Genomic DNA, 72,089 nt, shown 5'->3' on the forward strand with positions numbered 1-72,089 from the left:
AATCTTCGTATAGATTACTTAAGTGCTCATGACTAGATTGTTGGTGGAAATCTGGACTCTAAAGGCCATTCTGATGAGGTCTCAGATGGAAATGAGAAACAAGGTATTGGAAACTGGAGTAAAGGCTACCCTTGTTATAAAATAGCAAAGACTGTGGCTGAATTGGTCCAAGCCCAAGGGCTTTGTGGAATGTAGAACTTAAAAGCAATGAACTAGGATATCTGGTAGAAGAGATATTTAAGCAGCAAAATATTTAGGCTGCTGCATGACTACTGTTAACAGCATACAGTGACATGGGAGACGAACGAATGACTTAAAGTTGCAATTTAGAATTAAGAGGGAAACAAAGCAGAAAGATTTGGAAAATTTGCAGCCTGGCCATGTAAAGAGTGAGAAAGTGTGTTCAGGAGAATACTAAGGGTGTGGCCAAGCCACTGTTTGCTAAGGATATTAATTATGGGTAGAAAAGAGCCAGGAGCTATTCATCAAAACAATGAAAGAGTGACCCCAATGACATTTTAGAGATCTTCAAGGCTGCCTGCATATCACAGGCCCAGAACTCTACGAGGACAGAATGTCTTAGAGGGGTGGGACTGAGGTTCCCTCCAGAGGCTCACTGCCCAGAGCCACCTCAGGTCTCTTCTCCCTGAATTTCAGCACAGTGCCTCTCAGCCCTTCCAGCTGTGGCTCAAGCAGCCTGGGTGCTCCAGAAAGAATAGGTGGTAAGCCTTGATGGCAAACATTTGGTGTTAAGTCTGCAAGGATGCAAAATGCAAGGGCTATAGAAGCATGACGTCCTCTGCTTAGATTTCAAAGGATGTCATGGATCACCTGGAAGCTCAAGTAGAAATCTGCTTCAGGGGCACAGTCACCCCAGAGAGTCCCCACTAGGGCAATGCCAAGTAAAAATGTGGGGTTGGAGCCACTTCGGTTTGAATGTACCCTCCAAAACTCATACTGAAGTTTAATTGCCATTGAAACAATGTTGAGAGGCAGGACCTTTAAGAGGTAATTAGCTCATGAGGGCTCCACTCTCATGAATAGATTAATGCCATTATCACAGGAATGAGTTGGTTGTTGCAGGAGTGGGTTCCTGATAAAAAGGTCGAGTTTGGTCTGCTTCCCTCTCTGTCTCATGTGCTCACTTCTGCCTTCCACCCTTCCACCATGGGATGACCCTGGCCAGATACTGGTGCCATGCTCTTGGACTGGCCAGCCTCCAGAGTTGTGAGAAATAAATTTCATTTCTTTATAAATTACTCAGTCTGTGGTATTCAGTTACAGCAGCACATAGGTTGTGTTCGTGTTTGTAGGGTGTGGAGGCATGAACCACCAGCAAGGCAGGCCAACCAGCTTCCATTACCATGGAAGCAGGACTTGGAGTAATAGAAAATAGGCTCATGAGGGTGGACTGAGGCAAATCTATTTCTACAGGGCCTTGTGCAGGATTCCAGCTTGCTTTTACTTTGATCCTGGTCTTTCCCTCTGTCTAATAGGTGACAGCTAGACACAGACTAAAAGCTAGATAACACTGTGACTGAGGAGACACAGTTCACTGCCCTTGCCTCCTCCAGCCCCACCTGGGACTCTATCCCCAATCTCTACCATCTTCACAAGAATACATCCCTTCCCTTGATTCCTGCTCTTAAAATATCGGATTGATTCTTACTTTTTATATGTTGACTGAATATTTATTTTGTCACTTGTATTCCATTGTCAGAATAATAATTGGCTTGGATTTTACATTCCTAGAAGGCAGGCACTGTGTTCCATCCATCCATACATTTATTCATTCAGCCAATGAATATTTATCGAATTTCTACTCTGTGGTAGGCTCTTTGCTACTGTGCAAGGGGCTGAGAATACAAAGGTGAGCAAAACAGTGGCAATCCCTGACATTATAGAACAGATGGTCCAGTCACAGAGACAAATGTTAACTAAATAACCACATAGATAATTGTAAATTTTCAGTCTGTGTTAATGGGTATAAAGGAAGAGCATGAGGTGCTATGAAACTATTTGAAATTGGGGTTCTGATCTAGCCTGGGAATCAAGCAAAATTTCCCCAAGCTGTTATTTGAAGAAAAGGTAGGAATGAATGAGCTAGAAGGTTAAGAGCATTTCAGTTAGGGCTGAGCAGAATGAGCAAGGCTTGGGCTGGAGGGAGCACGCAGAGATTTGGGGAAGGGACAGATGCCAGTGCAGAGGAAAAGAGGGTGATATGAAGTGAGCTGGGGGACAGAGGGTGCAAGGTCTCCAGTGCCCCCACTAAGGATTGAGTCTTCATCATATAATCACCCCGAGTAACTCATAAACCCCAATCACACTGTGCACCAGTAGTCAATGGATAACATTTTATGTGAATAATGCTGACTTCACTTAGAGAAGATGTGCTAATGGAGGTTGGGGTGGAGAAGATTGACGTGGTGCTAATGTGACTCACAATCTAATTTCACTGCTCCCAGATATGAAGCTGGCCCAGATATGAAGAGCCGATCTCTAGGAATGGGTACCTACGTGTATGGCTGCAAGTTGCAAGATGATTGGCAAAGTTTAGTATCAGTATCTTCACATGCCACAAGACAGAGAAAGAAGATAAGATGCTTTTGGCTGGATGCAGTGACTCACACTTGTAATCCCAGCACTTTGGGAGGCCGAGGCAGGCGGATCACTTGAGTCCAGGAGTTCAAGACAAGACTGAGCAACATGGTGAAACCCTGTCTCCATTAAAAACACACACACACACACACACACATACACACACACACACACACACACAATTAGCCAGGCATGGTGGCATTCACTGGTAGTCCCAGCTACTCAGGAGGTTGAGGTGGGAGGATTGCTTGAGCCCAGGAGGTTGAGGCTGCAGTGATGCATGCACTCTAGCTTGGGTGACAGAACAAGACCATGTCTCAAAAAAAAAAAAAAAAAAAGTTGCTCTTAGCTTTCCACACATGGATGCTGCTATAGCTTGGATGTTTACCCCACCAAACCTCATGCTGAAATTTGATCCCAAAGTCAGAGGTGGGATGCTAGTGGGAGGAGTTTTGGTCATGGGGTAGACCCCTCATGAATAGATTAATGTTCTCCCTGGGGTTGAGTGAGTTCTCACTCTATTAGTTCCCACAAGAGTTGATTGTTAAAAAGAGCCCAGCCCCTCCCACCTTGCTCTTTCTTGCTTCCTATCTCACTGTGTGGTCTCTGCACACACGTGCTCCCCTTCACCTCCACCACAAGTGGAAGCACCCTGAGGCCCTCACCAGAGGCCTGATTTTTTCCAGACAGCAGAACCATAGAGCCAAATAAATCTTTTTTATGTATAAATTGCCCAATCTCAGGTATTTTTTTATAGCAACACAAATGGATTGAGAGAGATGCTTTATTGAGAAAATGAAAAGATGAAATTTCTTGAATGCTTGTAGGCCTCCGAACTTCAGTATCTATACTCTATATTTGCCAAGCTTTATTAATTTAAATATATATATTTTTTAAGCAAAAGAAGAGTACAGCCAATCTTGGGTTTGGATAACACAGAGGTCTTATTTATCTCTGTGATATAACACCTTGTTACAGTCTTTTTTTTTTTTTTTAATAATATTGGGCAATTTAGTCCTCAGAGGCAGGCCTTAGAAAACAAAATTTATCTCTGACTTTTCTCTGCCCTTCTTTCCCTAGTGCAAAGCAGGACTCTAATCTTCCTCCCCTTTTCTGATTGTGGTCATAAGACCCTCATTTCAGAAGCAGTCCTGCTGCATACCCTGAAGGAAGGAATGCTACACAGAGAGGCCAAAAAGAATCTGCACAGACAGGTCTTGCTGAGTTTCTCCACTTAGCCTGTTAGTATTAGATCGTGTGACTAATACTAGATCATGTAATTGGACCCTTTTTGTCCAGTCGCATTTGTACATGATTGTCAATCATGGCTCTCCAATGAAGTCTCCATAAAAGGCTCAAGAGGACATAGTTTGGGGAGTTTCTGAATAGCTGAACACATGAAGATTCCTGGAGGATGACACACCCAAGGAGGGCATGGAAGCTCTGCACCCCTCCCCCGCACCTCACCCTATGCATCTCATTTGTATCCTTTGCAATATCCTTTATAATAAACCAGTAAATGTAAGTGTTTCCCTGAGTTCTTTGAGCCACTCTAGCACATTTGCCCAATCCAAAGAGAGGGTCATGGGAACCTAACTTGAAGCCAGTGGCCAGAAGTTCTGGGTGCCTGGACTTGCGACTGGCATCTGAAGTTGGTTGGAGTCTTGTGGGATTGAGTTCTCAACCTGTGGTTGCTGATGCTATCTCCAGGCAGACAGTGTCAGAACTGAATTGGAGGATACCCAGCTGGTGTCTGCTGCAGAACTGATTGCTTGCTTGGTGTATGGGGAAAACTCCCCACATTTGGTCACAGAAGTCATCTGTGTTGACTGCAGAGTGGTGTGAGAGCAGAGGAAAAACACAGTTTGAATTTTTGCCTCCAAACTCTTTTACTCCTGTATTCCTTATCTTCTACGCACATTAAAAAGCAACAATGCAAAGTACTATATGGAATCAACCCAAGCATCCACCAACAGATGAACAGATAAAATGTGGTACATATACACAATGCGATATTATTTAGCCATAAAAAAAGAATCAAATCCTGTCATTTGCAGCAACATAGATGAGCCTGGAGGACATTATGTTAAGTGAAATAAGCCAGACACAGAAAGATAAACACCACATGTTCTCACTCATATGCAGATGCTAAAGAAGTTGATCTCATAGAAGTAGAGTGTGGAATGGTGGTTACTAGAGGCTGGAAAGGCAGGGCAGAGAGGAGGGCAAAATAATGAGAGGTTGATTAAAGAATACCAAAATTACAGCTAAATGAGAGGAATAAGTCCTAATGTCTTAGCACTGATGGGTGACTACAGTTAACAATAACTTATTGTATATTTTCAAATAGCTAGAAGAGTGGATTTTGAATGTTCCCAACACAAAGCAAAGCTGGGTGTGGTGGCAGACGCCTGTAGTCCCAACTCAGGAGACTGAGGCAGGAGAATTACTTGAACCCGGGAGGTGGAGGTTGCAGTGAGCCAAGAGCTGAGATTGCGTCACTGCACTCCAGCCTGGGTGACAAGAGCAAGACTCCATCTCAGAAAAAAAAAAAAAAAAAAATGAAGAGTCGTGGTCTCCACCTGAAAAGATGAGAGGGAGATTCTAGGCAGAAGAAATGATGCATGAGCAAAGGCTTAGAGAGAGGAAAGTGCCAGATAGGGTGAAGGACATGGCCTTTTCAGCCTGGTCAATACACAGGGTTTGTTTCTGAGAGAGGGATGGACAAGCGTGTCAGGGTAGGTTGGTGGGCTGCTGGGCTGGTGCCCTAGAAGCACTAGGGCCAGCTGCAGGGATGCTCCACCTCTGTATTGCTGAAGTTTTGGGCTGGATTATTCTTTGTGGGGGCTGCCCTGTGCATTGCAGCATGCTTAGCAACAGCATTTTTGGCCTCTTCCCACTAGATGTTACTAGTGCCTCTCTCCCAAGCTGTAACAACTAAAAATATCTCCAGACATTGTCAAATATCTTGGGGAATGGAGAGGATCACCCCCAGTTAGGAACCACTGAGCTAGGGGAATTGTTTAAATTCCTTATTTGGTTGTTCCATTGGCTCCTGCATTAGACAGAATTGAGTTAAGCTGCACTTAGAAAACCCAACACATGGTGATGTAACCAAATAAACTCTTTTCCACTTTCACTTAGAAGCAGTCTAGAGGTGGGCCAGCCGGAGCTTCTATCATCTTCACACTTCTGCACTATTACCAGGGACCCAGAATCTCTTCCTCCTTTGTACACATGGTTGCTTCACCTCTAACATCACATCTGCCTTCCAGACAGAAAGGAGAAAGGCATGTGCCAACTGAGACAGCCCCACCTTTTGAAGAGCTTTCCCATAAAAGTCTTACCTAGCAAATTCTTGCATATCTCTTTGGCCAGAACTATGCCATATGGCCATCACAAACATCAAAGGAATCTGGGATATGTAACCTTTTCTCTAGGCACATTGCCATCTTAGACAAAACAAGAGTTCCATAGTAAGGAAAAAGGGAAGAATAGCTTTGGGAGGGCAATTATGAGTCTCAGCTACCCCTCCTAGTCTTGGTTTCTAGGTGCAATGACAAACTCAGCAATCGGTCTACAGGAATCTTCCAGAGGAAGCCAAAGAAACCCCCTGGGTAGCAAAGGTATTTATGCAAATTTTCCTATTGAAGTCCTCTAAAAGGGGGCTCTTCATCTCCACCTACCAGTAGATTGTTCAAACCAGGATCAGGTTTTTATTTTATCTTCTTGGAGGTGATTAAATTAAATCACATATCAGGTGGTTAAAAAACAAGATTTTTCAAGACCAGCCTAACCAATATGGTGAAATCCCATCTCCACAAAAAAAAAAAAAAAAAAAAAATTATCCAGGCGTGGTGGCACATGCCTGTAATCCCAGCAACTCAGGAGGCTGAGACAGGAGAATTGCTTGAATCTGGGAGGCAGAGGTTGCAGTGAGCCAAGATCGCACCACTGCACTCCAGCTTGGGCAACAGAGTGGGACTCAGTCAAAAAAAAAAAAAACAAACAAAAAAACCCCACAAACCCACAAGAGTTTTAGAAGGGCTACATCTCTCTTTCCCTCCCATCCCCATCTCCCACTCCTCTGGTACCTACATGAGGCCAATGCAGTCACATGTCATTCCCATGGCAAGAATTCCATTAAATATCTCCTCTGCACACTTGCTACAAAGCCCAAAATGCTACCATAAAAACTCTTTCCTTTGGGTCAAGTGTTAATTTCCCTAGGCATCTCTCTTTTTTGTTTTAGAGACAGGGTTTTGCGTCTTGTTTTGTTGCCGAGGTTGGAGTGAAATGAGGCAATCATAGCTCACTACAGCCTTGAGCTCCTAGGTGTCTCTTAAAATGACAGTCCCCTCTGGCAGAAACAAAAGAGTATTAAAGCTTTACTACATTGGTGTTGATCTTAGTTCACTAGCCCATTTTCCCCCTTGGAATTCCCAAGCAGCTTTGGAGCACTGAACCCGTGGGGAAGAAGGAAGAGAAATAGAGATAGCCTATCTGTCCTCAATAGAAGTGGGGCATCCAGTGGTCTCACCTCCTTCCCCGTAAAGCCACAACTGTAACATCAGCTGGAGGTATTAATAAACTGCTGGTAAGTTTTGGTCCAGCAGACGGCAACTTCGTGACCTTTGAGTTGACTTTGCCTCCCTTTCTCTCCCCACCCACACTTCTCATCCTGAGGACTGAAGATCTGGCTTTCTCGTAATTCGCTCTGACACTCACTCAGGGAATGACACTGCTAGTAAGAGATAAATGCAGAGGATGGCAGGTGGGGAAACTAATTCTCCAGGAACCCTCATTTCAATGTAACAGATGTTGCCAACTCTGTCTTGTGTCCATTTCTTGCTACACAGGGCCTTCCTGTAGCCTGGGCTTTTCCAGAAGACATTGCTGACCTAGATCAGAGTTGCAAATGGGCAGGTCTCTGCAGTGCCACCCTCAGACCTGGACAAAAGACATCTCTGCTCTGAACTCCCCACAACACAGGGACCAGCACTGCCATTCCTCCCGCTACGCTCCTTTTGTTGGGACAAAAACTCCTTAGAACTAAGGAGACACCTACCTAGAACCCTGTGTCCCCCTTTAGATTGTGCCCAACATTCCAAGGACACCAGAATCCCCTTAGTAACTGGCCCTGGGCTGGCTTCCAGGAGCTGAAGCCTCTTCCCTGGATACTTCTTCCCGAGTGTGGACCAGACCACTGGTATGTGCATCTCTGGACCCAAGGGATGGGTCCCGTGGGGGTGAATGTGGACAGAATCTGGTCTTCCAGGCTGGCATGTCTGCCGGCATGAACTGGAGGCTGCTGTGGTACAGAAAGAACCAGGGGAGGGCAAGAAAGTGGCAAGCTGCAGTCTGGGTACTGCTTCTTTCTCACTACCTTGTGCTAATATAAAATTTTGAAGTGTCTAAGCATTCTGAGTTCAAACTTGGCATTTTAGGTTGTGATGAAAGTATTCTTGTCAAGGAAGAAGAAAAGAATGTGTTTTGTTAACAACTTGTAAGCGTGATTTATAATGTTTCAGTATTTTATTTAGACACATGGGCTGGATGTGGTGGCTCATGCCTGTAATCCCAACATTTTGGGAGGCTGAAATGGGAGGATGGCTTGAGGCCAAGAGTTCAAGATCAATCTGGGCAATATAATGAGACCCCCTTGCTACAAAAAAATGAAAAAACAAAAATAAAAAAATAGCCGGGTGTGGTGGCATGCACCTGTAGTCCCAGCTACTTGGGAGGCTGAGGTGGAAGGATTGCTTGAGCCCAGGAGGTCGAGGCTGCAGTGAGCTATGACAGCAGCACTGTACTCCAACCTGGGCCACAGAGCGAGACCTTGTCAGAAAAGACAGAAAGAAAGGAAGAAAGGAAGAGAGAAAGAGAAAAAGAAAGAAAGAAAGAAAAAAGAAAGAGAGAGAACAAAAGAAAGGAATAAGAAAGGAAAAAAGGAAGGAAGGAAGAAAGAAAGAAAGAAAGAGAGAAAGAAGAAGAAAGAAAGAAAGAAGGAAAAGAAAGAAAAGAAAGAAAGAAAGAAAGAAAGAAAGAAAGAAAGAAAGAAGGGAGGAAGGGAAGGAAGGAGGGAGGGAGGAAGAAAGGGAAAGGAAGAAAAAAAGAATTGAGAGATTTCATGTAGAAATTCTGATTTTGGCTTTTCTTGACAAACTGCAAGACATGACAACCCCAGGCCTAAATTCCCACATGGCACCATGGGAGAGAACTGAACGACAGACAGCTGCACACTCTCCTTAGTTTGCCACATTCTCCACCAACTCCCAATTGCCCTACATCCAGTGGGTTCCGTGCTTTCACAGTGCCTGCCTGGGTAGAAGGCATTTGAGTGTGGGTCAAGCGGCCCACCAGCCTGAGGGAGCCATCCCTGTCATGGGTAGAAGGCTGGGACAGAGCCTGGTTGGTGAAACATCCAAGGTTAAAGCTACAGATGTTCAAATTTCTATTCATGGCTGCCTCTCCAATTTCCCTGCACGGACATGGAGTCAGCCTTGGCACCAGCCCCAGGCTCAGCTATCTGCTACCTCTACCGGGCTGACTAGAAAGGAGAAGTGGAACTGCCTGGGGTCAGTAGAAAGTAGAGAATGAAAGGGGAAGAGAAGTCCTTGCTGAGAGATGGGAACCGTGCACGTGAACTTTGCTTTTCTAGTTCTCGCCCTGAATGTCATTCAGAAGATGCCGGCAGAGGTCATGTGCCTTCTGTGGGGGTTTCTGGGGGAAAATCACAGTGCTAGAGCATGGGTGGAGAGAAAAATCTCTGATTCAAAGAAAGCCTGCCCACAAGAGGCCAGGCCCTGGCAGAGATAGTGGCAAAGAAAGCTGGACTCAAAGTTCTGTGCCTTTAGATGGTGAAAGAAGTCCAGGTGCAATGGCTCGTGCCTGTAATCCCAACACCTTGGGAAGCTGAGGTGGGAGGATCGCTTGAGTCTGGGTAGTCAAGACTGCAGTGAGCCATGATTGCACCACTGCACTCCAGTCTGGGTGACAGAGTGAGACCGTGTCTCCAAAAAAGAAAAAATAATAATTATGAAAGAAAAATGAATTATATTTCATGACTGCAACATCCGAAGTAAAGATCGGCTTCTTTGCTCTTCTCGTTTACAGAGGGGTGGGAAAGAGCTAGACAGAGCGTTAGCTACCAAAACCCAGGTTCCGAAGGAAATTGAGAAAGCTCCTCCACATGGAGGCTCTGCACTGAAAGGGGAGCCTGTTTTGCCACGTTTCGTTGGGAGACCAAAGTTTACAAAGCAAGATTCTGCGCTGGGAGAAATGCCAGCACTCAGGGAAGGTCTTCTGGGCTGTCTTCCCACGCTCTGAATTATGGGGCTCAGCCCAGTGTCCACACCCTAGGCTTCCATGGGCACCAGCTTCCCTGGTGAGAGCCCCAAAGATTGCAATGTGCCATCAGAGGCTGTTGGGTTGGACTCCTCCCAAGGGGCTGTGACTCCACCACCTGCTAGGATGCAGCTCTTCCAAACTTCTATGGCATTTAATAATCACAATAGCCCAACACTGGCATCATCTGAGAGCGGCAGGAGAGACACACACAGGGGAGGTCTAGAGTTGAAACTTGGCCTCAAACCAGCCAGAGTGGTTGGCCAGCGGGTTTAGGGAGCACTGACACAGGGAAGCAGGACTTCTCCTCCCTTCTGTCACCCCATGAGGGCTGCCACCGGGGAGGCAGCAGGCAGAGGCTGTCCCTCTAAAGGACAAATGGATGAGACTGAGGGTGGCTACTGAAGGGGCTCAATCAGGTGGGCGCCTGGCACAATGATCTCTGTTGCTTTTGTCTTCAGCTGGCTCAGCAGGGGTTGTGTGTGGCCAGGCCCTGCTGCAGCCATTGCTTGTGGGCAGTGGTGTGGGTAAGGCTGTATCAGGCAGGCCAGCGGGCACTTGGCCTGGGGATCTCTGAAGAGCGGGGGGTGGAGCATGCTGGTTTCAGGCTCTGCCAAACTGAAGATGACCCTGTGTTCCCTGAGCCCTCAAAGTGCTCAAATGGCAGCCTGTGGAGCCCTGTGGGGGACAGGACAGGTCCTGTGCTCTGTATCACCACCTTCTAAGGGAGGTGGAGTCTTCAGCAGGACACGTAGACCACTGGCAGAGAAGCCCAGTGGACCCAAGCTGCATGTTGCCCCTTGAGAGCATTAGGAAGGCACTGCCTTCCATGTGAAGGGCAGCCTGGCACAGGGCCTGCTTGCAGCACCCGGAGACTTGTTTGTCTGGATGGAGCCAGTTGGCTGGGTGAGTGGAGTCATGAGTGGGAGATGAGAAGGTCAACCTGACTTACTACCTCACCAGGTGAGGCCATCCTGCACTGGGCCTTCTCCCAGACTAGGGGAAAACCCGCTCATGGTCTAGAAAGCAGTGAATAATGGAAGGTGGGAGGTCACAGTGAGGGGAGCACGGGAGGGCAATCCAGAAGACATCCAGGCTGGGCATGGTGGCTCATGCCTGTAATCCCAGCACTTTGGAGGCTCAGGCGGGTGGATCACTTCAGGTCAGGAGTTGGAGACCAGCCTGGCCAATGTGGTGAAACCTTGTCTCTACTAAAAATAAAAAAATTATCTGGGCATGGTGGTGCATGCCTGTAGTCTCAGCTGCTAGGCAGGCTGAAGCAAGAGAGTCTCTTGAACCTGGGAGTCGGAGGTTGCAGTGAGCGGAGGTCATACCACTGCACTCCAGCCTGAGTGAAGATCTGAGAAATTCTGTCAAGAAGAAGGAGGAGGAGCAGGAGAAGAAAGGAGAAGGAGGAGGAGGAGGAGGAGGAGGAGGAGAAGGAGGAGGAGGAGGAGAAGGAGGAGGAGGGGGAGAAGGAGGAGGAGGGGGAGGAGGGGGAGGAGGGGGAGGAGGAGAAGGAGAAGGAGAAGGAAGAGAAGGAGAAGGAGACACCTAGAGGAAGGAATTGAAAGCTTCCCAAGTACATCAACAAACCATGGAAAAGAGGAGCTATTAGTGGAGTCCCTAGAGCTCTTTGAGGGTACTAGAGTCCAAAAAACAAAGAAGGTCCCAACATCGCAGAATTTAGAGTGTCAAGGGACAGGGTGAAAGAGAGAAACTGCCTTGTCAGACTGGTTTCTTTTAAAGCATTTATTTAGAAAAATAACCCTTCCCTGCCCGCCTTGCTCTGTGCCATGGGACTTGAGCATCTTGCTTAATACTCTTCTGCACTGGGCCTGCAACCCACAGTGGTGGGGTCCAGCACACGCCCCCCGAAACGCTGCGGCACTGCTGGGAGGCCTCACACCCTTCCAGTCGTGACAGTTCCCGTGTTCACTCCTTGTCCAGGCCTCTGTCTCGGGGTCTCCAGGTGGACAGGGGCCTCTGCGGGATGGGCGCAGCTCTGCCACAGTCTGTGTGCCCCTCCCGAGGCTCTGCTCTCCCCGCATCGGAAGCTCAGGGCTGGAAGCGCGGGGAGCTGACATGAGGTTGGTGGAAGGCGTGGGCGCTGTACACCACCTCGGGGGGCGAGGGCGTGCTGGCGGCCAGCACCGAGCACAGGGGCTCGTGGCTGTTCAGCACCGACGTGAAGTACTTCAGTTCCTCTGTGAGCTGCTTGATCTCCTTGCGTAGAGCCGCGTTCTGTTTCTCCAGGTCTTCGCTCTCCTGTAGGGGTGGGGATCAGCACCAGAGGTTAGTGTCGGGGAAGGTGGCAAGCTGGCAAGGTGGGTGGGGTGTGGAGGGACGCAGGAGGGGCCAGATTAGTTGTTCACTAGCACAGCCATGGAGAAGGGCACCAGAGAATTTTCCTGCACGTGTGAATGTGTGCACAAGTGTATATATGTTTATAGGTGTGTATGGGCGCGTTTACGTAAGCACACGGGTGGGTGTGCATGTGTACACATGGATATGAGGGTGAACCACGTGAAGCTGCTGCTATTTGTCTGTTGTGACCTATAAGAATAGCAATTTCAGGCCGGGCGCGGTGGCTCACGCCTGTAATCCTAGCGCCTTGGGAGGCCAAGGCGGGCGGATTGCCTTAGCTCAGGAGTTTGAGACCAGCCTGGGCAACATGGTGAAACCCTGTTTCTACTAAAATACAAAAACAGAAATTAGCTGGGTGTGGCAGTGCGCCTGTAGTCCCAGCTACTCAGGAGGCTGAAGCAGGAGAATTGCTTGAACCGAGGAGGCAGAGGTTGCAGTGAGCCGAGATCGAGCCACTGCCCTCCAGCCTGGGCAACACAGCAAGACTCCATCTCTTCCCCCTCAAAAAAAGCGATTTCACATGGTTCAACCTCATAGAGGGGTGTGCGTGAGTGTGTTCCTCTGCGTGCATGCATGCAGGGGTCTCTGTGAGGGTGTGTGGGTGGGAGGTGGCGGGAATATAGCAAGGGAAAGCAGCTGGCAGGCCAGAGCCTAACGTAATGGAAAGTCGTTCGTGAGAACATCTTACACCAGTTTCATTCTTTTCCACTCTGTTATGCCACATGTTTTCCAAAAGCTCCTGGTGTCTGCATTTCGTCTTACAAATAAAGTCGCTGGATACTTGTCTACTGCACCCAGATTCTAGAATGCTCAAGGTCTTTATAAATAGTAAATGGGGCCAGGTGCGGTGGCTCATGCCTGTAATCCTAGCATTTTGGGAGGCGGAGGTGGGTGGATCACCTGAAGTCAGGAGTTCGAGACCAGCCTGGCCAAAATGGTGAAACCCTGTCTCTAAAAATACAAAAAAAAAAAAAAAAAAAAAATTAGCCAGGCATGGTGGCGCACACCTGTAATCCCAGCTACCTGGGAGGCTGAGGGAAGAGAATTGCTGGAACCCGGAAGGCAGAGGCTGCAGTGAGCCGAGATCATGCCACTGCACTCCAGCCTGGGTGACAAAGCAAGACTCCATCTCAAAAATAAAAATAAAAATAAAATAAATAAATACTAAACGGTCAAAGCCTGCCACAACGTTCTGTTCCACCCTGTCCGGCCTACCAGAAAGCAGTCTGACAGTACTCTGGGGGTGTCCCAAGCCTGTGAGCTTCTCTTTTTTCCGGAAACTCTTTTTCCCTGTTGCTTGGGGGAACCATCAAATACATGCTAATAAGAAAAATGCCTGCTAAGAAGTGCTGATTTCTGATCACATCATTAATTAATCAACAATTGCAATCTGGTAATTAGCATTTACTGAAAAGCAATCCCATCCTCAGAAAGCCCAGGAGATCGCAATTCCAGTATAATTTTAAGGTTTACATTATTCAACTCAACCAAACAGACTTTCTCTGCTAAGCATTGGTAACCACAGAGGAAAGGCAAATGTCACTGGAGATGCAAATAAAAAAAAAACATTTCAGTTCAAAAGGCAACCTGATATTTGGAGACCAGGTCTTACCTTTCTAAATCTATTTGGGTTAGGTCAGTATTTCCCAAACTTGCCATATCATGAGAATTAATTTGAAAGCTTGTTAAGAATAGAATTTCAGGCCCATCCTAAAATCTAGGAATGTGAATCAGTGGTTTTGGGATTTGGGAAGTGAAGTGTGCAGATCTGAATTTTTTTCTTTTTTTTTTTTTCTGAGACAGTCTCACTCTGTCATCCAGGCTGGAGTGCAGTAGTGTGATCTTGGCTCACTGCAACCTCTGCCTCCCAGGTTCAAGCCATTCTCATGCCTCAGCCTCCTGAGTTGCTGGGATTACAGGTAGGCACCACCACGCCTGGCTAGTTTTTGTATTTTTAGTAGAGATGGGGTTTCACCATGTTGGCCAGGCTGGTATCGAACTCCTGACCTCAGGGGATCTGCCCACCTTGGCCTCCCAAAGTGCTGGGATTACAGGCGTGTGCCACCATGCCTGGCCGCAGATCTGAATTAAAAAAATAATAATAATTTTATTTTCTAAATACTAGCCACTAGACTACCAGGGAGTGAAATTTGGATTTTTAACTAGTGCCACAGGTCATTCTAATGATCAGGCAAGTTGAAAAGCACTAGTTAAATATTATTTTAAATTTGTTTTAATTATTCAAGCAGTTATTAAATGCCTATTTGTTAATGCCTGGCTCAATGCCTGGCACATAGTATGAACTCAGATGTTTGTTGACTGACAGACTTATGACATCATCTGCTGGAATGAAGAAGGTAACTCAAAAATAGGGTGGGTGGTGAGCAGATGTAAGATAACTTGACATTTAAAATTTACCCTAAACAGGCTGGGTGCAGTAGCTCACACCTATAATCCCAGCACTTTGGGAGGCCGAGGTGAGAGGATAGCTTGAGCCCAGCAGTTTTTTGGGTTTTGGGTTTTTTTTTGAGACAGTCTCGCTCTGTCTCCCAGGCTGGAGTGCAAGGGTGCGATCTCAGCTCACTGCAACCTCTACCTCCTGAGAGCCCAGGAGTTTAAGCCCAGCCTGTGCAACATTACTGAGACCCAGTATCTACAACAATAAAAATAAAATTAGCTATGCAGCACCAGGGGTTGGAGGCTGCAGTGAGCCATGATCATGCCACTGCACTCCAGCCTCACTGATGGAGCGAGGTCCTCTCTCAAAAAATAAAATAAAATAATAAAATAAAATTTGCCCTAACGAATCCATCAGGGGCATGAGCTGTAGGCTAATGAGGTTAATCGGTTATACTGTCAATCATCTTAAACCCCACATCCTGGGGGGGTTCTTTTTTAAATGGCAGAGAAGCATATACCAACCATGGCCTTGCTCATCAAGCCAGGTTCCGTCATCTGTGAAGGACGGATACAAGCATGCTCGGCCTCAGCCTGGGATTTCTTGAATGGGGCTCTGAGCTAGAAAGTGTGCGAAGGTCAGTACAAAGGAAGCCCCTCTAAAACGGGGCAGAGGAGTTACCAAGAGCCACGATGATGGAGTCACAGCCCTGCCTTCTGCAAGGTGTGGCCGGCTCATTCATTTTACCATTTGGGTATTTCCTGGCACATCCCAGAAGGAGGGCATCCCCTCTTTACCGAAAGGTGAGATAAAGCAACACGATGAGACTAGGGGGTGTTGGTAAGACGGGAAATGGGGGCCGGGAGTCCTGGCTCCTTCCTCTAGCCCTTTTCTTCGCCCCCTCTGAGAGTTTCCACTGGTGACAACATTTACTGTAAATTCTGTGCTCTGAAGAGCCTGGGCAAACCCCGAGGCAGAAGGGAGGGCCGCTCTGAACTTCTCCCCGCCTAGAGGCTGGCCCAGCTTTCGGGAAGTGACAGCGGGTCCTTCCTCCCTAAGTAAGCTCTGCTGAGCTCACTCTAGTTCTCTTGCCTGCCTCCCCCTCCGTGGCTTGCAGATCCCAGAGCTCTAGGCAAAGTTTGTAACCGCTACCTGCCGCCTCTAACCAGAAAACCACTGCCAGTGATAAGAAACTTGTCTTTACCTTGGGAAGCAAGACTGCTTCCTGCTAGGGCCCCCAAGAAACCCGCCCTGCCAGCCCAGGGACCGTGCAGCCAGCCTGACACTTGTGAGAGAAAGGGTTTGACTTCCCTTGCAGGAGGAAGTGGCTGATCTGGGGCCTCGTCCCTCCATGTCCCCGCTATTGCCCAGTCCACTCTGGCCCTCCTTGGGGCAGTCATGCCCTGGAAAGGGCTCACCCAGCTGAAGGGACAACTGGCAAAGGTGGCATGAGAGCAGCTGTTTATCCAGAGGTACAGCAGTGACATCCCCTAGCAATGAGGGCTGGACACCTAGAGCACAGTGGGGCTGGGAGGAAATGCAGCTTCTCCCATATGCATGTCTTCTGCTACAGAGAGGGGTGGGGGTGAGCCTGCATTTGGGCGTCCATGTATCCATCTTTCTCCTATTCAGAATTCATCCAAGTCCATCAGACTCCTCACAATAACGCTCTGTGTGGGACAGGGAAGTTCCGTTGTTATTATCCCCACTCTACAGATGAGGACAACTGAGACCCTGGGACAAATCTACGCCACATACCCTCCAAAATGATCACAGGCTGGTGAGAGCTGTGCTATAGGATTCGCCTCAAGACACTTATTTTCTCAGAAGTTCAGGAACTTTGAGTGTTTGATGCAAAGACTCATTGCCCGCCAGGGAGGGGCAGAGCAGGGCTTGGCTCGGGGCTCTGTGTTCCTTCTCTCACACTGACTGCTTCCCCCGAGAGACTGGAGACTTGAGTGGGCAAAGTTCTCCCGAGAACACTAGAAAGTTGGCCAGGTGCTGTGGCTCACGCCTGTAATCCCAGCACTTTGGGAGGCTGAGGTGGGCGGATCACTTGAGGTCAGGAATTCAAGACCAGCCTGGCCAGCATGGTGAAACCCTGTCTCTACAAAAAATACAAAAATTAGCCGGGCATGGTGGCACATGCCTGTAATTCCAGCAACTCTGGAGGCTGAGGCAGGAGAATCACTTAAACCTGGGAGGCGGAGCTTGCAGTGAGCCGAGATTGCACCACTGCAGTTCAGCCTGGGCAACCGAGCAAGACTCTGTCTCAAAAAGACAAAACAAAACAAAACAAAACAAAAAAACAAGTCCTTGGCTACCCTGTGGTCTCCCAGGAGAAAGCTGGGTCTTGGTTTTGGTGACCCACACACAACACAACACAAGATCCCTGAGTCACTCACATTCTTCCAATCATAGAGCTGACCGTCTGCCTCCTGGGCTGCATGGAGAGGGGGTCACCTGGCCAGATACTCTGGACAAGGGCTGACTCGAGGCCAGACCTTCCTCCAGACACAGAGCCAGGTCCTGAGCTCATGACACGGTGAGCTCCATCAGCGATAAATGGGAACAGGAACTTGGGCACTGGTCCTGGCTGGGTGATCCTCAGTGACTCGATTTCCCTATTCAGCTCCAGTTGCCTCAATTTAAAATGGAAAGACTGGACCAAAACAATGATTCTCAACCTCATCCACACACTGGGATCCCCTGGGGAGCTTTAGCAATCCTGATGCCTGATTCTGATCTAATAGATCTAACGTGTAACCTGGCTCAATTTATGAGAAAGGCGGATAGAAACCAAAAATTTTTTTTTAAAAAAATAGCCTAGCTTAACTTAACTAACATTTATTTGTTTATTTAATTTTTGAGACAGAGTCTCTCTTGTTGCCCAGACTGGGAGTGCAGTGGTGCAATCTCAGCTCACTGCAACCTCTGCCTCCCTGGTTCAAGCAATTCTCCCCACCTCAGCCTTCCAGGTAGCTGGGGTTACGGGTGCCCGCCAACACACTTGGCTAACTTTTTGTATTTCTAGTAGAGACGGGGTTTCACCATGTTGGCCAGGCTGGTTTTGAACTTCTGACCTCAAGTGATCCGCCCGCCTCAGCCTCCCAAAGTTCTGGGATTTCAGGCGTGAACCATCCGTGCCTGGCCAATAACTAACATTTATTGAATACTTCCATGTGCCAATCACTCTTTTAAGTATTTTATGGTTATCGTTACATTTGATATTTTCAACAGACTTGTGTGGTAGAAAATATTATCTCTGTTTTACAGAAGAGGAAAAACTGAGGAACAGAGAAGTTAAGTAACTGGCTCAAGGTCACGCAGCTTGGAAGTTGCAGCACCGGTACTTGAATTGAGGCACTCTGGCTTCAGAGTCTGTGCCCTTCATCCTCTCTTGCCTTTCAAGTCTGTTTAAACGTTATACTGTTTGACAGTTCTCTCCTATGAGATAATTCCTCAGCCCGGTTGGCTTTCCAATTTTATCTTCCCTCTTTTCCCACCTCAGGCAAATCCCTCACCTGTGGGGTCACTTGATGCCACCTACCTCTATCATGAACCCCAAGCAACTTGGGGGTGGCTAAGGAAGAGGCTTCCTGGGGGCGTGGGAACATTCTGGGAAATCCCCTACTGGAGGGGCTTAGGAGGGGGTCACTCACAGAGCGCTTCAAAGATGGGGAATCCCCAGGCAGCTCCCTCACCCGCAGGGAGCCATTAGGGACGAAGACCAAGGACAAGGCTGGCATTTCCTAGCTGGGCCCTGGTGGGGACTCTCCAGGCACTCTGAGCACGGCTGAGGCTTCCTCCCCACCAGCTCCAGTTGAGTGTCTTGGCCTTCTCCTTGCATTTTCTAATCACAATTTCCAGAAGGGTGAAAATAGTCCCTGTGTATTTTCTCCTCAACGGGACATGTAGTCATGTATTGGCAGGGTGACCTTTTGGCTCCCACCCACACTTAAGTGGCATTCGAAGCTTATCCCTCACACCCAGATATATGTTCAGGCACCATCAGTTACCAGCCCCTGTACGTCACATGCAGAGGGTGGAGCCTGCCATTCCTGGAGCAGATTTCTGAATGAAAAATACGACTCTTCCCAAGCAGTGGGAGGATCTAGGCCCACATCTCCCACCATTCCTGGGGAAATTCACCCAAACTGCTGCCTCTCACCTTATGAAAGGAGAAGAGGAATCACCAAACCACAGATCTTTGCGCTGAATAATGCACGTGTGTGATTCTGGAGGAACCTTCACTTTCATGTCTTAGAGCTGAAGCTCTAGGGCCATAAGCACCTTTGCATTAACAGAAGATTGGCCACATCAGCCATGCCCTCGGGGACCTGTCTAGTCACAGGGCTAAAAGGCTATCGCCTGGTCCTTGGTTTTCAAGACTATGATTTCATTGCCCTCAAATGTGAAAAAACTATAGGTTGGTTCATTCAGCGTCCATCCCAAACCTCTTCTCCCTTGCCTTCCTCTAGAAAGACTGGGAACAGAATTGCTAAAAATAAATAAATAAATAAATAAATTAATTAAAAATCCAGCTTACCTTACCTTGTAGCTAGGGGTAGCCGTGTGACAGAATTCTGACCAAAGATATGTAAGCAGAAGTACCTGATGGATGGGAGGGAGGTGGAGGCAAAGCTTCCCTTCCTACCAAAAAGGCACAGCCTGCCCATAAGGACAAAGGCCTCCTTCCCTCAACGTAGATTGATGCCGAGAGGCTCGGCACCCATCTCACAGCCTAGAGAATGAAAGCCTCATACTGAGGATGGCTGCTTAGAGAGAAGGAGCTTGGTTCTTCCTTGCTCTAGCCTGGTCTCTCCACTTTTGAACTTCTTGTTACATGAGAAAAGTAGGCCATGATTTGTTGATTCCTCTATTTGATGGCTGGTCTCTCACTTGTCTCTGAATGCACGCAATCTTGGCTGATACTGATGCTTGGAGTTACAAAGGTTACCACTAGCAAGATTATCAATGTTCAAAACCAAACAACAAAACAAATAATAACTGCCATCAAAGCAAGGATTTGAATAGTTTTTTGTTTGTTTGTTTGTTTTTCTGAGACCAATTCTCACTCTGTCGCCCAGGCTGGAGTGCAGTGGCGCGATCTCGGCTCACTGCAAGCTCCGCCTCCTGGGTTCACGCCATTCTCCTGCCTCAGCCTCCCGAGTAGCTGAGACTACAGGCACCCACCACCACGCCCAGCCAATTTTTTGTATTTTTAGTGGAGACGGGGTTTCACCATGTTAGCCAGGATGGTGTTGATTTCCTGACCTCGTGATCCACCCGCCTAGGCCTCCCAAAGTGCTGGGATTACAGGTGTGAGCCACCGCAGCTGGCCGTTTGTTTTGTTTTAAGCCATCAGGCCACTGTATGTGACAGAGTATCTGTGTACTTACCCACATAATTGCCCCACACTCACTCCACACATTATACTCACTCCACACATTCTACTCACTCCACATATTCAGGCACAGACCTGATAGGCTGCAAATGTACTGCTTCTGATTCTCAACCCTGGCTGTGCACACTGCCAGCACCCGGAGAGCCTTAAACAGTCTGGATTGCTGGATGCCAGACCCCCAGAGGTTCCAATTCGATTGTTCTGGAGTGGTTGAAGGCATCAAGACTTTAAAAATGCTTCCTAAGTGAGGCGAATGTGCAGCAAATTATGTTCATAGTGGATTCCTTTTAATGATAACGTAAGGCCAGGTGCAGTTGCTGTAATCCTAGCACTTTGGGAGGCTTCTTTGGCAGGAGGGTCATTTGAGCCCAGAAGTTTGAGACCAGCCTGGGCAACATGGTGATACCCAATCTTTACAAAAAATTTAAAAGTTAGCCAGGCATAGTGGCACACACCTGTAGTCCCAGCTATTTGGGACACCAAGGTGGGAGGATCATTTGTGCCTGGGAGGTGGAGGCTGCAGTCAGCCATGATTGCACCACTGCACTCCAGCCTGGGGAAAGAGTGAAATCTTATCTCAAAATAATAATAATATAACATAACTATATAGTGTTTGATTTTATTAAATTTGTGTTATATTTTTACGTATTTTCATTTTATTAAATATGTATTTTATTTTATCATTTATAGTATAATATTAAAAAATTTAAAGAGTTGGGAGACTATTTCTAGTTAAAAAAATTTCTAAAACAAAATGTCCATTTAAGCACACTACTATTATATTCTTAAATTGGTGGAAACAGTTCTAAATAGTCCAGCACAGTTCATTCATATAATGGAAAGGCAAGAGCTCAGAGATCTATTCATGTTTCATTAATTATAACTTTAACCGTTTCCTTGCCGTTTACATTGTTGAGCTCTGTGAGGGCAGGAGCTATTGTTGTCTTCACTGTTTTGTTCTCAGTGACAAGGACAGTTCCTGCCATAGAGTAAGTGTTCGACCAAATCACGTTGCTTGACTGCCAACTTATAATCTGGAATAATTTACCAAAATCTGAGATGTGCCTATGAAGAAGGGTCAGCTGAGTAAATCTGTGATGTCCATGAGAATTCCTAGAGAGTGATTAACACACCACTCAAACACTTTAATAGCTCCTACTTTGTAAATCTGGGATACTTCCAAATGAATCCAAGAGATTCATTTTTTTCAAAAGGCCTAGGTCAAACCTCTGTTTATTCCCCAAACTGAACCAACAGGGTGAGAGTGGCAGAATTACAACCACTTTAAGAACTTCGTCGTGCCATTTCCCTAGTTCAAATTTGACCCTCTCCTCATTCATACCCAACAAAGGAGACTTGTCCAGTTGTGAAAGGCCAAGCCCCTGAAACTATTGATATCCTTACAGAGTTTATAAGCAACCAGAAAGAAGAATGTGTGTGTTCATGTAGGATAATATATCTGATTGATTTCTAGGAACAGGCCAGGCTCTCTGCATTAAACAAAGGAACAGTGTAAAACAAAAAATGACAATATTGCTTTGTTCTTACATTTGCCCTCTCAATTAAACTGTCAAACAATCCAGTGAGGTGCTATTGCTTCTCAACTTATGATCAGAGTTTAGGTTCAGAGAAATCCCCCCAGGCAGGGTTTGAATTAGTTGGGTCCCTACCACATGGTCCATCCAGTTCCTGCTCCCAGCAGCACAATTGCCTTTATTTTATTTTGTTTTATTTTATTTTATTTTATTTTATTTTAAAGACAGGATCTTGTCCTGTTGCCCAGGCTGGAGTGCAGTGGTGCTATCACAACTCACTGCAACCTCGACCTCTTGGACTTAAGCAAACCTCCGATCTCAGCCTCCCGAGCAGGTGGGACCATAGGTGTATGCCTGGATATTTAAAAAAAATTTTTTTTTGTAGAGATGGGGTTTCGCTATGTTGCTTAGGCTGGTCTCAAACTCCTGGCCTCAAATGATCCAACCAACTCGGCCTCCCAAAGTGCTGGGATTACAGGTGTGAGCCACTGTGCTCAGCCCCACGATTGCCGTTATTACTGAGTTCCTCCTCACTCCCTTATGGTCTTGAACTTGGTCTCCACGCTACCAGGCACCTTTCTGACCTTTGCCTGGCCTCACAGCTTGGCCTCAAGGCTCTCTAGGCTGAGATCACCCTCTCCCCAGATCTTTCCAGTCTCCTCTTTGATTCACCTTTGATCTCAAATGCCAGGGCCTCAGGAAGGCCTCCCCTGATCGCTGCCCCAATCCCGTCCCTTAGACACTTTCCACATTGCATGATTTCATCTTCTTTGAAGCACTTTACATGTCATGTGATTAGTGTGTTTGTTTGTTTTCCAGCCTGACTTCCAACTGACTGTAACATTCGTGAAATCAGAGACTCAGTCTGTCCTGTCCCTGCAATATTCTCAGTGCCTAGAACGAACCATACCTGGCTGATAAATATTTGTTGAGTAGGTGAATCACTTCTGCTGATCTCAGCTCTAGTACTGATAATATGGCCTTTGCTTTTATAATTTTCTGTGTCACCCTACTTTCTTAATGATAAGACATATTCTTATGCCAGGTGAGTACCCTATTTTAGTTACAGGGTTTTCAGTTGCAGGAAATCACATTTTGGTCATAGGAATCCAGTCCCCTCTGCTTGACTCTGAACTTTATCACTTCTTCTGAGTTTTCATAAGAGCTCCATGTCATCTTTCTTGGTTTCCCTGTCTAGGGTGACCAGACATTTACTGGGACACCTGTTGTCCTGGTCTAATATTTACAAGTTCCATCTTCCACTCTCGAAGTATTCCTGTTTGGGGTATAAATTGTAAGGTCTCCTACCAAAACCTGATCCCCAAATTCGAGCTCAATAATATCCTCTCTGTCTTTATACTTGATGTCCTCCAGAGTTCCTTCAGCTCTCTATTTGGCCATTTTCTTCTGTTTCTTTAAAAATAAAAAAACACAGTATAACTACATTAAAGATATTTTTTAAAAGTTAAAAACACCCATGATCCTAGTCCCTTAATACAGCTGTTTTCATTTACACATATTGCGATCTCATCCTTTTTTTTGACACAGGGTCTCACTCTATCACCCAGCCCAGAGTGCAGTGATGTAATCAGGGCTCACTGCAGCCTCAACCTTCTGGGCTCAAGCGATCTTCCCACCTCAGCCTCCAGAGTAGCTGGGTGCAAGCTACCACGCCTGGCTAATTATTTTTATTTTTATTTTTATTTTTTGTAGAGACAGGATCTCACTATGTTGCCCAGCTTGGTCTCAAGTCATCCTCCTGCCTTGGCCTCCCTATGTGTTGGGATTACAGGCATGAACCATCTCACTTGGCCATCTCATCCTTTTAAATAAACATGCATACTTATTTTTACAAAATTTCAATCATAGTACACATACAATTTGTATTTTGCTTTCTGTCATAACTTTGTCACATCTACATAGTCAACATAATTTTTAATGACTATATCATCAAATTGATGATCCACAATTTACTTAAAGTGGTCTTCAAATGCTGGACATCTTGGTTGCTATCAAATTGTCGCTATTAAAAATAATGCTGAGATAAACATCTTGATGCACACTGGGTTTTGTCTCTGTTCAATGATTTCCTTGGAGAAATTCTTAGGAATGAGATGAACGAGGCAAAGAGGCATTCAATCTTCCCAGTCCTGAGAAGTATTACTGAAAAAGGATCATGTCAAATATATAATGTCACCACTAGCAAATGCTTCTATCCATTTCGCTACAACCTCACTGGCATTTAGGTATTATAATTTTAAATAATTTACTTGTTGCCAATTAGCTTTATGAAGGCTTCTTAATTTCATGTTAATGTTACAGGCTGTCAAGCATTAAGGAGAAAGAACAACTTTCCATGCGTCTGTCTCCTTAGTGTAGCATTCTCAACTAGGACTGATTTTGCCTTTCCAGGGACATTTAGCAAGTTCTGGAAATATTTTTGGTTGTCAAACTAAGCAGGGTGAGGGGGTGTTCTACTGGCATCTTGTGGGTAAATTTTACATTTTACAAGGCACAGGACAGTCCCCAACAACAAAGAATTATCGGACTCGAAGTGTCAATTCCACTGGGGTTGAGAAACCCTGCCTTAGTGTGTATCGTTTTCGTAATCAGAATAGGAAATTAGGGTATTTTCATTTTGGTAGGAAAAATATTATGTAAGCTTTCTGTTCATTGCCTCTGCCCACTTGTCTATTGGAGTCCTGATGTTTTGCTTTATAAGAGTTTCTTTCTGTAGCATAAATATTAAACCTTCATTTCTTTAATTTGATGCAAATATTTTCCCCAATATGTCACTGCCCTTTCTAATTTTGGATTACGACTTTAAAATCTCTTTAAACAAAGAAACATTTACACTTCAGCCCCTGTCAAGCTTGGACTCACTCTCTTTCTGGTCTCTTGTTGTATAGCCATATGTTCTGGAGCTGATGAGTGTCTAGGCAGTTCAAGTGTTCTGGTAAATGGCCTGCTTCTTGGCCCACCTTTGCAATAGGCCTTATGTAAACACCTGCCTAGTAAAGCGCTGTTCAGCAAAGTGGCATGAAACAAAAGCAGACTGGTGGGAAGGCAAGAGGTTTGGGTTCTTGGGTGTCATCAATTTCCTCATTGGAAACATGGCAAGTCAGCCTAGAAGATCTCTGAGTTCCTACTTAATTCTGAAATTTTATCAACAAGGTAGTATGACTATTATGATTGTTATTCCCTCCACAAGCCATCATGTGAACCCATAGTGGAACCCTCTACAGATATCCCACAATCTGAAGGGGACTTTGTACTGTGGACCTAACCCACCCCTCCTAGGAAGCAGGGGACTAGACTAAGTTCAACCGAGGGGACCAAGAAAACCTCTGAGAAGCTTGCGCAGGGGCACTCTGGGGAGACTTTCCCGTTCTGCTCAAGAGAAGGAAGTCTGGGTGCTGCTGAGAATAGCTCCATCAAGACGTCTGCTGAACAGGCAGCTGTCAGTTTGTGACCTAGGACCATCATCCTATGTAGACAGTCATTCTTTTTTTTTTTTTGAGATGGAGTCTCGCTCTGTCGCCTTGGCTGGAGTGCAGTGGTGTGATCTCAGCTCACTGCAAGCTCCGCCTCCCAGGTTCACTCCATTCTCCCGCCTCAGCCTCCCGAGTAGCTGGGACTACAGGCGCCCGCCACCATGCCTGGCTAATTTTTTGCATTTTTAGTAGAGACGGCATTTCACCGTGTTGGCCAGGATGGTCTCGATCTCCTGACCTCATGATCCGCCCTCCTCAGCCTCCCAAACAGTCATTCTTTACAGCATCAAGACCAGCATGGAGCTGGACTCCCGATTTCCAATACGCCTCCCAAACGTAGCCACACCGACCCGTCATCGGTAAGACGAGCAGTTAGGGGTGGTGGATTGCCTTGACGTGTTTTCCCTCCACAAATGAAAATAGCCTAATTTTTAAAATTCTGATTTTTAAAATGGCACACATTCATTATAATAAAAAAGAGAGAAAAGTACCAAGAATAAGATGAACTACCCAAACTCAACCACTCATAACTGCCATTAGCATTTTGGAGAATATCCTTCCAGATACCTCTTTATGCATGCAACCATGCCCAAAACCTACAAATTTTATGTGAAAGGGTTATACTCTGCATGCTCTTTGTAATTTGCCTTTTTCACTTAATGCTATATCACTGACACCTTTCTATGTTGATAAATACAGATCTACATAGTCATTTTTAGTACCAGCATAAATTTTTTTATTGTATGAATGTATCATAATATGCTTCATCTTGTGTTGTAAGCCACCTGTCAAGTTTTATAGCATTGATAAAGTATTTACTATTCACAGATAATGATGAACTAAGCATCTTTGTAAATTATTTTTTCTTCAAACACTGTTGTGTCAAAGGTAATTCCTGTGAAAGATGTTAACATTTATTGCTACACAGACTTCTCAAAAAAGATTTCTATTGATATATTGTATCATTTGATATACCAATTGTATCTATCTGTATATAGTACCTATCTATATATGTTGATATCATGATATATATGACATATATGATATCAATTGTACAATTGATATACTGTATTGAAAGTAAAATATGTCTTTACTTTCTTGACCAGGCCTGATGATGGCTGGGGGATAGTGTAGATTTTTGAGGATGTTGCTTGAAAGACAAAAAAATTAATTCATGAAGAGATTCAAGGAAAATATAGGTTAGGGAAGATTAATACATATTCATCAGAGTTTGAAGAAAGAGGCAGTAAAACTTAATGGTTAGGAAAACGGGTTCTGAAGTCAGACAGACCTTGTCACAAGCTGTGTCATCTCCATCAAGTTACTTAATGCAAGGAATTATAAAATACAGCTTTTATGCAGATTAAATGAGATACTGCATGGAGAGGACTTGAGGCACAGTGGTTAATACATAGTCATTTATTCAATTAACATGGTTTTTTCTTAAAAAAAAAATCATAGCAATGGAGACAGAAGGGTCGCATCTCTTTCCATAAATGGTTTCACTGATTCTACGTTGAACTTTTTAAGGGTGGAAGTAGCCTGAACATTCCTGACCTCTGACTTGTCTGTGCCAGCAAACGTTATGGCATGGTCTCCCAGAGACAACAAAAGAATTATAGGAGTGAAATAGGACCGTAAGCATCCTTCTCTGCCTCCTCAGAAGGCCAAGAACAATAGTGCTGCCCAAACATCATTTCCTCCATTACTCGATTTTTCTCCAGTTGTAAATATCTTATTTCTCAGTGTTAGCTCAAAGCTTCATTTAATGCATAATTTATACTCATGACTTTTCTGTCATATATGACAAAGCACATCCCTGGAACCTGTAAACCTCTGTTTTTTCTTAAACTGGTGTGAGACTCCTTCAGGAGGCAGCCCCAGGCAAGCACCTGGCCCACTTCCATCTAAGACAGTATCTAAATCTCAAGCTTTCAAACTTGGCTGTTACTCTTACTTGCTTTCAGCTCCATCCACCAGGCCAGATATGACTTGTCAACAGCTCGGCTCAGGGCTAACACTGCTATTTGCCACTGCTCCCGGCAACTCCACTGATTTTAGCCTTTTCATGAATAAAGCTTCTTAATTGACCTCAGCTCTCTTTTCCACTGATCCTGGTCTTTGACTTGAAATCCTTCCAGCTGTACGGCACCAGATAGCCATGACCAACCAAGATGGCTACACAAAGGAAACGGATTTGCCATCTTTTATCATATAGTACTGTGGACCTTAGAGTCACTCAAATCCCAACCTACAGTTGGTTCTCCCAAGGGCTGAAATATTTATGTATGATGTTCAAAAGACAACATCAAGATTGAATACTATTCCATGTCATGATGGAAGATTATTCATTGTTTGATGTCAAAATTAGAAAAGAAATCCTCCTAATGCATGTGTGGTAATGATGAATGTTGAGAATTTTGATATCTATATTGTAAAGATAGAAGCATGTGATAAAAAATCCCAAACTGTATAAAAGGTAAAGAATGCAAAGTATCTCCCTCTTGCTTTAGATCTTTAGCCCTACTTTTCAGAAATAAATATAATTAACAATTTTTTATAATCTATTTGAAAATGTTTGCATTTATACTTGTGCAGAAAGGGCAGGGTGCTGTGGCTCACGCCTGTAATCCCAGTACTTTGGGAGGCCAAGGAAGGCAGGGCAGATCGCTTGAGCTCAGGAGTTCGAGACCAGCCTGGGCAACAGAGCAAGACCCTGTCTCTAAAAATAAAAAATAAATAAATAAATAAAACATTAAATTAAAAAACTAATGGTAGCAAACTATGAACTATATTTATACCTTTTTAACTTAAAAGTACAGAAATGATAATCCTTCCAGATTAGCACATTCAGATGTAACTCATTATTTTAACATCTCTACAATATGCCACAGAATGGACAATAATTTATTGAATCCCTTATTGATGGATTTTCTGTTAGCTTATGTTCAGTCTTTCCTATAAGAAACAATGCAGCAATGATTATCTTTACAGGTAAAGAATTGTATGATGTATGGATTTGCTTGTGAATACACTCCTGGATGTCAAATTGCTGAGTCGCAGGATATGTGCACCTATAATTTGGATGGACATGGGCAAATTGCCCTCTACTGGGGTTACGCAGGCTCTACTACTAGCTGTGTGTGATGGTGCCTGCTTCCCCATTACCTTGGCAACATTGTGTATCAGCAACATGTTTCATCTTTGCCAGCCTCACTGCTGCTTTAATTGGCATTTTCCTAACTAAATAAGGTCTACCATCTTTTCACACATTTATTTCCCACTTATTTCTCTTTTCTGTAAATTGCCTATTCATAGTCATTGTTCATGTTTCTTTACTTTTTTTTTTTTTTTTTGAGACGGAGTCTCGCTCTTCACCCAGGCTGGAGTGCAGTGGTGCGATCTTGGCTCACTGCAAGCTCCACCTCCCGGGTTCACGCCATTCTCCTGCCTCATCCTCTCAAGTAGCTGGGACTACAGGCACCCGCCACCACCCCCAGATAATTTTTTGTATTTTTAGTAGAGACAGGGTTTCACCATGTTAGCCAGGATGGTCTCGATCTCCTGACTTCGTGATCCGCCCGCCTTGGCCTCCCAAAGTGCTGGAATTAAGGCGTGAGCCACCATGCCTGGCCCATTGTTCATTTTTCTTTTGGGTTGTTAATCATTTCCTATTCATAAGAGCTCTCTCATATAGTAAGTAAACATACCTTTTTTGGTCATATGTGTTACAGATATTTTTCCTCAGTTTGTCATTTGCCTTTGATTTTGCATATAGTATTTTGATCTATACAGAAACTTTTACTTTTTATGAATAAAAGTAATTATATCAATCTTTTCCTTTATGGCTTCAGGGTTTTATGTTTTATTTAGAAAATAATTCTTCATTCCAAGATAAATTTTTAATGGTTATTTGTCTTTTCAAGTTTCTTCAGCTTCCTCTTTTTTAAAAAAAATTTAACATTTACCATGTTGGCCAGGCTGGTCTCGAACTCCTGACTTCAAGTGGTCCGCCCACCTTGGCCTCCCAAAGTGCTGGGATTACAGGCGTGAGCCACTGCGCCCAGCCCATTTTGTATTTATACTTGTGTCTTAGGAGTTGAAACATGTATTTGGGTCTTAAAATCTGAATTTGTTTTTGGGTCTGTTTCCGTATTCTATCTTGTTCAATGTTCTGTCTTTTCCACATTGTTTTGATTTCTGTATTTGTGTTTCACTTTAATATGTTGGTCAGTTAATCTTTTTTCATTATACTTCTTTAGAATTTTCCTGCCAATTGTCATATGATTTTTTTCCACTGGAAACTTAGAATAGCTAATCTAGTTCTTGCTCAAATCCCAGAAAACCCTACTGGGTTTTTTATTGGGATCACATTAAATTTATCAACCAACTTAAGGAAAATTGCTAACTTTACATTAGGTATATCTTTCCAATTATCTGAATCTTTTAAAAATCATTTAGGATACTCTTCATAATTTTTGTTAAATTATTCCTTCCTTCCATTTGTTGTTGTCATTGGTATTATAAACAGGATCTTTCCTTCCATTAATTTCCTAATTGGTTATGTTTTGCATATAGGAATGTTATTATATTTTGTTTTAATTTTAGAAGCTGACTGCATTCTCTTATTATTTCAAATAATTTTTCAGCTGATTATCTTAGATCCACTTATTAGCTATTGATATCGTTTAGAAACTAACTGGTCAGGTTATGCCTTTCTCTTTTTTAATCAACGTCTGTGCTATATACAATGAATCCTACAGTTGTCTGCAGGAAAAAAGGAACTAAGTGCGCAGGGTGCTTGTGTGAGATGCTCAACAAAAGGAGAATTAAAACAGAATTAGATTGTTTGTTGATGTCACAATTATGAAAGGAATCAACTGATCCATTTTATGTCAGAGATAGTCAAGGCCAGGGATTTAGAACACAATCATAAAAAGAGGCTCTCTCCCTACTCTGTCCATTTTTAAAGCAATCAATGTACAATGTCTTGGTGCCAGCCATTTACAGGATAGATGCTGAAAATGTCGAATAGTAAGCATCCCACACTCTCACTAGAGGAACAAGATAATTGTTCCAGTATTTTAAGGTTGATAATAGTGACAGCAGTTGAAACTAAGAAAACATCCCAGTATATATGAGGCTAGAACCCTAATAGGAATGTGGTCCTTTTTTGATATGGTACTCTCAGTAGCTCTGAAACCCTCATCTGTAAAGCACTGGTAGGCGAGCCCTATGGCCATGTCTGAGGGCCAGAGAACAACCCCAGCATATGGAACCCAGCATGGAAAGGAGTCAAGGGCAAACCACGCACTGAGCCCTGACACTGGTGGTAAACCAGAAGACTTTTCACCTGAATCTCAGACATAATTAAGAAGATAATGGATGGAGAAGATGGGTGATTGTCATCTCGGAGGAAAGGAAGATGCCAAACCACAGCTAAACCTCCTATTTGATGGGGGGCAGATTGAACACGTTGCTGCCAAAAGCTTCTACCTGAAGCCAAGAAACATAAGTTGCATTGGCAGCAGTCTGCAGGCTTGCTGCGTCAACTCTGCTGTGACCCACTCATTGGGCAAAAGGTAAAGACGATGCTGTGGTGCTCAAAAGAAAGCAGTGGGGGAGGAATCTGTGTTCAGATGTGGGGAAGATTGGAACATTCTAGAGACTGAGGCTGGGGTGTGGCTATGGATATGTTGACTACACGACTTGGGGCTCTGTGGACCCTCAAGCTCTAGAGATTATCCTAACGTCACATGACTTGTATAATTAGATGAGCTGACTGTTTGGGCTCTGACATTTGTCTTGGAGAGGGAGAGAGCTGAGTCAGTGTTGAAAGCCTTGCCGCAGCAAGGAGACATCTGTGTCACCCTCATTAATACGTCCCCAAGGGGTGGATGAAGACCAGTGAGTTGAATTTACAGGGAGACAGGGGTGCAGCTTAACACAGGGAAGACTCTTCTGTTCATAAATTAGGAGCGAGGAAGATCTCCAGCCCTAGAATTGACCAGGAATACAATGGGACCATTGGCTGGAGGTGTTGCAGAGAAGTCTGAAGCGTCAAACTTATATCTAAACTTTCTAGCCTTTAAGAAACCTTTCAACCCTGAGCTTCTGTGATTAAATATACATAAAATATATATATGTTTATATATATTAACGTGTGTATAATTTGTGATTATCTTGCTTCTTATAATAATTATTATTACTCTTATTATACTTAAATTTTTGAGTATTTATGAATGACAGGCATTCTGTTGGGCTCTTTAAATGTACGATCTGTATAGGGTAGTTATTGTCATTTTCTATTTTCTAGATAAGGAAACCAAGCCCAAGGGAGGCCAAGAACATCTCTGTCACACAGATAGTAGGCAGCAGGGCTGGGATTCAATCCCTGTTCTGACTGCTGAGCTGCCGAACTATACTTACATTCTACTTAAGAAAACAGGTACACACTTATAAAGCTTACAGCAGTTTGCCAGTCTGAGGACATTGTCTACTTGTACACAAGGAAGATTTTATCCTTTTAAATTTTGATTGGTCTGTTTGCTTGCCCTAAAGAATACTGAATCAGAATCAGACTCTGACAGAGAAAGAGGTAAGGATCGTAGATGTTCAAGCTTAAGGTGGTAAACCAGAATGTGGGGACACAATGAAATCATGGAGAACATACAAGCAGCAGGGCCACTAACAACTTGACATTCAGACTGTTGAGCACAGTTAGTACAGACATTCTGTTCATTCATTCTTTCCAAAAAGTTAACAAATAGTTGTGAATTTAATGTTAGTGTGCAATGGAGGGTATGCTGAATACATTTCAAATAAAACCCACGCACCCAATCAGAGCTGTTGGTGCAGTCTGCTCTGTTTCCTTGTAAAGCTAAAAGATGCATGATTTCCCCTAAAACTACATCTTACTTATTCTTGATAGGGTTAACACAGCCATTCTAACTGGCTGATTATCATGCTAATCTTCCAAATAAATACAAGCTTATTGATTTTTGGTGCCAATTGCACTTTTTCCATGGAAAGGAATTGCTAGGCTATTAGAGGTAAGGGAATGTTTCTGGAGGAAGGGCAGGAAGGTAGAGTTGCTAGAGAAGGGGATGAGGGGATGGAGAGAAAGGAACTAGTGAAGAGTTGGTTGAACAAGAACCATACTGGGGGCAGAGTGAAGAGAGGTAAGGTGGTAAGGTATGAGCAATGGGGAGGAAGCAGTACTCTATGAGGGGCACAGCCAGAACCTAGAAACACCATCTAGGGCCTTGGCCACTGGCAGAACTGCAGTACAGCACTGCTCAAGGCCCCTGGACTGCTCAAGCCAGAGGTCCAAGCTTTCTCTAGAAAAATTTGGGACTAGAGGCAACTCAACTAGGATGGTGATCATCCCAGGTAAGTGCACTTGAAATTGCATCTTTCATAGACTCCTTGGGATACCATTAAAGACAGAAATTTCAAAATAAGACTTTAATAATGCTCTGAAAAGAGGAATCCGGTGCAGTGCCCTGTGAACCTCCTTGTGTCAAATGCAGGGGTGTTTGGGTATCTGCCAAGGGATGCGACTACTTATGGTCTTTGCACTGCAGAGATAATGGGCCATCCCCAAAGCACCTGATACCTTCTAAATTCTTTCCCAATACAGCTCTGCCTTCTCCTTTCAATGCTTCATGAAGGATGGAGCACTCTCTGGCTGCCCCATCCCTAAGCAAATGGTTCTGCCTTCAGCTCAGCCTCTGGGCTTCCCACACTCAACTTACCTACCCCTTGAGACCTCCTGGGGTAGAAAGGCCCATTTCTCTGTTTAGCCTCCTGGCCCATTCCCTGCTACAGAGCCTTCTATTTTTCTTTCTTTTTTTTTTTTTTTTTGAGACGAAGTTTCACTCTTGTCACCCAGGTTTGAGTGCAATGGCGCGATCTCGGCTCACTGCAACCTCTGCCTGTTCAAGTGATTCTCCTGCCTCAGCCTTCTGAGTAGCTGGGACTACAGGCATGCACTACCACATCTGGCTAATTTTTTGTATTTTTAGTAGAGACGAGGTTTCACCATGTTGGCCAGGCTGGTCTCGCACTCCTGACCTCAGGTGATCCACCTGCCTTGGCCTCCCAAAATGCTGGGATTACAGGTGTGAGCCACCACGCCCGGACTACAGAGCCTTCTTAAAGCACTCCCACGAGAGCTTCCCTTCCCTACCTCACCCCACAGCCCTCACCCTCCACTAACCCACCCCACATACACATCCCCGTGCAAGCAGAATCAAAGCTATGGTCCAAGGGTTCCCAGATGGTAGAGGGCAAAGCCTAAAGCTCATGAGGATGAAGATTGATCTGAACACTTACCAGGTGCAGGGTGTCGGCCTTCTGTGTTTGCCTCTGTCGGCTCTTCTGGGCGGCAATACGATTTTTCTCCCTCCTCTGAACTCTTCTCACATCATCAGATGAGTCCTGGGAAGCAGAGATGGGGAGGATTACATGGGTCTGCTTCTCCCTTCTGAGCGAAAGCAGGCTCTGGTGGTATGTGATATCCTTCCATGCCTTCATCTCTGCATGAACCCTCCATCCCTCTATTTACCAAAAGCCTGCACCCAAAGGAGAGCTCTTCTCCGTGCCTGGTTACACATTCCCAGGTCTCTGACTTTTTTTACCAAAAGCTACAGGAAAAAGGCAAGAGAACTTGAGGCCTCAATAGAGCTGTATTTGGCCAAAAAAAAAAAAAAAAAAAACATGGTTAAGGCGATGAAGTGTGTTTTATCACCTCTCCTCTGTAGGGCTGCTCCACCCTCGCCCTCTCACTTTTTGGCCTTTAGGCTCTTCTTGCTGTTCTTTTAGCTGTTTTCTTTTTTCTTTTTTTTCTTTTTTTTTTTTTTTTGAGACGGAGTCTCGCTCTGTCGCCCAGGCTGGAGTGCGGTGGCACGATCTCGGCTCACTGCAAGCTCCGCCTCCCGGGTTCACGCCATTCTCCTGCCTCAGCCTCTCCGAGTAGCTGGGACTACAGGCGCCCGCCACCACGCCCGGCTAATTTTTTGTATTTTTAGTAGAGACAGGGTTTCACCGTGGTCTCGATCTCCTGAGCTCGTGATCCACCCGCCTCGGCCTCCTAAAGTGCTGGGATTACAAGCGTGAGCCACCGCGCCCGGCCTGTTTTCTTTTTTTTCGAACTTTGTTGAGTGCCTACTCTATGCCAACCTCTGTGCAAGTGTTCTTTCAGAGGTGCTCTTGTTTAATTCCCCAATGCTGTGAAGTTGATATCATCATTTCCATTTTATATGTGAGGAAACTGAGGCTCTAAGAGTGTGCCCAGGGACTCCTGGTCATCTGAGAGTGCTACATCTTCTGGTGCTGAACCCGATGGCTTTCCGAGACCCTTTCCCCGCTAGCTACTCTACACCCCATGTGGTCTTCTGCCCCATTCCTGAGCTGAAGGTGCATCCCAGATCTGCCTCCTCTTTCCCTCCATTGTGCTCAGCCACTGTGACATTCCCCATGGCCCCAGCACAATGCCTGGCACATCAATGCCAAAAAGAATGTTAATGGTGGAGGTGACCTGGCTGTGGTGGGTAGTAGATGGGTGCTTGGTAGGATAAGGGGATCTTTGGGTGTTCTCCAATTACACCCAGAGACGGGCATGTCCTGTGCCTGGGCAGAGAGGTTAGCTCCAGTTCTCCCCCAGATGCTGCAGAGTAGGTGTAGGAGTCTTGGCAACTCATGCCCTGTTCGCTTCCACATCCCCCACAGGCTAGAAGGGCACAGATCCAAGGGCAAAGCTCTGGGATCACTAAGTACTGGGCTCACCAACGTGTCCAATACTTTCAGGCCATTGTGGTAGGAGGTCATTGGCATAGATAGGAAGGAAGTGCTCTTCCTCTAAGGGGGATGGGGCACCAGGTTACCATGGAAGCCATGAGTAATTTCCTTCCTTAGAAGAGTACAAACTTCCAGGCAGTCAGAGCCACTCTGATACCATCTTGAGTAGCGGACTGGATTCTGTGCCGTCTAGAGGTCTCCACCCAGACTCATCCCAGCCTGCTGCTCCGTTACTAGAGGCTTAGGATATATGCCCTGTTCAATATTTATATACTTATATTTTGGCTGCAGCATTTTGAAAACCCTTGTGGATATCTGTGCTAAGGAAAGAATGCAGTTTTTAAACTATGAAGGTTGAGAAAATTTCAACCCACTGATACATGTCGGATGAGAAAGAGGAGGGCTTCCTACAGCAAGGGATGTCAAGAGTGTGGTGCAGAACAAAACCCTAGAAGCTGTGAGATGGGCAGGGAACTCCTTTTTTGGTAATCCTCAAGCTAAAACCTTTGGACTTGGAAGTCACAATCTAGACTCCAAATGCTCCCACAATCCCTATCTCAGTCTCTGGTTTCCCCAGAGCTAAGATGAGCTACCAGCAAATGTCTTCCTACAAATTTCCAAAGCCATCTCCTCATTCATTTCCTTGCTTCTATCCAGAAACCACAGGCAAAGAGATACTGGCTGGACCTCTAGCATCCCCCCTTGCTGGCTGTGCTAACAACAGAGGCAGTGCCCCAGTAGAGAGATCCTTCTATGCTAACCTGGGTTTCTCCTCCTCCTCCTCCTTCTTCCTCTTCTTCTTCTTCTTCTTTTTTTTTTCTTTTTAACTTTTCCCTTACCCCTTTTCTCTCTTTCCCTATTGGCTGTCTCCTGGGAAACTACATATCCAGGATTTGCGCTGTGCATGCCAGCCGCCCACTTGAAAACTTCTCTCACTTTTCTATAGCCTTGGAGAACAGTAGACTCTTTTCTCTGCGTTCTTTGATGTTCATCCTCCTCTTTGCTTCCTAGAAAGCTTTTTAGGGTGGCAACCCCATTGAGGCAGAGGTGATAGGCAGCCTTGGAAAATGGAGAGAAAAAGGGGCTTTGGCAGAATGGGTGGAAGGATGGGGATCTCTGCCAATATGCACAGCTTAGTAGCAAATTCCATGTCCTAAGTCTAACGGAGTGCCCATGCCGCGAGCCACTTCCTCCATCCTCAGCTCCCTGGGCAGGACAAGGAAGCCTGGCTCTCTTTCCATCCCCCAGGAGAATCAGAAGGTAGGAGAGAGGAAAAGGAGGACTCTACCTGTTTGCCAGGGGGAGGAGAGCGGCTGAAGCTGGAGTCACTGCTGTCGGAGCTGTGAGGCATGGCTGAAATCTTCCGGGCTCTCACACTCAGCCCCAGGCACCTCTGGGCTCTCTTGTCACCAGCTGGGCTCCCTTCCTGACTTCTCCTGGGCCACCAGCCCACCACCCCCTACAGGTGCCTCCTCTGCCTGCCCTGTAGCCACCTCTGACCCCTGCGTCCTCCTCACTCTGGGGTGCAGAGGGACTGCTCCCCAAAGGGACATGTCGCTCGCTTTGGGGCTTGCACGCTCTCTCTCTCTCTTGTGGTTTCTGGTAACTCACGCTGGAAGTCACATGGGCGGAAACTTCAGTAAGTTAGAAGTTAGAGAGAAAAATACATATCTGGGAAAAGACCTACAGAATTATGTGAAAGAAAAAAAAATACAGATACCTTCCGACAGTTTGAAAGATACAGCAGCCCTCTTCAATTGATGAAGATAAAAGAGAAAAACAGCCCAGGCAGGGAAAAACCCCAGCCAGAATTAGCAAGTCCGTCTTCTGTCAACATGGGCAGAGAGGAGAGGACAACCAGGAAAATGTTTCCATTGTCACACGACTTGATTTTTAAACCAAAATAAAGCAAAGATACTGGGATTTCTTTCTGGTTTTCAGCTGAAAGCAGCTGCTCACCCATCTTGTGTTTCCTCACCCCTTAAGTCCAGCCAGCCTCGGGGTGGTCTGGAGAGAAAACGATCCAAGGATATTCTCCTTTCCTGACCATCAAACACAAGGGCTGTGGGAGGTCAGAAAGCCACAAGGGAGGCTCTAGAATTGCTGCTCTGAAAGCCTATTAAGCACCTGTGCTGCTTGGCAGGGAGCTCACACTCTTTAGAGAAAAGATGCCTTCCATATTGAGCGGCTCAAGACAGGCCCTGAACCTTTATGATTCAAGGTCACCAGGTCAGAACCCAGAATGGAGAAACAGTAAAAAAAAAAAAAAAAAAAAGTGAAACAAATACTGCACTTGGAGTCAGACCAACCAAGATTTAAATTCTGGTTCTACCACTTTATATGTCTGTGGCCCTGGGTAGCTCACTTGAGCTCTGTGACCTTCATTATCTTCATCTGTAAACAGAGGATGATAAAACCTGCCCTGCCTACCTCTTAGGAATGTGGCACAAAGCAAATGACAACATGGATTAGAATGCCCCGCAGACTTTGAAGTAAATGAGGGTAAGTGTAGGGTATTCCCAGCCTTGCCATGAGTGCATTCGTAGAGTTCTCAGTGAGCAATTCAACCCTCACCTGGGCATCGTGGCTTTTTCAAAAGGCCTTACCTTATTCCCAGTATGGCTTGAAGCCAAACATTTGCCTTATTAAATTTTAGGATTGACAGGAAGTTACGGCTCCTAGAGGATTTTTGTATCCACAAGCTGAATTTCTAGACTAAGACAATATTGTCCTAAGGTTAAATTAAGCAAGACAAAATTCCTTTCCTATGGAGGAAAATAAAGCAGGGTTGGAGGTTAGGGAATTCTGGGTGGTCAGAAGGGCCTTGCCCAAACAGGGGATACCTGAGCAGAGATTCGAAGAAAGGGAGTGAATGGTGTGAGTGTCTCAGGGAAGGACATTCCAGGACCTGAGGTGGAAGTGTGCTTGCGTATTGGAAAAACAGCAGGGGGGCCAGGTAGTTGGATACCAGAGGCAGCAAAAGTGGCAGGCGATGAGGTCAGTGAGGTAATGGCCCGGTCAGGGAGGGCCTTAGAGGCCACCATCAGGATTTTAGCTTTCATTCTGAAAGACACAGTGAGCCCATGGAGGGTTTCCCCTTCCACCTTTGTTCTTATCCTCTACCTCAGCTACTATTCATTTCTCCCATAGTACTTATCCAATTTTATACTTATTTTATTCGTTTACTGATTTATCTTTTTCCTGTTTCCCTCAATAGAATGTTAAAACCGTTTATACTTTTATTAATATATTCAACAAATGTTCGTGATGCATCTACCACATGCCAGGCACTAAGTACTGGGGATACAGTTAGTAAAAAGAAGTTTGACTTTTTGTCTAAATGAGATAGTGTATCAGCGTTCACTGCCTAACAAACTACCAGAAACTTCCATGATGCAAGCCATTTATTCAGCTCATGAGCCTGTGGGTCATCTGAAAGGTTCTTTGTGGATAGGCTGGGCTAGGCTGATCTCGACTAGGCTTGGTCGTGTGTCCTCAGACAGCTGGTAGGTTGGCTGATAATTGACTGGTCTGGCCTGGCCTTGCCTTGGGCATTTCTCCTCCACATGGTCTCTCATCTGCCAACAGGCTGGTCAGAGCGTGTTTATTTGATAGTGGCAGGATTCCAAGAGTAGGAGCAGAAGCATTCGAAGCCCTGTGGAACCCAGGCTCAGAGCTAGCACAGAACTCAGAACCTGCAACATTCTATTGGCCAAGGAAAGTCACAAGGCCAGCTCAGACTCAACGAGTTGAGAAACAGACTTCGATAGAAGAAATTTAAATAATTGTGTCAATTTCTGCAATCTCCTACAGATGAGAAGCCATTGGAGGTGTCAGAGCCAAGGAGTGACATGATCTGACTTAGGTTTTTAGAGGATCTCTCTGGACACAGTTGAGATTTCACGATAGGGGAGCAAAGTGGAAGCAGGGAGATGAGTCAGGATTTCAGTACTGGATTATTGCAACCATCCAAACAAAAGATGCTGGCAGCATAGGCCTGTTAGGCAGTGATGAAAGTGGTGAGAAGTGGGCCCTGTAAAAACCAAAGTCTGTGTTTCTCTTGTTTATAGTCATATGCTCAGTGCCTAACAGATGCCGAGTAAATGGTTTTCAAATGAATGAATGCACAAGTGAATTCCCTTTGCTCTTCATTTATGGCACTTATGACCTGCATTGTCTTATTTCATATCTCACCCCTAGTGTATTGAAAGCTCTTTCAGGACAATAATAGTCATATTTATGTTTCATTTGGTTTAAATTAACATTTATTTATCACCTATTATGGAGCAGAAATCTTAAATGTGAGTAAGACAGAGACTCTGCTCTCACAGAAAGAAGAAAACGTAGTCAAATAACCAAACAGGTTATTATAAATATTACAAGCGTTCTAAGTATTACAGCGGATGGATGAAGTTCTTAGCTCTTTGGACATCCTATCGTTCAACAAGTAAACACTTGTTGAATGAATGATTGCTTGATTCTGTCATTCCCAATCAATGTACTGATTTAATATTTAACAGAGACTAATGAGGAGAGAAATGCAAAATTAGTTTTTACATAGACGGGTCTTATTTAATAGTATTAATTATACATTATTTTTAAATATTAAAGACGAAAAAATAATAAATACTTATGTAGCCACCATTAAGCTGAAGAAATAAATTATGAATAGAGCCGAAGCTTCCTTCATCCCTTTCTAATTCCACTTCCTCCCCACCCCAGGTAACCCATTATCCAGACGTGGGGTTTATCATTCTTATGCGTTTTTCTATACTTGAACCAAATCTGTATGTATGCCTAAGCAATATATAACATTGTCTTGCAGGATTTTAAACTTTATACCTTGCTAATAGTTTTTATTTGATTTTCAGCATTGTATCTGAATGGTAAGGGCAAGGTTTGGGATATAGGCATCCCACTGATGTTATCCTGGAGAACTCCAGGAAGCTACCAAGTAACAGTTACAATAAAACTGGCATGTGCTCAGTGAACATCAGCCTAAAGCCTAAAGATAGTGCTAAGGTAGCGGTTGCTGGATACTACAAACCCTTATGCTGACAGCTAGCTGATATAGGGCCTGGTACAAATTAGAAAACAGTGCCACCTCTAGGTAGGCAACCTCATACCAAAGTGTATGGCCTGGCAAGTCCTCACTTGACCTCTCAGGTCAGAGCCCTTGAACAGTGAACAACCTGCACAACTATACCTAGCATGCTTGCCATATGCTACTTACTGTGTACCAGGAATAGTGTATGAATTGGCTCCATTGAATTCTCATGACAGTCATAGGAGGTAAGCACCATTTCCCCACCTCACCCCATTTTATGTATGTGGAATATTGAGGCACAAGGAGATTAGGTAACATTCCCAAGATCATACAGCTTGAAAAGTCACTGGAGCTAGGACTCAAACTCAGGCAATTTAGTTCAATGCTCATAAGCACCATGCTCTACCCCCTCTCGTTTTAATCTTCCCCAGGATTCCACAGAGCAGGTATTATAATTAGATTCTAAAATTTATATGCAATTAAGGCACAGAGAGTTTGATCATTTGCCCAAGGTCACACAGTTAGCAAGTGACAGAGTCAGGAGCAGTCTAACGTATTCAAACAGTGGACAACTGCCAAGATGCTACTCGGCTGCAGGCTGTCATTAGAAGAATGCCAAGAAATAGCCATACCTCCAAACCTCCTGCCCTTAGATTACTTTATTAGGCTTGGAACCCTTGTAATTGCTGTAATAATTACTAGGAACTTGGATATAGCTGTTTTACTTGGTATAAACTTTCTAGAAACACGTTCAGGAAAAAATTCAGAAGACCACTCCAGTTTGAAATAATGAAGGGTGGGGGAATGTGGGGCGGGGAGGGTCACATGTGTTAAAATGCCTGAATTGCCCTAAATTTTTAAAAGAAATATAGTTGGAATACTTTGGGATAAAAGACTCCTCAAAACACTCTGTGCGTTTATGACATTTTAAGAGTAAAGGTAGGCTGGGTGCGGTGGCTCATGCCTGTAATCCTAGCACTTTGGGAGGCCAAGGCAGGCAGATCACTTGAGGTCCAGAGTTTGAGACCAGCCTGGCCAACATGGTGAAACCCTGTCTCTACTAAAAATACAAAATAATTAGCTGGGCATGGTGGCGCACTCCTGTAGTCCCAGCTACCAGGGAAGCTGAGGCCTGAGAATTGCTTGAACCAGGGAGGCGGAGGTTGCAATGAGCGATCGCCCCACTGCACTCCAGCCTGGGTGACACAGCAAGACTCTGTCTCCAAGAAAAAAAAAAAAAAAGAGTAAATGTAGAGCCTCCTGTTTCAGTTATCTATTGCTACACAATGAATTACCCTAAACAACTTGAAATGATAAGCATCTATTATCTCACACAGTTTTTGAGAGGCAGGAATCTAGGAGCACCTTGGCTGAGTGGTTCTGGCTCAGGGTCTCTCATGAGGCTGCAGCCAAGTTATTAGCTGAGGCTCTGGTCATCTGCAGACTTGATTGGGACTAGAAGATTCATTTCCAAGATGGCTCCCTCATATGGCTGTTGGCAAGACATCTCAGTTCCTCCTCACATGAGTCTCCTCCCGGGGCTGCCTGAGTGTCCTTCCCATGACATGGCAACTGGCTTCCTGGAGAGTGAACAACAAAAGAGAGAGATAAAGAAAGAGAGAGAGAGAAAGAGAGGAGTTGCAGTGCCTTTTATGACCTAGTCCTCCATCTTTGTTCTACTCTTGGGGCCGGGTGGCATGGCTCATACCTGTAATTCTAGCACTGTGGGAGGCCGAGGCAGGAGGATTGCTTGAGTCCAGGAGTTTGAGACCAGCCTGGGCAACATGGTGAGACCTTGTCTCTACAAAAAAATTAGCTGGGCAGAGCTGAGGTGGAAGAATCACTTAAGCCCAGGAGGTGGAGGTTGCAGTGATTTGAGACTGAGCCACTGCATTCCAGCCTGGGCAACAGGCTGACCTAAAAAAAAAAAGTAGAAGGGAGCACTGAGTCCAGCCCACACTTGAGGGGAGGCAAATGAGTCTCTACCTCTTAGAGGGAGGAGTATTAAATAAGGAATTTATGGACTTAAAATCACCATATTCCCCAACTGATTTCTGAGGAGACATTTAGCTGGATGTAAGCAATCTGATATGAGGTCGAGGGGGAGTTGAGAGGCAGCATTCTGGTCCTGGCTTTGCCCCCAATTGACTCTGAGATTGTAGGAAGGTCTCCTTCCCTCTCTGGGCCACTGTTTCCCCAGGTGTAAATTTGGTGAGAGGGAATGGCAGAGAGGAAGAATGCTAGAGTCCACTTTGTGAATCTCAGTTTGGCAGAAGGAAGAAAACCCTACCTTGTTCTTTCATGGTTCTATTTTCTCTGGTTGAGAGCAACAGACCCTGCAGCCAGCCCGGTCTAGAAGATATCAGCAAGATACTTCACCTCTCTATGCCTCTTTTCATACCTAGAAGACAGGAGGATATCACACCACCAATATCATAGGGTCATTATAAGGATCAAATGAGTTAATGTTTGTAAAGTTCTTAGAATAGTCTCTGGTACATGGGCAACACAATATGAGTTTTTAACTTAAAAAAAAAAAAGCTTACACTGCTGTAATTAAATATGGCCAGCACAGAGCCCTGCAGCAAACTGCTTTCATGAGTAGATTGAAATGATGTCTAATTAGGGGTGACACAGCTGACAACCCATATAGCATGGGTTCTCACCAGTCAGCACAGTCCCTACCCCCTGCCGTGCCAAGCAAATAACCTTTTAGTTGCTGGATCTTGGGGAGGCTGGAAGGGGGGTGGTGCCAAAGGAGGGGAAGGAGGGAGGAAGGAAACTCCAAGGATTTAGGGAAGCAGCTACTTGTCAACCTCTATTTCAGCGTTTTAATACCAGTGCCTATTGGATCATCCTTTTTCAAAATCAGCAGCAGGATATACTGCACATAAATGGGTTCTTAAGGTAATTGAAAACATATTTTTTAAAAGTGCAACAAACCTGCTATATCCTTACCAGTTCAGTCCCCCTGTTCCTTTGCTATTCTCAGTGCCAGGACAAATAGAAACTTCAGTCCAACGCCTGGTGAATCTGCCCACTTCAAAGACTTCGAGATCTAATTGCCTGATATTTTACAAGAGCAGAGATGCTCTGGCCCAATCGTTAAGGAAACGAGAGCAGAAGAACCACGCAGAGCAGAAAAGAAGCCTCCTGGGAGTCTGTGGTGTGGCCCCCCTGGTCAGGCTCACTGCAGAACCGAGCACTTCTCCTTCGTGAGAATCATTTCAGAAGTCAGGCTTCCTTCCCTGGAAGGAGATGCAAAATCTCCCAAGGCCAGAAAGAAGATGGGAAATTCTAGCTTGGGACTTAGCCTCAGATATTCCAATGTAGGTGGCCTGGTGGGGGCCTGAGCGTGGGCGTCTTTTAAAAGCCCCCAACTGGCTCTGACACAGCGATTTGATGGAGGAGAAATCCTGCAGCGATTTCTCCAGTAGGGGGCAGTTTGTGGCCTCAGGGTAGAGCTGGGCTTCCGGGCCAAGAGGAGTAGACTCAGCGGGCCCTCTTTCGTCTCCGTTCTTTCTTTCTCACCTGCCTGGGGGCAGAAAGGAGCCGGGCTCCCTTGGCCTCATTAGCACCAACGGACTCCCGCTCTCTGAGGTTAACCAGCCCCGAATCTGTTCTCATCACCCGCCTTGAGCTCTCACTTGATCTTTTTGGGTTAACCCCCAGTTCAAGTCACCAATGCATGCCAAGCAAGAGCTTGTGAGAGGCAGGAAGTGTGAGCCGGTGCCCTCCGCGGCTGCCCGGGGCCGCTGGCGGTCTGGGTCTTTCGGGGCCACAGTGCGTTGCTTTCCCTCTGCAAGGCGGTTTCACTTTCCTAGAGCGCTGGCCCTGCATTCCCCAACAGCCCATCATCTAGTTATTAAAGATGAAACCCAGGGAGAAGAAAGGAGAATCTCCTGAGAGTACATGCAAATGTCCCCAGGCCCCCAGGGGCCCCACGCAGAGGGGGCTCGAGGCTGGGGGTGGGGGTGGCCTTCGGTCTGTGTCGCCTGCCCCACCAGACCAGAATTCCCAGGTTATCCCCACTCCCCTGATCCACTGATACTAAACTCACTCTTTTTTTATTTTTTCTGAGTTCCATCTGAGCGCCCCTTTGAGGGTTGACAGTCGCCTTTAAAAGAGTTGGCTGCCACTATTTAGTTATTTGAGCTAAAATAATAAAAATCCCCTAGCCGCTTTAATGTTTTTTTGGTGGAAAAAGCACATATGGTACATCTTCACTGCTCAGAAGATGGCTAAAGGGGATTTTTCTCAAAGTTTCCCAAACAAGTAGGGAAAACATTTACCTGAGGGCGGAGCCCTCCAGTAAGGGGGCCAGAGTGGGTGGCCAGGTGATGAAGGGGAAATCCCGCTCGGTGTGGCCTACAGTCCAGCCCTCTCCGGCTTTACAGCCTTGGAGGAAGCCTCTTAGGAGGGGTGTGGCTGCCCTTCATAAGGCCAGCCCCAGAGGGTTAGAACACGTTTCCTCAACTGTGGCACTCTTGACATTTTGGGCGGATAATTCTTTGTTGCGGCGGGCCATCCTGTGCATTTTAAGATGTTTAGCAGCTTCTCTGGTCTCCACCCACTAGATGCTGGTAGAACCTCAAGTTGTGAAAATAAAAAAATGTCTCTAGAATTGCCAGATGTCCTACGGGGAGGAAAGGCTAAATCGCCCCAGGTGAGAACCACTGGGTTAAAGAACATGCATCCAAAGCTCCTGTTCTCTTGGTCAGTCTGGGCCTGGTGGCTGCCTTATAAACCCCTTTGAAGCTCAGGAAATTTCTGGATAGATGCACTTTGCACCATGCAGCTTCTGGGTCTCCAGGTTGTCAACCTACTTCAACCTGTGGGTATGGCCATACTGACAGCACATCCAGCCAGCCACTGGCAGCAGCCAGAGTGGGCATCAGAGCTGCTTCCTGCAGGGCCTTCTCTTCCTGCACCTTTCAGACAGTAGGAAAGGCAGTGAGGCCTCTCAAAGGTTGAGAGAGGCCACTCCATTTTTCAGTTTCCCATCAGGTTAAAAATGAAGATATATCAAAATAAGGTTAACAAAAGATATGGTATGTTTTAAAAGTAATGTACTTATACTACAACCAGAAAATGATGGAATTTATATGAGTATTTAATTCCTGGGTCTCTGGAGGTGGTAGCATCAAGAACTGGAAAGTAACTCAAAAGCTGGGTAAATCTCCTCATCTGTCAGGCCTGGCTAAATATCTCAGGCTGGATATATGGCCTCACTGGAGTTAAGTGCTTTGAAAATGCAAGGCCTGAACCAAATGACTTTTCAGCATCCTTCCCTCACTCGCCCAACCCTGACAGCATACAGAGAAAGACATGGTCAAGGAAGAAAGCAGGAACATGAAAACAGCTTCTTAGCTTTGGGTTTCAATACGAAATCCAATATTCTGGCCCTGTCGCTTCATAACTATGTGATCTTGGACAATCACTTAAAACTCTGTGCCTCAGTTTCCTCATCTATATAATGGTGCCACCTCATACCATTGAATGTATTTAAATTGCTTAGTGCAATGATTAGTGCCCAGTAAGCATATAGTGCCTATTAGCTATTGCCGTTATATTTATTTTATGTAACCCATATAAAACTGGGTTACAGTTTAGAGTCTATACAGTTATAGAGTCTCATCCAATAGAAATATTGAAAAAAGAGAATAAGGCAGGGTGGGGTGGTGCAAACCTATGATCCCAGCACTTTGTGAGGCTGAGTCAGGAGGATCACTTGAGCTTAAGAGTTCAAGACCACCTCTAAAAAAAATTTTTTTTAAGTAGCTGGGTGTGGTGGTGCACACCTGTAGTTCCAGTTACTCTGGAGGCTGAGATGGGGGGATTGCTTGAGCCTGGGAGATCAAGGCTTCAGTGAGCCCATGCTGCTGCACTCTCTCTTGTCTGGGCAACAAGAGAGACCCTGTCTCAAAAAAAAAAAGAAAAGGGAAAAAGGGAATATCATCACATACCAACTTTCTATAAAAATCCTTTTTCTGGACAGGCACCATGGCTCATGCCTGTAATCCCAGCACTTCGGGAGGCTGAGGTGGGTGGATCACCTGAGGTCAGGAGTTCAAGCCCAGCCTAAAAATACAAAAATTAGCCGGGCATGGTGGCAGGCACCTGTAATTCCAGCTACTAGGGAGGCTGAGGCAGGGGAATCACTAGAACCCGGGAGGTGGAGGTTTCAGTGAGCTGGGACTGTGCCATTGTACTCCAGCCTGGACAACAAGAGCAAAACTCTATCTCAAAAAAAAAAAAAAATCCTCTTTCTACAGTTTTCCCTTGAAAGTCACCCTTCTCATGGCTTCTGTGCCTGTCTACCCCTTCCCTTCTGAGGCTTTCTGTGTTACTGCTCCCAAACCTCACAGCACTGTTACCTTTATTCCTCCTTTGCTGAGCAACTCAAGTCTCTACCTCCTAACCAAGTGTTCTCTGTTCTTCAGCTGCACATCTTCAGGCCAGGGTTAGCGTCTCCTACCTTTCCCACACTTGCATCTCCACCCTCTCCTGCTCCACAGAGTAAAGGTTCTATAGCTACAAGGCCCAAAGATGGCTCCTCCAGGGGCAATTTGTTATCTGTTCACCTGTTGCTGGACAACGGCATTGTTTCCAGGTTTTGATTGTTCTGAATAAAGTGACTGTGAATATTCATGTCAAGTCTCTTGGGGGACATATGTTTTCACTTTTTGAGGGTGTATACCTAGAAGGGACTTCTTACAACCTTGCAATATTTATTTGTTAGTTTGAGTTGCTTTTGTATAGATTCCTTAGGATTTTCTTAGATGATTATGTTGTTTGTGAATAAAGACAGTTTTACTTTTTCCTTTCCAACCTATCTGCCTCTTTTTTTGGTGTGTGTGACAGGTTCTGTGTTCCCCAGGCACTGGAGCACAGTGGTGGAATCATAGCACACTGCAGCCTCAAGCTCCCAGGCTCAAGCGATCCTCTTACTTCAGCCTCCAGAGTAGCTAGGACTACAAGGTGCCTGCCACTATGCCCAGCTAATTTTTAAAATAATGTTTTGTAAAGATGTAGTCTCTCTGTGTTGCCCAGGCTGGTCTTGAACTCCTGGCCTCAAGTGACCCTCCCACCTTGGCCTTCCAAAGTGCTGGGATTACAGGTATAAGCTACTGCACCCAGAGACATTTGCCTTTTTTGTGGCGTTTAATGTTGAATAAAGGTTTTGAGAATACACATCCTTGCCTTGTTCCTGATCTTAAGAGATAAGCATTCAATCTCTTATCACTAAATATAATGTAAGCTATAGGTTTTTTTTTGTAGATGCTCTTTTGTCAGGTTAAGGAAATTTCCTTTTATTTCTAATGTGTTGGGACCCTTTATCCTGAATTTGTGCTGAATTTTATCATTTAACAAAATAACAAAGGACTTTTCTGAGTCTATTGATATAATTTTATAGTTTTTCTCCTTTATTCCATTATTATGATGAATTATAGTAACCGATTTTTGAACGTCAAACCAACCTTGCATTCCTGGAATACACTCTACTTGCTCATACTCATTTAGTGTATTTTAAAATTGAGATATAATTCACAAACCATGAAATTTAACTTTTTAAAGTACACAATTCAGTGTACAGAGTTTCACAGCGTTGTGAAACCATTATTACTATCTAATTTCAGAACATTTTTATCACCCTAAAAAAACCCCTCTGTTCCTGTTAGCAATTATTCTCCATTCCTCTCCCCCTCAGCTCTTGGAAAGCAGTAATATACTTTCTGTCTCTAAATTTGCCCATTCTGGCTATTTTACATAAATAGAATAATATAATATGTGGCCTTTTGTGACTGGCTTCTTTTATTTAACTTGATGCTTTTAAGGCTCATTGTGTTGTAGCGTGTATCAGTACTCCATTCCTTTCTATGGCCCAGTAATATTCCATTGTATAGATGTATTACACTGTGTCCAGTCACCAGTTGATGAACATCTGGTTTGTTTCCATATTTTGACTCTCAACAAATGAGGCTACTACGAAGTTTGTGTACAAGTTTTTATGTGGATATATGTTTTCAATTCTTTTAAGTCATATGTCACTCTATGTTTAACTGTTGAGGAACTACCAGACTGTTTTCCACAGCAGTTGCCCTGTTTTACATTCCTACCAGCAATATCTGAGGGTTTCAGTTTCTCCACATTCTCACTAATGCTTGTTATTCATCTTTTTTATTATAATCACCTAGTGGTTGTGAAGTTGTATCTCAGTGTGGTTTTGATTTGCATTTGCCTAATGACTAATGATGTTGAAACTCTTTCCATATCCTTATTGCCCATAATATATATTCAAGTATATATAGAGAAATGTCTATTCAAATCCTTTGCACATTTTAAAAATGGATTTTTTAAAATGTTGAGTTGTAAGAGTTGTTTATATATTCTTGATACTAGATCTTTGTTAGGTATATGATTTGCAAATATTTTCTGTGGTTGTCTTCCACTTTCTTGATAATATCATTTGTAAAACATTGTAAATTTTGATGAAGCCCAAGTTATCTATTTTTATTCTTTAGTTGCTTATGCTTTTGGTGTCATATCTAAGGAGCAATTGCTTAACCCAAGGTTACGAAGATTTACATCGACTTTCTTCTAAGAGGTTTATAGTTTTATGCTTTACATTTGAGTCTTTGATCTATTTTGAGTTAATTTTTGCATGGTGTGAGGTAGGGGTCCAAATTCATTCTTTTGCATGTAGATATCCAGTTGTCCCAGCACCATTTATTGAAAAGACTATTCTTTCCTCATTAGTAATTTTGTCACCCTTGTCAAAAATCAATGGATCATAAATGTGAAGGTTTATTTTTGGGCTCTGAAATCTCTCCCATTGATATATATGTCTCTACCTATGCTGGTTCCACACTGTCTTGTAGTAAGTTTTAAAATTGGGAAGTATGAGTCCTTTGACTTTGTTCTTCTTTTTCAAGATTGTTTAGGCTACTGAGAACCTTTGAATTTCTATATGAATTGTATAAGATCAGCTTGCCAATTTCTGCCAAAAAGACAGCTGGAAAATGATACAGATTGCATCAACTCTGTAGAGCAATTCGGGAAACACTGCCTTCTTAACAGTATTAAGTCTTCCAATCCATGAAGAAGGGATATCTTCCCACCTTTTTTTAGTCTTCTTTGTTTTGCAATTTCTGATTTATAAGGCTTTCACTTCTTCGGTTAAATTTCATCCTAAGTATTTTATTCTTTTTGATATAAATTGTTTTGATTATAAGTAGAATTGTTTTCTCAATTTCATTTTTGTATTATTCATTGCCCATATACAGAAATATAATTAGTTTTTGTGTATTGCTCTTATATCTTACAACCTAGTTGAACTTGTTATTAGCTCTAATAGATATACACTGAATCTAATAATATGTAAAAATATATTTTTTTGGGGGGATGGATTTCTTAGGGTTTTCTATATACAAGATTATCTCATCTGTAAATAGAGATAGTTTTACTTTTTTCTTTCCAACATGGATGCCTTTTCTCTCTTTTTCTTGCCGATTTTCCTGGCTGGGACTTCTAGTACAATGTTAAATAGAAGTGGTGTATGAGAGGATATCCTTGTCTTGTTCTTGGTCTTACGGGAAAGATTTTGATCAGTCTTTCACTAATAAGCACAATGCTAGTTGTGGGTTTTTCATAGATGTTCTTTGTTAGGAAAGTTCCCTTCTACTCATAGTTTTTCAAGTGGTTTTTGATAAAAAGCAGTTAGATTTTGTCAAATGCCTTTCTGTGTATATTGAAATAATTCTGTCATTTTTGTCCTTTATTGTATTAATATAGTAATATTGATATGTAAATATCAATGTGTAAATTGATATGTAAATACCAATATTTACATTGATTTTTATATGTTGAATTGATCTTATTTTCTGAGCTAAGTCCCACTTGATCATGATGTATGTTCCTTTTTATGTGTTGTTGGATTCAATTTACTAGTAATTTGTCCAGAATTTTGCATCTATATGCATAAGAGACATTGGCCTGTAGTATTCTTGTGTTATTTTCTAGCTTTGGTATCAGAGTAATACTGGCTGCATAGAACACACTGAAAAGTGTTCCCTCCAATTCTACTTTGTGAAAGAGTTTGAGAAGGAGTGGTGTTAATTCTTCTTTAAACATTTGATAAACTTCACTAGTGAAGCTATTTGGTTCCAGGCTTTCCCTTGTGACAATTTTCTTTTATTATTTTTTTTATTATTATACGTTAGGTTTTAGGGTACATGTGCACAATGTGCAGGTTTGTTACATATGTATCCATGTGCCATGTTGTTTTGCTGCACCCATTAACTCATCATTTAGCATTAGGTATATCTCCTAATGCTGTCCCTCCCCTCTCCCCCCACCCCACAACAGTCACCGGAGTGTGATGTTCCCCTTCCTGTGTCCATGAGTTCTCACTGTTCAATTCCCACCTGTGAGTGAGAACATGCGGTGTTTGGTTTTTTGTCCTTGTGATAGTTTACTGAGAATGATGTTTTCCAGTTTCATCCATGTCCCTACAAAGGACATGAACTCATCATTTTTTATGGCTGCATAGTATTCTATGGTGTATATGTGCCACATTTCCTTAATCCAGTCTATCGTTGTTGGACATTTGGGCTGGTTCCAACTCTTTGCTATTGTGAATAGTGCCGCAATAAACATACGTGTGCATGTGTCTTCATAGCAGCATGATTTATAGTCCTTTGGGTATATACCCAGTAATGGGATGGCTGGGTCAAATGGTATTTCTAGTTCTAGATCCCTAAGGAATCGCCACACTGACTTCCACAATGGTTGAACTAATTTACAGTCCCACCAACAGTGTAAAAGTGTTCCTATTTCTCCACATCCTCTCCAGCACCTGTTGTTTCCTGACTTTTTAATGATGGCCATTCTAACTGGTGTGAGATGGTATCTCACTGTGGTTTTGATTCGCATTTCTCTGATGGCCAGTGATGATGAGCATTTCTTCATGTGATTTTGGCTGCATAAATGTCTTCTTTTGAGAAGTGTCTGTTCATGTCCTTTGCCCACTTTTTGATGGGGTTGTTTGTTTTAAATGTTAGACCTAAAACCATTAAAATCCTACAAGAAAACCTAGGCAATACCATTCAGCACATAGGCATGGGCAAGGACTTCATGTCTAAAACACCAAAAGCAATGGCAACAAAAGCCAAAATTGACAAATGGGATCTAATTAAACTAAAGAGCTTCTGCACAGCAAAAGAAACTATCATCAGAGTGAACAGGCAACCTACAGAATGGGAGAAAATTTTTGCAACCTACTCATCTGACAAAGGGCTAATATCCAGAATCTACAATGAACTCAAACAAATTTACAAGAAAAAGACAATTTTTTGATTACTAATTCAGTCTCTTTATTTGTTTTCAGTCTATTCAGATTTTTCTATTTCTTCTTGATTAAGTTTTGGTAGCTGTGTCTTTCTAGGAATTTGTCTATCTCATCTAGATTATCCACTTTATTTGCATATAACTTTTCATAGTATTCACTTACAATTCTTTTTATTTCTGTAAGGTCAATAGTAATTTTCATTCTTTTATTTTTTATTTTAGTAATTCAAGTCTTATTTCTCCCTCTCATCAGACTAACTAAAGATTTTTCATACTTGTTAATTTTTTCAAAGACCAACTCTTTATTTCATTTTTTTCTATTACTTTTATATTCTCTATTTCACTTACTTCTGCTCTTATCTTTATTATTCCATTCTTTCTGCTTCCCTTGGGTTAGTTTGATCTTTTTCTAGTTTCTTAAGGTGGAAGATCAGGTTATTGATTTGAGATTTTTCTTCTTTTCTAACATATTTGTATGCAGTGATTAATTTCCCTCTGAGCCATTCTTTAGCTTCACCCCATAAGTTTTGGTATGTTGTGTTTTGTTTTCATTAATTTTGAAGTATTTTCTAATTTCCATTGTGATTTTTTCTTTGACCTATTGGTTCTTTAGGAGTGGTTTTAAAATATCCCTATCCTTTTGAGTTTCCCACATATTTTCTCTTATTGATTTCTAATTTTATTCCACTGTGATTGGAGAACATACTTTGTATGATTTCAGCCCTTATAACTTTATTGAGACTATCATATGGTCTCTTCTGGAGAATATTTCATGATGCACTTGAGAAGAATGTGTGTTTTGCTGTTGGTGAGTGGAATATTCTATTAATGTCTGATTTAGGTTCAAGTTTTCTATTTCCTTGTTGATCTTCTGTCATTCCATCTATTAATGAAAGTGGGGTATTAGAGTCTTCAACTATTATTATTATTATTATTATTATTTTGAGACAGAGTTTCACTCTTTCGTCCAGGCTGGAGTGAAGTGGTGTGATCTCGGCTCACTGCAACCTCCACCCTCCAGGTTCAAGGGATTCTCCTGCCTCAGCCTCCTGAGTAGCTGGGATTACAGGCACCTGCCACCAGGCCCGGCTAGTTTTTTGTATTTTTAGTAAGCATGGGGTTTTGCCATGTTGGCCAGGCTGATCTTGAGCTCCTGACCTCAGGTGATCCACCCACCTTGGCTTCCCAAAGTGCTGGGATTACAGGCATGAGCCACTGCACCCGGCCTCAACTATTATTCTTGTATTGTCTATTTCTCTCTTTAATTCTATGAGTTTTCACTTCATTTATTTTAAGGACTGTATTGTTAGCTGTGTATATATATTTATAATTGTTAAGTTTTCTTAATGGATTGACCCTTTTATTATTGTGAAGTGTCCTTCTTTGCCATAGTAACGTTTGTTGATTTTTGTCTGATATTAACATAGCTACTTCAGCTTTCTTTTAAATACTGTTTGCATCGTTTATGTTTTTTTCCATCCTTTTACATACAACTTGTTTATGTCTTTGAATCTAAAATATGTTTCTTGTAAACAGCATTTGGTTGGATTTTTTTTTTATCCATTCTGCCAGTCTCTGTTTTTTGACTGGAGTATTTAATCTATTTATATTTAATGTAATTACTGATAGGGTAAGATTTATATCAGCTATTTTGCTACTTGTTTTCTACATGTCTTATGTCTTTTTTGTGCCTCTATTCCTCCATTACTGCCTGCTTTTGTGTCTTACAGATATTTTCTAGTGTACTATTTTAACTAACTTTTCATTTCTTTTATCACATTTTTTGAGTTTTTTTTTTACTGGTTGCCCTGGGGATTACAATTAACAGCTTAGAATAATATAGTTCAGGTGAATACAGACTTTAAGTTTGTAGATTATTAACTTTAATAACTACAAAACTTTGCTTCTTTATAACTCCATTTTCCTTCTCTTCATTTGTGCTAATATTATCATAAAATTACTTCTTTATTTACTATATGTCCATCAACACATATTTATAGTTATTACTTTTTGCAGTTATCTTTTAAGTCAGATTGGAAATAAAAATTGTTATAAACAAAATATACATTTACATTGTCTTTTATATTTACCCATGTAGTTAACTTTACTGGCGCTCCTCATTTCTTCTTGTGGATTCAAGTTATTGTCTAGTGTCCTTTCATTTCAGCCTGAAGGACTCTCTTTAGTGTCTCTTACAAGGCAGATCTAGTAATGATTTCTCTTAGCTTTTGTTTATCTGGGAATGCCTTAATTTTGCCTTCATTTTTAAATTACTTTATTTAAAAAATAAAAGTATAATTCATATACTATATAATTCACCCATTTAAAGTGTACAATGGCCTTGAGCATATTCATAGAGTTATGCATTCATCACAACAATCAATTTTAAAACGTTTTCATTGCTCCAAAAATAAACCCTGCACCCCTTAGCCATCACCCCCCAAAATCTCATCTATCCATTCTCTCAAGCCCTAGGCAACCACTAATCTACTCTCTGTCTCTATAGATTTTTCTATTTATGGATTTAATTGACTGTGTAAAAGAACCATCTTTTGATTTTATTGATTATCTTTGTTCTGTTGGTTTTCTCTGTACCTTTTTCTACTGAGTATAGTCGGTTGTAGTTTATTCCTTCTGATTCCTGTTGATATTCTAGTGAATGAATGTATCAAAATTTATTTGTTTATTCAATTATTGAATAAATTTTGGGTTTTTAGGCACATCTTTGATATGTTCCTAGCACTTCAATCCTATTCTTTATGTATTTTTATCTTTTCCCTTTCACAATGGAATACCCAGAAAACTGACTTACACCCAATGAGTAAAGACTTACTGCTCTCAGCATATGCAATCAATCCCATTTTTTGTCTCAGTTGCTATAAGATTGAAAGATCTACATTTCATATCATTAATACTAGCACTTTCACTTTTCTAGTTTTTACTATTTTAAGAAAAAAGCAATATGCAATAAAATATTAGATAATTACACAAAAAGGCTGCTATATAAAGAGGCAAGCCTCCTGACACTGAATTGTTGACTGACTGAGAGAACCACCAAATATCCCACTCTTTTCCAATTCTTATTGAAAGGACAGCAAAAAAGTGCAGTAAGGAGTTTACTCAGGATAAAACTGATCAGGGAAGTAAGGGGCATCAGCAGACTAGAGATTCTGACGTATTTCTAGAAGAACTAAAAAAATGTTGGAAACGTGTATTATTTTATTTTATTTTATTTTATTTTATTTTATTTTATTTTATTTATTTTTATTTTTTGAGACAAGATCTTGCTCTATTGCCCAGGCTGGAGTACAGTGGCGTGATCAAAGCTCAGTTCTGCGTGTTCCTCCCACTTCAGCCTCCCGAGTAGCTGGAACTGCAGGAGCATATCACCACACCTGGCTAATGTTTTAAGAAACTTTTTGTGGAGATGGGGTTTCACCACGTTGCCCAGGCTGGTCTTGAACTCATGGACTCGAGAGATCCACCCATCTTGGCCTCCCAAAGTACTGGGATTACAGGCATGAGCCACCGTGCCTGGCTGAAATGTGCCTTCTTTAGCCAATCAGTAAAAATCCAGTTTAGCACATGAAAGGAGACTGACTAGAGAGAGAGAGAAAGACAACAGTACAATAGAAAACTATACAGCCACTAAAAATGGTGTTGCAAAAGAATGATAAAATAATAATGTACAAAGATGTTCACAATATATTAAATTATTATAATTTAATATATTGATATACAATATATAACTAAATAATAATATAAATATATTAAATTTAAAAGCAAGTTAAAAAGCAATGTATTTAGCATGTTCATATTTTTATTAAGAAAACACATATGTATTTAATTGGCAGATTATACATAAAAATGGTAACAATGACACAAACAGTATACATGTTTTCTCTAGCAGACAAGTTTCTATGGTTTGAATGTGTCCCCCAGAATTCACGTATTGGAAACTTAATTCCCAATCCAACAGTATTGGGGCCAGTAAGTGGGGCCTAATGGGAGGTGTTTAGGTCACGAGGGCTCTGCCCTCACAAATAGATTAATGCTATCATAAAAAGGGTTTGAGAGAATAAGTTTGCTCTCTTGTACTTTTGCCCTTTCATCTTCTGCTATGTGATGGCACAGGAAGAAAGTTCTGGCAAGATGCCAGCATCTTGATCTTGGACTTCCCAGCCTCCAGAACTATATACTAGTAAATTTCTGTTCATTATTAACTAGCCAGTATCAGGTATTCTGTTATAACAGCACAAAGTGGACTAAGACACATATAATGTAATAATAGAAATGACCATAAATTGTTATATACCTACCGGAGACCGGATTTTAGAATATCTCCAAGCAATTTTAAGAATGTGGCTGTTAGAGGGGAATGGCAGTAGTATGAACAGATTGGGGTTTATATAGCTCAATAAAATTGATAGACTTTTGCAAGATTAAGCATCTTTTTCTCCATCAGCCTCATGTGTACATATGTCAAATTTTCCAGTTCATGTCATAAGAAAGTCTTTAATCAATCTGGTTCCTCAGCAAATAGAACATGATTTGTCTTAACTCCATGTGGTTTCCATGTTTGGACATACACGCTCCTACATTGTCCATTCTCCCCTTTGTGGCCTTGCCAATGTTCCTTTAATCTAGTCTTCCCCATGGTAGACATAAACATCCTTGGGAATCCTAATGACAACATAAGGGGCCAGTCCCACAAAGCCTTACTAACTGCCACTCAGGAATGAAAGGATGAGATTTCCCTGTGAGCCGCCATCCTTTTGAACATAGAATTCATGTAAATGAAATATATCTGAGCAATGTATTTCTAAACAGAATCTGGTGGTACTGAAATAGCTGTGGATTGATTTATGAGGCATTTTGTTTTTATTGCCACCCTGGAAGTAGGCAGGATAAAGCATATAACAGCCTCTCTATGCACACTATTATCCTCAAGGATATATCTGGAAGGACACACGATTATTATTCCTCTCTCATCCTACTGTTTGGGATAGTTTTTTTGGATCCATGTACATACATGGTAGGATTAAGAAGGTAAGGACTGGCTGGGCATGGTGGCTCATGCCTGTAATCCCAGCACTTTGGGAGGCAAAGGTGGGTGGATTGCTTGAGCTCAGGAGTTTGAGACCAGCCTGGGCAACATGGCAAAACCCTATCTCTCCAAAAAGAAAGAAAAGAAAACGCAAGAAAAGAAAAGAAAAAAAAGTTAGCTGGGAGTGGTGGTGTGCACCTGTAGTCCCAGCTACTCTGAAGGCTGAAGTGGGAGGATCACTCAAGCCTGGGAGGCAGAAGTTGCAGTGTGCTGAGATCATGCCACTGCACAATAGAGAGACTCTGTCTTAAAAAAAAAAAAAAAAAAAAAAAGTTAAGGGCTGAGAAAATAGATGCACCAGTGGGCTTTCTAATTCCATTATTATCTAAAGATTACTCTTAAAACCCCCTCACATCTCTAATCCAAGACAGACTACTAAGCCCGTGTGCTTCATGTGCCATTGAGAAGACAGAGAAGACATGCAGAGAGGAACAGATTCATAACAAAGCTTAATAATGGGAGGGAGAAATGTGAGCAGGCCAGGAGACAGCCTGAATAATTTCTGGGTAAGAGAAAATGAAAGAACCATCGTGAGAGAGAAACCATGGTGGAAAGAGCCTTGGCGAAAACTAATAATGCGCAAGTGCCAAGACTGGAGTAGAAAACGGAGCAGAAATGAAGGTGGGCATCAGGGTACTGTGTCAAGTTGCACCATCCAACATGATAGCCACTAGCTACATGTGGGCACCAAGCCCTTGAATGTGGCCAATTAGTTCTATCAGAAACAGAACTAATCAATTTTATTTTTATTTATTTATTTATTTATTGAGCCAGAGTCTCGCTCTATTACCCAGGCTGGAGTGCAGTGGTGAGATCTCGACTGACTGCAACCTCCGCCTCCCGGTTGAAGCGATTCTCCTGCCTCAGCCTCCTAAATAGCTGGGATTATAGGCGCCCGCCACCATATATTTTTATATATTTAGTAGAGACAGGGTTTCACCATGTTGGCCAGGCTGGTCTTGAACTCCTGACCTCAAGTGACCCGCCAGACTCAGCCTCCCAAAGTGCTGGGATTATGGGTGTGAGCCACTGCGCCTAGCCAGAACGAATTAATTTTAGATGCATACTGAAGTATTTAAGAGTGATGTGTCATGTTATCTACAAGTTATATATAGATAGTATATTAGATGATATTATTAAATTATTGTTAAATTCCTTAGGTGTGATAATGACATTGTGGTTATGTCCTTGTCTTTAGGAGATGTACACTGAAGTACTTAAGACTGATAGGTCATGTTCTCTACAAGTTATTTTCTAATGGCTTACAAATAGATATGTAAGTGTGTGTGTGTGTGTGTGTGTGTGTGTGTATTTAAAACTGGTGAACCTATTATAGAATAGAGGCTCACTGTTCTAGTACAGCAACTTTTTGATTGATTTGCTTTTTTCCCCAAAAAATTTTAAAAATGGGTGATAAAACGCTACATGATCATAGTAGGAAAAGTTTATGTTATTTTGTCACCAAGATGAAACAAAGGCGACTCCAGTAAAAATCTATTTAGAAAGCTGTAATTTGAAAAAGAAGCAAACCAAAATGTAATACAATTTTAAGCAATTGGTAGATTGTAACAATAAAAAAAATCCATTTGACATTTGATCTTGCAACAGTTCCCTTTGGGCCGCTCAGTTTGAATAGCATAGGATTACGTTTGCTTGTCTGCAGGTCAAACCCCACTATTTAGATTGTCACTAAAGAATACACAATAAAAATATTATAATTACTGTCTTCTGTTTTCAATTCTTAGGAACAATCTTTGACTAAAGCATGGAAGACTAAATTATAGTAAAGTAATATAATAAAGTCATGGTAGAATAAAAATGACAATGTTATTTATAGTGGTGTTTCTTCTGGTTTTAATTTTATTATTATCTTTTCTTGTTTGTATGTTTGAAATATTTCACAGTTAAAAAAAAATTAAAAGTAATTGTTTAGCTGACCAAAATCAGAAATAGAAATAGGAGATACAGAAAAGGTATTTATAAGTTCCCCAGAAAACAGACTCTGAGACTCTAAGACTTGGGTACAGGGGGGTTGTTGGAGAGTGTTCTCAGAAACATCACCTGTGAGGGTTGAGGGAGCCAAGACCAGGCAGGGGAGGAGTGAGTAGATATAAGCCCCAGTCAATGCTGCAAGAAGTTTGGGAGGAGGTAGATGGCCTTTCAAAGTTGCTCCATTGAGGCCAATAGGCTGGCTACACCATTATAACACATAACCCATACTGACCAGTCAGTATGGATATGGGCTGCCCACTGGGAGGTGGCATAATCTCTCACATAATCTCCAGGTAACTGCCTTCAGCCAAAAGCAATTCTTGGAGAGGGACTCAGCTGAGACCTCTTAGCTGCCAGCACTCCCCAAAGTTGGGGAATCAAGGCCTTGGTCCTGAAAGGGATCTGGGCAGCACACCACACCACAGTGTCCATTACAAGGCAGAAGGAAGTCTGCCTTTGTGTATTTTCCTGAACTTACACTTTGTAAGCTAGACGTACTGTAAAAGGTGATGGGCCAAGAAATTGAGATGTAAGTATATTATTTAAAGTTATAAAGATTCCGATAGATTAAATATAAAAATAAAAATTGGCCCCGTCTCTACTAAAAATACAAAAAAATTAGTCGGGCGTGGTGGCGGGCGCCTGTAGTCCCAGCTACTCGGAGAGGCTGAGGCAGGAGAATGGCATGAACCCGGGAGGTGGAGCTTGCAGTGAGCCGAGATTGCGCCACTGCACTCCAGCCTGGGCGACAGAGCGAGACTCCATCTCAAAAAAATACAAAAAATAAATAAATAAATAAATAAATAAAAATTGGGAGGGGAAACATGAAGTGAAATATAACTGAGTTAAATTCCTCAATATTCAAAGTATAAAGGAGTCTTCAAATAATGTTTAAAGTCGGTAAACTAAGAGAGAGAAGTATAAACATATTTTAGAATTCTGCCTATAACCACAGGAGGACAAGACCTAGATCTGATTTTAAATGTTTACCTCTAAAGAGTGAGTCTAGGGGTAGGCCGGGAGATGTGGAAAACTTGTGTTTTCTTTATCCTTTTGTAACTGTTTGAAATTTTATTACCACACACGAACCATTTTTATAGTAGTTAAGAACAATAGCAACAACAACAAAAATCTCCCCCTTAGGAACTGCTTGGAAAAACTTTCTCCTTTTATCTCCTTCCAACAGATAAACTGATTCAATCTGGCCTCTCCCATCTTATTCCTGATCAGAAAGTGCTGCCAGGAAGGCATAAAATGACCAGGCTTAGATAATACTCTACAGTTTTGTTTTTAATTTTTTTTTGTTTTTTTTTGAGATGAAGTCTTGCTCTGTCACCCAGGCTGGAGTGCAGTGGCATGATCTCAGCTCACTACAGCCTCCGTCTCCCAGGTTCAAGCGATTCTTCTGCCTCAGCCTCCTGAGTAGCTGGAATTACAGACGTGCACCACCATGCCTGGCCAATTTTTGTATTTTTAGTAGAGATAGGGTTTCACCATGTCAGCCAGGCTGGTCTCAAACTCCTGACCTCAAGTGATCCGCACACCTCAGGCTCCCAAAGTGCTGGGATTACAGGTGTGAGCCACCATGCCCAGCCTTATTTATTTTTTAATTTAAAATTTAAAAACCGTTTAAACCTATTTACTTATTTACCATTGTATGCCCTGCAGTTTTGAGTGAACATCCTACGGCTACCCTTTTGTGAGTTCTCCTTTTGGTTTAGTCCCGGCTTGGTTAGCAGAACCTAAAAGAATAGCCACTTCCAAAAACACGGTGGTAGGAGGTGAGGTTCCAAAGCCCAGTCCTGCCAGCTCCTATGGTGGGAAGAGCGACTGGAGCCTGGGGCCCGGGACTCCTGGCAACCCCAGCTCCACAAATGGCTGTGGGACTCTGAGTAAGCCTCTCCCAGGCTCAAGTGTCATCTGCGGAGTGGGAATAATAAAAGTAGCCACACACTTTGTTGGGAGAGTTCAATGAGATGATGACTAGAAAGCGCTTAGGCCTGAGCACGTGGTCACCACTCCATAAATGTCTGCTGTGTTGGTGTCACTGCTGCTACCATTTAGCTGTCACCGCTGCTCTTGGATTCCTCTGAAAAAGCTCAGGGAGACGCCATCTTCAAGCCTCATTAGGCATCTCCTTTGTGAAGAGCTCAGACCCAAGGGCAAAATAAGGTCGCAGTGCTTCCAACAGTCCCTACTGTCCAGCCGGAGACAAAGAGAACAACGTCAGAGCCAATTCTCTAACTACCTTAATGACACTGAGAGCCGAGCCCTGAGCCCCGGGAAAGTTCCTGTGATGTGGTTGGAAAACTCCCTATCCCCTACTCAGCATGACGTCTCCGCCATTTGCTGGCCTGGATGTCCTGGACCTAGACAAAGCTCGACCATTTCTGCTGTGTATGGTGTTCAGGACAGATTGTCCAGACAGAAAGTTCAGCTCACTCTACCCAAAAAGTTTCACAGCAAGACAGCAGCTACGTGAATTCTACATTTTCTGTTGACAGCCCTGAAACCATAAAGTCCAGGTTCCAGTTGACTTAAAAAAAAAAAAAAAAAAAGAAAAGCACAGGGTCATGGTGGTGTGCACATCCAGAAATTCAGACTGCGGGTCACCAGGCCCAGGGGCTTCTAGAAATTTAGTCTAAGGCAACACAGAGTCTGGGCCTGCTACTGAGGTTTCTTGCTCTGAATCACCCAGCACAGAGGCAACCAGCAGTGGCTTTGACAACCCTAGCCACAGTTACACATCTCGCTGATTCTGAGGAAAGGGATGGTCCTCAAACTCTCTGGGGGCTCCCAACCTCATCTATAGAGCAGTTCTCTTATATGTACAGTGGGTTGTAGAGCCTATTTCAGAATTTCTATTTCTACTTCTTTTTATCCAAAAATAATAAGAAAGAAATTAAGCTATGATCATATTTAATAATTAGTATAAGAGCAAACATCTATTTCATAAATAAATATATATATACTGTCTTGTAAGCAATTATACATATGGTTTGTTTTTTTTGAGATGGAGTCTCACTCTGTTGTCTAGGCTGGAGTGCAGCAGTGCCATCTCGGCTCACTGCAACCTCCACCTGCTGGGTACAAGCGATTCTCCTGCCTCAGCCTCCCGAGTAGCTGGGATTACCAGTGTGCACCACCATGCCCAGCTAATTTTTGTATTTTTAGTAGAGATGGGATTTCACTATGTTGGCCAGGCTGGTCTTGAACTCCTGACCTCAAGTGATCTGCCTGCCTCAGCCCCCCAAAGTGCTGGGATAACAGGTGTGAGCCACTGCAGCCAGCCCTGTATTTATATTATATACAGACATGTACAAATATTTTTGCATGCTAAAAAATTTAACAGGGGGTGGGGTGGGCTAAGGCAGTGTCTCCCAGGCCATGGGTCCCTGTGCAAAATGATTTCTAATGAAATTTATAAATTAAAAAAATTCTTTTAATTTAACAGATGGAATGGATAATCCAGGAGGATTGGAGATGGCAGCTTTGCAGGACAAAGCCCCCACTCCCTCATGTGGTCCCTCTTCTTTCTGGTAAGCTTTCCAGCCAGAAGTTGGAGACGTTCCACTCTTTGCTGCTCTGGCCACTGGTTCAGGACCCCCACCATTGTCTTTCTCAGCTCTGCTCTTCTATTCTTTTTTTTTTTTTTTTTTTTTTTTTTTTTTGAGGCTCTGTCACCCAGGCTGGAGTGCAGTGGCGCAATCTCGCTCACTGCAAGCTCCACCTCCTGGGTTCACTCCATTCTCCTGCCTCAGCCTCCTGAGTAGCTGGGACTACAGGTGCCCGCTACCACGCCTGGCTAATTTTTTGTGTTTTTAGTAGAGACAGAGTTTCACTGTGTTAGTCAGGATGGTCTCGATCTCCTGACCTCGTGGTCCGCCCATCTCGGCCTCCCAAAGTACTCTTCTATTCTTGCTGCTTCCTCTGGGTTTTCTCCTACCCCTCTGGCCTAGCCAACTCCTAGTTGTTCCTTAGGCCTGCACTCAGTTGCCATCCCCAATGGGAAACGTTCTCTGATGCACCAGGTTGGAGGTTCTTGGCAGCCCTTCACTGCCTGTGCATTCCCTTAGCATGGCGTTTTCATCTCACTGCCGCTCTATCCACAGGTCCATCTCACTCACTAACTGTACATAAGATCATCTTACTTCCTCTGCTCCTTGGTACCCAGCACAATGGCTGCAGGTGAAGTTACCACGGAGGCCTCTTCTCTTCCATTCATGGTGCCAGGAAGACCACTGATTAAAACCCGTTGCAGATAAGAAGGAGCATCTTCTCCAGACTCCCATTCCTTCCACAGCATAGGTCAAATTGTGACTGCCAGGCCAAGAGTCTCTCTTTAAGAAAGAGAAGAAAGTTCCCCTTCAATAACACTCCCCCTACACCCCCTCAGGACTGTGGTTCCTCCAGCACGAAGCCTAACCAAGGACTTCCCCTGGTGGCTCTGTCAGAGCCCAGGCTGAGTGAGCTCCTTCTGCAGAAACTCGATAACATCAGAACATGGTGAGGTTCCAGGCAGCACACCGTTCTTCTGCTGTGACTGGAAAAGAGGCCTTCAAAAAGAGCTGAAGGCCTCCTCTGGGCAGGGCCCTCCAGAGGCCCAGGGTGGCTGGCTTCTCAGGGTTTCTCATCACTGCAGCTCCCCTGCTTCTGCTCATCTCCCTCCATCTCCGAACGGGGCTTCCCCACGTGTCTGAGGATGGACACCCCCCAGCTCCTTGAGCCAACATTGCCTCAGTCCAAGCCATCAGAGGAGTCTGAGAATCCCCTCAAAGTCAAAATTCCAAACTGGGAGAGGGACTCTCATGAGTCTACTTTGAGTCAAGAGTCTACTTCTGGGCCCTTCAGTCGCTCAGTGGGGGTCTTACAAACATGGCTGCCAGAGCCCATTCTTACAGAGGGCGCTGGACAGCTCTCACAGACAGGGGCCGGGGGGATTGTAGTTGAGAGCACGCTCTCAAAAGTGTCATCTGTAGGAAGTAAAGAAGGAAGCAGAAAAATAGAAGCTGAGTTTCTATTCAGGGCCTGATGCTTTGGCAAACATCTTAAAAATAAGGAGTTTCCCTCCCTGGAGAAGAGGGTTAGGGTTTTGTGTCCACCTCATGCCGGGAACTCTGCAATAGGGCAGAAGGTGGGAGACCTACTTACCTTGAAGGAGCTAACAATCCCTTGGGAATGTCACAAAGGAAACTAAAGTGGCATTAGAAAGCCTGGCCCCTCCTCTGAGCCCACCCACACCCCATCCCTCAAGGCCTAGATCAGGTTCCTCCTCCTCCTCTATGAAGCCTTTTCTCACCGCTCCAACTTTGGTGTTGAGAGGGACATGATGTGGTGTGGCAGAGAGAACCAGGGACTGAGAATCGGTCCCTAGGGACCTAGTTCTGGCTTTGCCACTAACTAACTGTGTGACCCTGAAGATGCCGTTGGTCTAGCCTCAGTGGCCTCATCTGTAGGCTGAGGATGCTTGATCTACTCTAGGGAAGCCTTTATGGAGGCTTAAAACTTCAAGAGTCTATGAAAAATGTTATCTCCAACTCCTTAGAACTTCTTCAGAATGAAAAGTCGGGGCAACATGATTCCTTTCCTAATTTCCAATGGTCTTATCATGGCTCAAGGTGAAAATGCAACATGGCAGATTGGTTAGGAGCATGGGCTCTCAAAGGGTGACTTATCCATGCTCTGCAGTATCTTCTCATTGGCAGAATGTTCTAGAGTGGACTGTCTGGCTGCTTCCTGTGGCATTATAAGCTTTGCTAAAGCAGAAGACCTCCCACCTCCCGTAGTTTTGCACACTGGGAAGCTTGCCAGCTCTGGACAACCCAAATGGCATCTATGTTTTCCTACCTACATTTGGGATCTTGACTGGCATTCTGGAACAAGTTCTACCACTCTGGAAAATTTAAGCCTGCAGCTTCTATTGCTGGTACCCATATGTTGCCAAACTTGAATTTATGATGATGACTAAATTCCATCAATAATATCAGGTGACCCTTAGGGTTGTTGTGGGACTGGAAGTCGGCCAATTTCTATTACCTTAATGTATGAAGAGAAATGAGCAGAGGTCCTAAGTGTTTTCAAATAGCTTGATAATTTATAGAAGAAGAAGAAAAGGGAAAGAAGAGGTAGAGGAAGAAGAGGAAGAGGGAGGGGAAAAAGAAAAAGGAGAAGGGGAAAAGGGTGAGGGGAGGAGGTAATGAGGAAGAAAATGGCACTGAAATTTGACACAAAGAAAATAAACTAATTTTGAAACTTTCAGAACTGAACTGTGCAGTGACTGTAACACAGTTCTACTACAACCTCATGCAGTTGGGTCTTTGTATAAGGATGATGTTGCTAGTTTCTGTAGACAAAATCTCAAGGTATCAAATGTCAAATGTCAGCAGTTTGAAGGACCTTGAAACTCAGAAACTCTATGAAAGGATATCCTTTCACATTGAGATTTTAGCTATCTCTTATGTTCATCTACACATAGACTTCATTTAAAATTCTGTTAAATGAAATCAACAGTTTTATGATACTTCCCTCCTCCGAAAAGGATGGGGGGAGCTAGAAACAGATGACTGAATTGAATCACAGCTCCACCCCTTGCGAACCATGTGCCTTTAGGCAAATTATTTAATCTTTCAGCATCTTAATTTTCTCACCTGAAAAATGAAGATATTACCAGTATATATATCATGGAGCTATTGGGAGGATTCCATGAATTTACGGCTTGGGTGCACTTGGTGAATGGCAGCGTCTGCCATCATTAATATGGCCATATCCTGTGATTCAGAATTCGACTCAGAGGCAAAGAGGTCTCACATTATGTGACAAGTCTTTGAGGCAAATGTCCAGTGACATCGCCAATTTCCTTCCCAAAGCCAAGAATCACTTAGCTCCATGACCGCCATGTTCACAGACTTCATTTCACTGGCCAGAGAATGGAAGCTCAGCACATTCTAGGTTCCAAAGGAGCAAATTTGCGTGAGTTTTACAAAGTCAATCTGAGCTGGAGAAGCTCACACATGCCCCGGTGGCCCATGCTCCAACTCAGCCTTTTAGCTATGCAGAGATGCACCACTTAATATTCCCCAACACCACCCCTTCTCTGCAGCATGGTAGAGGAAGTGTCCAGCACTTTGATTCACCTGTGCGAACATCTAAAGGTTGCTTCTCCCATGACACACAATGAGAGGACAACTGAGCTGAGATTCCCAGGGACCCTTTGGGCATCATGGGGATGGGAAGATGGGGTGTTGGAATCTCCCCATCTTTGAAGAAAGGTGACATCAGCATGGCCTGCTACCATGCACTCAGGCCAGAAAAGGTCTCAGCTGACCATCCTGGCTAACACAGTGAAACCCTGTCTCTACTAAAAATACAAAAAATAAGCTGGGCATGGTGGCAGGTGCTGTAGTCTCAGCTACTCGGGAAGCTGAAGCAGGAGAATGGCGTGAACCGGGGAGACGGAGCTTGCGGTGAGCCGAGATCACACTACTGCACTCCAGCCTGGGGGACAGAGCGAGACTCTGTCTCAAAAAAAAAAAAGAAAAGAAAGAAAAGAAAAGTTCTCAGATGTAATGAGACCACCTTGCCCCATCCCCACCCCCAAAATGACCACGTGGACAGGGGCTGGCTCCCCTAGTTGTGGAATAATAGGGCACAGGTATATCTGCTGATGCAAACCTTTAATGGATAATCATATAAGATATTTCACTATAACCAGGCTTCTTTTAAAGTTAGTACAATAGTTCCAACTTTCTTTATCACAATAATATAAAGAGTTGAAAAATTCTAATCATTCATTGAGCACCTACTATGTGCCAGGCCCCATGCCAAGTGCTTTACAATCAGAATCTCATTTGAGGCTCACTCCACTCTGTGAGGTGGGTATTATGAGGGTCTCATCTTACAGATGAGGAAATTGAAAACTCGCCCAATATCACACCACGTTAGGAAAGAAAAAAAAAGTTAATACCATAAGTGTAGTTGATTTATGATTCAACTATGAAGACTGGGATGGAAGGAAGCCCAGAAAAATGAAAACAGTTCATTTGATGGGGTGATAAGATTATCGGGGATGTTTTTCCCCTTGGTAAATATTTCTGTTGTTTTTGTACATTGATGCATTATACTATAGGGTAGAGAAATTGGTTTCAAGCAGGGCTTTGCAGCCTCAGAGTTACATAGCAGAAAGTCTATGAGAAGGGGGGGTCACGGACTGTCAACCTGGTGATAAATGTCCTAGGAGAAGACAAGCACCCTCCCCAGTCCCCCTCCCCACTCTCCATCTCCGCCTCCTCCCAGCCCACCTCCCAGCACACTCCCAGGCTCTTAGTGAGTTGCTGGGTGTGCAGGGAGAGTTTGGGGGAAACCCCTTCTCCAGCTCAGATTGACTTTGTAAAACTCACGCAAATTTGCTCCTTTGGAACCTAGAGTGTTTTTTTTTTTCTTCTTCTTCTCTTTTATGAATCAGCACAGAATTGGCCTGTGTGGGGGCCAGAGAAGTTTCTAGAATATAAATCTCGCTGAGGCCTGGTGCACCTCAGCCTACAGATGCCTCCGTCCTCCCTCAGATTCCCTGCCTCATTAGGGGCACAGGCCAGGCTTACTTCAGCCCAGGCCCCACGCTGCATTTTACCCTCCCTTTCTCCAGGGGCACAAGCCCAGAGACAAGACTCCCAGTCTCCCATTCCAAAGTCAATCTGTAGGGTCCCTGTAATCAACATGTGTAAAGAGGGGAGAGGTCCCTGGAATGGTGGCTCCCCTCCCATAAACTCAGCTACCCCCGGAACATGATGAGATGAGACATGCCCTAGACTCCTCTCCACAAAGAGCCCCAAGTCAAGTGCCCCCACAGGTGCCGTCCCTCTTTCCTCCCTCTCCCCGCAGGCTTATGGACCCTCCCCACCGCCAAGCTGCTAATGAGAGCAGCAGACTGATTCACTTGTCCTCCTTCGAGTCCGCCTGATGTAATATGTTGCCCCTCTGAGGGCATTTTCAGATCATCTGGGTCCCATGATCTTATTTCGTAGATGAGTCAATGGAAGCTCAGAGCCATGAAGTGACTTGCCAAGATTGCCAGCCAGGAGGTGCCAGGCTGGGATTTCTTGCCCTACCACCATGCTGTACCATCCCCTTGTCTTGTTAAATGAGGTTTCTCATACACAGTATATAAGGACTATGGTTTTGTTCATGAACACTGCCTTCATCTTTCTTTTTTTTTTTTTGAAACAGAGTCTCTGTCGCCCAGGCTGAAGTGCAGTGGTGCAATCACAGCTCACTGCAGCCTCAAGTTCCCGGGCTCAAGTGATCCTCCTGCCTCCATCTCCAGAGTAGCTGGGACCACAAGTTCGCACCACCATGCCTCGCTATTTTTTATTTTTATTTTTTGATAGAGATGGGGAGCAGGTGAGTCTTGCTATGTTGTCTGGGCTGGTCTCAAACTCCAGGCCTCAAGCAATTCTCCCACCTCAGCATCCCAAAATGCTGGGATTACAGGTGTCAGCCACTGTGCCTGGCCAACCATTATCTTAATATCAGGCGGTGGAGAGGGATCTGTTGTCAGGGAAAAGGAGTGATAGATGAGCTTGAGGGGTTGGGTCTGAAGAGGTACTTGGAACCCCAAAAAGAGAGGCCAAGAGTTGACCACAGGCCCCTCCCCAGTCCTGATCTCAGTTATATGCCAAGACTTGCAAATACCAGCTACCCAGAGACAGTGAGGGGGGAAAGGAGGACAAAAAGAGATCAGCTATAAAAAACTAAAACTTGTCCCAAAATAAAGACTTAGAAACAAAAAATAAAAATTAGACACCACTTATCTTGTTATTCCTGGAGCCATCAGATTTTCAATGATCTAATGTCACTTTGACTGGTTTTTCTCTTCTATTCAAGCTTCTTTCTCATTGTGTTCACTTTGTAAGCTACTGCAAAAATTTCGGGGAATGAACAAGACTTAAATCGTAAATAAGTAGTGCAATCTATTGCTTTATCCTTATGGTGGTGGTTTATGCTGCGTAAGTTCAAAGTCAGGCTCTGTAGGGTAAATGTGCTGGAATTCACTGATGGAGGGGACGTCTGTGTGGGGTCCTCCTTGGTGCCAGGTGCAGAGGTGCAGACAACCTGTGACCACACGCAACGTCTCAGTTCCAGTCTTAAAGAACAGAGGCCCCAACCTCAACCTCAGAGGGCTTTCCAGCCCTGTTCCCGGACAAGCAGTCCCATGGTTCTGAAACTCACTGACAGCGGAGGAGGGTAGCACACCACTCTGGGGGAGCCCAAGAGACCACTCGCAACCACTTCCTCTGCCCCCTCAGCCATCATCCCAGACATCATCCATCGAACAACTATTTAACACTGGCTTGTGCCAGGCTCCACGTCACAGCTGGGAATTCATCAGTGACCAAAACTGATGGAGCCCATGCCCTAGAGCACACGGTCTAATGGGGGTGACAGATGCATAAGCAATTATAATTCCAGCCGGGCGCGATGGTGCACACCTGTAATCCCAGCACTTCGGGAGGCCGAGGTGGGAGGATTGCCTGAACTCAGGAGTTCGAAACCGGCCTGGGCAACGTGGTGAAACCACATCTCTACAAAAAAATACAAAAATTAGCTGGGCATGGTAGTGCATGCCTGTAGTCCCAGCTACTTGGGAGGCTGAGATGTGAGGGTTGCTTGAGCCTGGGAGGTTGAGGCTGCAGAGAGCCGTGACTGTGCCACTGCACTCCAGCCTTGGTGACAGAATGAGACCCTGTCTCAAAAAATATATATATGTGTGTGTGTGTGTGTGTGTGTGTGTGTATTTCCATGCAATAAATGCCACAAGAGATGAAGGGAGGAAGTACAGAGGAGGCGTGTCCAATCCAGACCTGAGGGAGTCAGGATCTCTTCCCAGAGGAACTAAAATTTAAATTAAGACAGCAAGTCTCTATAAGACGTAGGCCGGCATGGCATACTAGCTCTCATGTTTCCTCTGCCTCCTGGACACAGAGCAAGACTACATTTCCTAGCCTCCTTTGCAGTGAGGTGTGACTACGCCACTGAGTTTTAAGTTAATGGAATGTGGACAGTTGAGAAGCACCACTTCCAGGCCTGGCCCATATTCTTTGCTCATTCACTAGCTAAATGCAGAAGACTCCAAAGTCCCAGAGGAAAGTAGAACCACAAGACCAAAGGAGCCTGGATCCCTGAATCACCACATGGAAGACCTGTCCACCAATGGGGAGTTATTGCATGCATGAGAAATAAAGTTTGTTGTAAAGCCATGGAGATTTGGAGTTTATCTGTTACAGCAATTGGTATTGTATTACCCTAACTTATAACCAAGTAGGAGTGGGAGATAAAGTATGCCAGAAAAAAAAATAGTAAAAGCGGTGACATGTGCCTGTATTCCCAGCTACTTGGGGGGCTGAGGTGGGAGGATCACTTGAGCCTAGGAGCGTGTGACCAGCCTGGACAACATAGTGAGAACCTGTCTGGAAAAAAAAGACTAACAACCAACCTAACTTTAGTAGGTAGCATTCAACCAAATGGACAGGAAAGAACAGAGGCTCTGAGGTAAATAACGGGATCAAACCCTGGCTCCATATTTCTTGGCTGCGTGATCTTGGGCAAGTTATTTAGTATCTTTGCATTTTAGTTTCCTCATTTGTAAAATGAGGATAATAATATCTTCCTTGAAGGGTTGCAGAGAGTATTAAATAAATAGAACCTAGGATGGTTCCTAATACAAAAGGTTTATCAGATAATAAATCCCTTATTCCAAACTGTATGCATTCATAGAATGACATTTAACTAATAATATGCTTTGGTAGCTGGTAACGGTAACAACAATAATAATAAACATTTACTGAGAACTATTTATGCTCCAGGCACTTTTCTAATTATTCACAAGTATTAATTAATTCCATACTCATAGCCCTATGAATTACTCCCCCCCCCCACATTTTACAGATGAAGAAACTGAGGCACAGAGGTGTTGGTAACGTGTCCAAGGTGATCAGCTGGTACATGGTGGAACTGGAGTTTAAATCTATGCAGGCATGGTTACAATTCCATGCTGCAGATGCAGGAACAGACAGGTGGTGTAAATTGTTAAAGCCACACAGTCTCAAGGTGTTCTGGGGTTGAGGGCTCCAGCACCAGCCATGACTTCTCGGGATTCTGTAGGGACACGGAGCAGACGGCCTCCTCTGACTCCGTGAGAAACACCATCCTTTGCATCTTGGCAGGTGTGCTGGTGGCTTCGGCAGTAATGACGCTGACCAAAACCAAAGACTGATCCTCAGTCAACAGTGAGACATCAGCAGGTGAACGCGCCCTGGGTCCCCTCCAGCAATGACACTGCAGCTCTCTCTGGCTGTGAAATGGAGGCTGAGTGGTTTGGGTTTTTAAAAGAATGACTTTTCCATCAGAGCTTTAAAGAGGCTTACACTGGAGCCACCTCATTTAGAAGTTTTCTTTTAAACTTTTTTTTAGTTTGTTTGTTTATTTTGAGACGGAGTCTCCCTCTGTCGCCCAGGCTGGAGTGCAGTGGCGCGATCTCGGCTCACTGCAAGCTCCGCCTCCCGGGTTCTCGCCATTCTCCTGCCTCAGCCTGCCGAATAGCTGGGACTAAGGCGCCTGCCACCACGCCCGGCTAATTTTTTGTATTTTTAGTAGAGACCGGGTTTCACCGTGTTAGTATGGTCTCCATCTCCTGACCTTGTGATCCGCCCGCCTCGGCCTCCCAAAGTGCTGGGATTACAACAGGCGTGAGCCACCGCGTCCGGCCCTTTTTTTTTTTTTTAAGTTTAAAAGGATTCTCCATCTCAGAAAAATGAGACAAAACGAAAACAGTTCTAAGAAATTGGGCTTCAGAGGGCAAACCTAAAGAAGAAACTGCTCCACAAGAAAGGGGCGGGACTTGGACTTGCCGAGCTTCCCAATGACCAGCAGAGGGCAGCAAAGACGCTGCCCAGAGAAGGCTGACGCCCCAGGATCTTCCTAGAATCATCCTCGAAGGAAGGGCTTTGTCCGTCACTCGGAGCATCCCCTAGACTTGGAGTCTCAGCTATTTAAAAAAGAATGGGCTTTGGGCTTGTTCTTCAGATCATGTAACTAATGCACAGGAACTTTGAAAAATTTGGGAGATCTGGAAATACGTGAATCAAATAATTACAATCCTGCCATCCAGAGAGAACTGCTGTTAATATTTTAATGAATATCCTTCTGGACAGATGTAGAAATGGATGGAAATTTAGATACTTACACATATACATATACATATACATATACATATACATATACATATACATATACATATACATATACACATACACATACATATACATATACATATATTTTTTGATTTCCTGAAACTGACATCAGTCAATATATACGAATTGGTGGTCTGCCAGCAGGCTAGACGCGGTAGCTCACGCCTGTAATCCCAGCACTTTGGAAGGCTGAGGTGGGCGGATCACGAGGTCAGGAGTTTGACAGCAGCCTGGCCAACATGGTGAAACTCTGTCTCTACTAAAGATACAAAAAATTAGCCGGGCATGGTGGTACACGCCTGTAATCCCAGCTACTCAGGAGGCTGAGGCAGGAGAATCGCTTGAACCTGGGAGGTGGAGGTTGCAGTGAGCCAAGATCGCGCCACTGCACTCCAGCCTGGGT

General features: G+C 43.9%; 1 protein-coding gene and 1 long non-coding RNA gene across 2 annotated transcripts; both read right to left on the reverse strand.

The window, feature by feature from the left end:
- Positions 1 to 11,682: 11,682 nt before the first annotated feature.
- BATF (basic leucine zipper ATF-like transcription factor) lies at positions 11,683 to 37,412 on the reverse strand. Its single transcript, XM_055288735.2, has 3 exons — positions 36,236 to 37,412; positions 33,484 to 33,588; positions 11,683 to 12,213 (listed from the first exon to the last, which is right to left on the reverse strand). The coding sequence occupies exons 1-3, from the start codon at positions 36,296 to 36,298 to the stop codon at positions 12,004 to 12,006; spliced, it is 378 nt and encodes a 125-aa protein (XP_055144710.1). The 5' UTR covers positions 36,299 to 37,412; the 3' UTR covers positions 11,683 to 12,003.
- A 1,782-nt stretch (positions 37,413 to 39,194) lies between these two features.
- LOC129487639 (uncharacterized) lies at positions 39,195 to 44,114 on the reverse strand. The gene is made up of 4 exons (XR_008659405.2): positions 42,953 to 44,114; positions 42,285 to 42,395; positions 41,703 to 41,911; positions 39,195 to 41,574 (listed from the first exon to the last, which is right to left on the reverse strand). It is a non-coding gene; the product is annotated as an uncharacterized lncRNA (long non-coding RNA).
- Positions 44,115 to 72,089: the final 27,975 nt, after the last annotated feature.

The sequence above is a fragment of the Symphalangus syndactylus genome, chromosome 8 (genome assembly GCF_028878055.3).
Source record: "Symphalangus syndactylus isolate Jambi chromosome 8, NHGRI_mSymSyn1-v2.1_pri, whole genome shotgun sequence".
Lineage (NCBI taxonomy): Eukaryota > Metazoa > Chordata > Mammalia > Primates > Hylobatidae > Symphalangus > Symphalangus syndactylus.

Bases quoted from the DNA above. Each gene is read 5' to 3' on its own strand.
- BATF (XM_055288735.2), bottom strand. From the start codon at position 36,298: ATGCCTCACAGCTCCGACAGCAGTGACTCCAGCTTCAGCCGCTCTCCT. The intron at 33,589-36,235 runs GTAGAGTCCTCC...TCTGCTTCCCAG, and splicing joins CTCCTCCCCCTGGCAAACAG to GACTCATCTGATGATGTGAG. The intron at 12,214-33,483 runs GTAAGTGTTCAG...CCACCCCTACAG, and splicing joins AGGCCGACACCCTGCACCTG to GAGAGCGAAGACCTGGAGAA.